General features: G+C 43.9%; 1 protein-coding gene across 1 annotated transcript; it reads right to left on the reverse strand.

The window, feature by feature from the left end:
* Positions 1–8,166: 8,166 nt before the first annotated feature.
* Positions 8,167–60,298, reverse strand: gabra1 (gamma-aminobutyric acid type A receptor subunit alpha1; the record flags this gene model as incomplete). The annotated part of the gene is given in 10 exon segments (XM_080748361.1): positions 8,167–8,490; positions 9,683–9,885; positions 32,747–32,899; positions 36,362–36,505; positions 38,569–38,651; positions 42,111–42,331; positions 47,572–47,639; positions 50,707–50,737; positions 50,739–50,820; positions 60,219–60,298. Coding segments are annotated over 10 exon segments (1,389 nt in total).
* Between the last annotated feature and the right edge of the window lie 3,600 nt (positions 60,299–63,898).

Below are 63,898 nucleotides of genomic sequence, written 5' to 3' on the forward strand. Positions count from 1 at the left end.
AATTTCCCTTTTCTACTTTTTGCAGCACTCCATATAGCAACATGTTGGTATTATGAACCATGGCCTTTAGATTTTATCCCCTTCTGCATTCAGCCGGCTCTTGAAAATGTATTGTATCCTCATTGTAAATGACAGCCTTCAAGTGCTCTACCCAATAAGGCATATTGACCCCTTGGGCAAAGTAACGAATGACTGATTTGAATTTTTATTAAACACCCACGAGAACAAAGGAACACCTAGTGCCGATTGGAAAGTGTTGCATTGTGAATAAACTGATTTCCAAACTTGTTTGAATTGAAAGTACTGTATGGAGGGTGGATGAGGGGGAAAAAAGCAATGTTGCCTTTGGCTGCAAAACCTTTCCTAACAGAAGCAGTTACTTGCAGAGGGCGCACAAGGTAGAGTAATTATCTTGTGCTCCAATCGTTGCTTCCTCGCTGTTTACGTATTCATTTATTCATTTCAGTTGAAGGAGAAAACAAATCACAGGTCCCTATACCTGGCAAAGTAATCCACAGAATCTCTGAAAAGGGTAATTGGAGAGTCAGAAGAGAAGGGGGCTCAGAGAGGTAGAGAGAGAGATAGAGAGAGAGAACGTATAGCATTAGAAATGACTGAATGAGGCTGAACGAGAGAGACAGAAAATTGAGCGAGTGGAAAGCAATCTAATTGAAATCTCGGGAGATATGAGTTTTTCACATGTGAAAATAAAGTACAACCAGGCGGCCGGATGAAACGCAAAGAGAAACGTCCGCATTATGCTCTCAGCCTTGGCTGACCTCTAAAGTCTGTCAGGGAGACCCCAGGTGAACCACCAAGCCCCCCTCTTAGCTGATCTGGGTGCTGATGATAGGCACCCTGGACTCCCATTCTCTCTCTCTCTCTCTCTCTCTCTCTCTCTCTCTCTCTCTCTTTGTCACCCTCCCTGCCTCCAGCCTGCCAGGCAGAAGAAGCCACTGGATTACATAATTCTCCCGGCTCAGCTCGCACGGGTCGTAAAGGAAGACGCGCACGTTCCCGTGCACCTGAGAACTCGTGGCGAGAGAGGGATGGGCAGAAGAGTGGGCAGAAGAGACGGGAGGCGAACAGAGGAAGACAGAGGGAATGAGAGAGAGAGAGAGTTAGGGAGCCGGGGAGGGCTGATCATGAACGGTAGACTGACATCAGTTGAGAGAAGTACCGAGTCTGCTCCACTCCCTTTTGTCTGGGGTGTGCGCTGGGGTCTCAGCCAATTAACTTCCAGAGAAAGGAAATGCATTCATACATTCGTTGGGGTAATAAAATAGATAGGGAGAGAGCGAGTGATAGAGAGACTATCAGAGAAAAAGCAGAGGACCGGGGAAGTCGACGAGATGAGAAGCAGCGAGGATGAAAGAGGCAGCAAAGACTCCCGGAAGGGAGTGAACGGGAAGTGTGTGTGCGTGCGTGTGACGTGTGTGTGTGTGTGTGTGAGAGTGTGTGCACGTAAGGCTGAGATGAGCGACTGATAGAGGAAGACCACATTGGAAAGAAAAGTCGGCTTCTTTTAGTAAGTGTTACACATCTTGCAGGAGATGAACAAGGGGGAAGGGGGGAATGTCAACCGACCGACCGCCGGTCTGACTGACCGACTAACTGACAAAACCTTTTTTTGACCGACCGACTGACTGACCGACCGACGACCAACTGATAGTGGAGGATGAATTTAATTTAGTTTTTCACTGTTCACTGCACCATGATTTAAAAATTCCTTATTTGAAAAAATGCAAGACAAGAATCCAGATTTGTTTTGGCGTCCTGAATGTTATATGTTGAACTGTTTTGGCAAAATGTATAGAGAAACCATGGCAGTTGCGCTGGTGAACGTTGTATCCATAATATGTTTATTTGTGTGTATTCTGTTTGTGGTGTATTGATGTATGTAAATTCTATATGTTTTGAGTGTGTATTATAAGCCTGTGCGGGCTGGGCATCGATTGGTGCAGGACACTATAATAAAAACATCTTTCTATGATAGAGGAAGACCACATTGAAAGGAAGAACACTTTTAAACATTTTCGTGTTTGGCAGAGACGCCTGCTAAACACGACAGCATCATTTAACTCAAATCACATTCCTCTTCGAAGTATAACTCCTGTTTGTCCCCGGCTGCCGAAGGAACAACAATGATTATCGTTCCGCAGAGCAGGTTGTCTTTGTTTGAGGAGGGATTTCAGCCAAAGGAACGTACAGATTTATTCTCCGCATGATCCATCACATCATATTCTAACAACTAGAAGCATCTGCTACTAATTCACTTGTCTTGCGTTGATGAGAGTCAATCGTTTGAGTTTATCAGGCGGAGAGCACGTCTTCTGTGCAATGATGAATGCATCTTGGTAAAGCTATGACTGCTGGGAACATTTAGCTTTTACATGATTATACTTTGAAATGTATAGACATTTATGGCGTTCTAAATTAACCCATTAAATTAAACCACTCTAGAGGAAAAATTGTTGTAATAAGGCAGTCCTATGAGAAAGGTCTAATTGAACCATACCATCGTTATTCCGGGAAGAACATTTGCCGAAAATAGCTAATCTACAGTACAAGCAAGAGATTTGGTGTAAAGGGGGGAAAAAAGAGCAGACCAAGTACACTGCCAACAAGTCAAGTTTAGCAAGTATAGAGTATTTAAGTGGTTTTATACATGCTGTAGGGCCACAATGGGCAGCAGTGGCTCATGGGTAGAGTGGCCGATAGAGCGGCCGGATGGAGAACCGCAAAGTTCCTGGTTCGATCCCATGCTCGCCCAGAGTTGGTGTCGAAGTGTCCTTGAGCAAGACTCTGAACCCTTAATTGCTCCTGATGTGTAGGTTGGTGCCTTGCATCGGTGTATGAATCTCTGGTTGAATGGGTGAATACACATATATGTGTACGCTATACGGTTATTGGAATAAAGCGCTATATAAATGCACCATTTACCATTTACCACAATGGAAACTAGTCCCCAGGACTTTTTCGTGTTATCCTTTTAGCCCAAGAGTGACTATACTTCAGTGTTTACATCTTTGAATAAAGTATTCAATCAAATCAACCTATTAAAGTTGGTCTATTACCCGAGCTATGTGGTCCTTGCATTGTTAGAGAAACCACTTCTCATGCAGTTAGAAGAAAGATACTGAAGAATACATGTCATTGTGATAATACACACTCAAGGACAGACATTTCTCTTTTCTCCTCTTTTTATTGAAAGACTTATGCAGAGAATAGAATTCTACAGGGCCGTACAGTAACCATAAAATAAATAAAAAATGGGAACTGAACATTTACAAAGGGTTCGCCCTTTTCATCCAACTCAACAGAACCCTTTGTCTATAGCCAAAACATGATGCCACCAACACATTTTGTGTGTGTGTGTGTGTGTGTGTGTGTGTGTGTGTGTGTGTGTGTGTGTGTGTGTGTGTGTGTGTGTGTGTGTGTGTGTGTGTGTGTGTGTGTGTGTGTGTGTGTGTGTCCTCACTCAAATCAACCTTTGTGCTTTAGAAAGAAAAATAAAACATTAACTGTTCATGTAATTCAAACTCAAAGGGTTTTGTAAAGAAAGAAAGAAAGAAAGAAAGAAAGAGAAAGAAATTGAGAGCCACTGTTGTATAGAGCAAGTGCCGCTGAGAACTGCAATGGAGGGCTGATGAAAGCACATGGGATGGTTTAAGATCACCCACGGATGCCTTATATACATGTTGTGTTTGCTGTGTGTATGAGTGCGAACGTAAGAGTTGGAAGCTCGGGAATGCAGCGTGTGTCACATAATTCACATTCATATAATGCATGGTGTGTACACAGACCTGACCTGGGTCAAATCCTATCTGCAAGAAATAATAATAATAATATTAATAATAATAAAGATCATTTAAACCTCTTGCAGGTTTAAAAGCACGAGGACAATTCAGATACTGTCAATTGTGGTTTGCCAATCACAGACGCGTACTGACTTTGACATACATTGCCGGTACTTTTGGACACATGGAGTTTGTCCTCAAGTGAAAGAAAGAAAGAAAGAAAGAAAGAAAGAAAGAAAGAAAGAAAGAAAGAAAGAAAGAAAGAAAGAAAGAAAGAAAGAAAGAAAGAAAGAAAGAAAGAAAGAAAGAAAGAAAGAAAGAAAGAAAATAAATGGTGTTGGAGTTGTTTTGATCTGATTCTGTTTTCCCCCTCCACAAGATTAAATAATTGAGGGGGGAAAAAAGAAGATTATAAGTTATTATAGGTCTGCCCCAGATTTTCTTTGCGTTATTGCCATATGTGTCTGGAAAAAAAAAGTGCAACCAGCAGTGAAAGAATTTCTCAGTCAACTGACATTGAACCAGAGAAAGTGAACTAAAGTAATCATATCACATTGTTATCTTTAAGATTACCCTGCATAACAATGAAAAGAAGGAAATCAATACATAAAAGAAAAAGAAATGGCTAATGGATGCACAGCTGAGAAAAGAGCTAAGCTCTTCTTTCTTTTTTTTCTTTTTTACAATATGTTGTGTCTGAAACATAAACGCCCAAGGAGATAAAAAGTTAGATGACATGGTTCAAAGCTGTCCTTGCATAGCACAAAGCTGACTAAGTAAATGTAATGATATCTGTATGTTCTAAATGTGCAAAATGCATAACAATAAGTTGAAAATACAAACAATATTCATCATCATCATCATCATCATCATCATTTTAGGTAATGTCTTCATTAATAAAGAGTCAAATACGTTATGCATTATGTATTTTACATATGTATATATATATTCTTTTCATCATGGTAATAAACATCCATACAATAGTTTAGAATTGAAATATCTATATATTTATATTTATACATCTCTTCAACCCTGAACTTTAGAACTCCTCGACTTTCTGGCTGTAATACTGTGTACAGTTGATTTGCTGAGACTGCTTGCGAGTATCCTGAACGATTTCTTTTTGCCACGAGGGGGACATATTCTGTATTGTTGGAAAGGGTAATGGGACTTCTAACAATAGTAACAACTGCCAGTCTCTCTCTGTCTCTCTCTCTCTGTCTCTCTGGGCTTTCTCCCGCTGGGGATAGCATGACCTCTTCACCCCCAGTGCACAAACACACAGAGTATGTTGGGTCCTGTGAAACTTATTTAAAAAAAGCCTGGCCAAAGGCCCCTGGATGCCTTTACAATGTCCCATCCTGCATGCTCTCCAATGACAATTCTGAGCTTTCCTTTTTTTTCTGACAAGAAGCGATCGCTGATGGCTTCATAGCTGATTAGGTGTGTGTGTGTGTGTGCATGCGTGCATGTGTGTGTGCGTGCGTGCAGTGGGGGTAGTGTAAAGCTGCGATGGAGAATGCCCCATGTTTAGAAAAGCCCTTGCTAATTCATATTGCTACATTAACTTAATTCCAGACCGTTCTAAACCTGCACGTAAATTTTGAGAAGATGCACACGTTTATGCGTACGTTCATAGACGACATAGACAAAACATGTAAGCAAAGTAAAAACAAGTACTTATGTCACATGTTTGTTTCCGTTGTTGAGTTGGTTTTCTTTTATCAGCTGACAAATTGGACATCTTGCTACAAAAATATAAAAAAAATAACAATCTCAAATACCTTCGTATAGATCTACAAACCCTCTGTGTAAAAACACGGCTCCCGCAAAGTTAAGAATATTCGTGCCACTACGACGTCCCTCTGTCTTTGTCTCTCTTATGGCCCGTCCACATCCCTCAGAGTCTCACACTAACAAGCAGCAACAAAAAAGGTTTTCCAAACAGGCATGTGATACTAAAAGGCAGTGTAGCTGGTACTTTCTGAGCATTGTGTCTTAATAAGACCATTTTCTCCCAGCAGCCATATTCACACACAGTACTGTAGTTGTCCAATAGCATCAATGGTGCTAATTATTATGCTTGTGTTGCATTCAAACATTGCATCAAACCGAGTCAGTGTAGCGTGCCGTGTTGTTGTGAATAGCGATGGGACGATATGAAAATTTCATATCACGATTATTGTGACCAAAGAAATCGCGATTTACGATATTATCGCGATAATCAAAATGTCTCCCAACATCCATTATCCTGGGGCGGAACATTTGCCAAAAAATAGCCGTTCTACAAGCTCACAACGCGTCGCAACGCAAGACATTTGATAGAGAGTGAAAAAAGACTGTATCAAGTGCGTATATTATAAGTACCTTTTACCAATTATAGAGGGTTTAAGTGGTACTGGATATGCAGCTCAGCAAATAAAAGGTGAATTGATCCCAGCGCATGACAGGAGGACGATATCACGATAAATTAAATCTCCACGGTACGATTATCGTGAGTGTTTTTTATCACGATAAACGATAATATCGCTTATCGTCCCATCCCTAGTTGTGAAACGGCTCTGCTAGAGTGAGCAAATGCAACAGAGCCTCAACCAAAGCTCACAACACAACACATCGCCACATATTGTGAGCTCAGAGATCTGCTATTCAAGTTGTATTTTTTTTCCCGAATGCCCAAAATAGGGATGCCAGGTTAAAATGTGTATTGTAGCACACGAGAAGAAAGTAACATTACGCAACTATTTGTGTTAATATGGCTGCCATGAAAAAAAGGTATATTTTCAACACTGGGGGGGAGGATGGGAACGGAGGTGAAACGGATGGATGGGGTACACCGTACACGGTGGGGATAGAAAAAGCACACAATCTACAGAACTGTTCTATTCCACAATATTTAGCCTACCTACTCCTGTGACGTTACTGTACTCTTGCGGTGATGCTATTATGTTCTTTGGGAAATGGTATTAAGCCCAAGCCTTTTGGCTATTGTAACTCTGGTGCTATGTATTCCACAAAAGCCAAAGAACAAAAAAAAAGTAAAGAACAATTTTTTTTAATGTTTAAATATAAAATGCATTCCGACATGTAAGATGAGTTTTACATTCTTTCACACTACCCGCCACATCCCAATTTTGACATTTTTGTTGTTATCGTTCCTCATATGTTTTTTCACGTGTGGACAGTTAAATAAGCAATTGAATAATACTGCATTCTACCTCAGACGTTGATCGTGAAAGCAAATGATCAATGGGACGCTATTTTCTGATTTATACTTGGTTGCGACGATCTAAAAGCTCACAACACATCACGTTACGTGGGCGTTGAGAGCTTGTAGAACAGGTATTTTCGACACGGGACAATGTTGACGCGACTAAGTATAATTCAGACTTTGCAAGAAACAGTCACTTGGGTGTGAAGTAGACAAGTCATCACTCTTCTCATGGAAAGTATCATGGCCGTGGGAAAAAAGCAAACATTTTGAATGAACATACCCTTTAGTTACACGTAAGCAAAGCTCGAACAAAATATTGACATCTCTAAAACTTGATCATATTTACAATACTTTCAACGTAAATGGCTAGTATCATTAACGCTGAGCACAAAGATAGATGGATTTGTCTCATATTTTCTTGAATCTTTAAATAAATAATGTCTCTACAGATATGTTTTATTGCTATTGCAGAAACCTCTATAAATAACCTTTTTTTAAATAAAAAAAATCATTAACCTAAAAAAAAACCAGCAACATCTACAGAAAATGGAATAGCAAAAAAAGAAGAACAAAATAAAGAATAAATAAAACAAAATAAGCCAAACTAAGCCACCTGTCAGTGTTGACCTGTCATTGAAATAAATAGATTAAAACAAACCGATGGCCTGCCCATGCAAATACACAATTGTCTTTTACAATGTCAATGGTTTAATGTTCAACATCAACTCAAAACAAAATATAAGAATTAAGAAAGCAAACAGACAAACAAAAGACCCTTGACAATTTTGGGCTATGTGCAGTTTAAGAAAAGCATTCTCTTGGGTATATATTTATTTATAGCATTATTTTCTTCGTAGCATTCTCCCCATTTCCATCAATACACGTTCAAAAGTCACCATGTTTCTCTCACGCTTCTTTTTTTAACTTTCTCTTTCTCTCTCTCTTTTTTTTTATTATTTTTCAAAATATTTGAATTCATGTGAACGTAGAAGCGACGCAGCCACTGGGAGATCAGACCAGTATGGACACCTTTTATTTTTTTATTTTTTATCAGAAAATAAACCCTTTTTTTTCTGAGGAAGAAGGAGAGAAAAAAATAATAATACAAGTAGAAGTTATAGAGGGGGGGGGGGGGGGGGGTCAAATGTGGTATTAATGGGCATTCATGGCGCCCTGCAACTTGGGCTTTTTATTCAAGTAAGTTGCCCAGTAGACCAGGTTGAAGGTTCCAAAGAGCAGGGGGAAGGCTATTCTGGCGATCCTGTCGATCTTGCTGACGCTGTTGAAGGTCTTCTTGGCCTCGGGGGGCTTGGGCTTGGGCTCCTCCTTGGGCTCGGTGGGGGGCGGCGGGGCGCTCTTGGCGATGGTGGCAAGGCCAGGGTCCCGGGCGATGTTGGGCGCGAAGGCTGTTGCTGTGGCTGCCGGGTAGGCCGTCGTGTTGTTCTTCTTCAGGAGAGATTCCTTCTTTTTCTTTTGCTGATGTTTTTTTGGGGTTTTTGTTTAGATTTTTTTTTCCCCGTTGGGGGGGTGGTGGGGTTGGGAAAAGTAACAAGGATAAAAAGTTCAGCATTTTGCCATCATCAAAGCTCGAGCAGAATATGTGAAATGGTCATGGTTGTGAGGCTGAATTTCGTCGTTGTCGGGTGAAAACCTTGTATGTCCAAAATCGTTCGTTTTGTATTTATCATTTTAAAAATGATCTAAACCAGTGAAAATAGCCGATCTACAAGCACACAACGCCTCGCACCGGGAGGCGTTGTGTGCTTGTAGATCTGCTAATTTCACTTGTTTTGTGCTTGTGATGAAGCAGTGATGAAACATTATAATTTGAAACTTGGAGATACAAGGTTTCTGCCCGACAGCGACGATGTATTACTTGCCGTCAGAAAAGAATAAGAAAAGAAAATGCTGATGTTTATTTTTTCCGACATCAAGAGAAAACCATACTGCGGGGTCTTTGAGTTTACAAAGCATAAACTATAAACGTGGTGGCATTCAGCATAGCTTTGTGCTGTAATTGCACATTATTCATATGGATAGCAAAAAGTGAAATATTCACTGATCCACCGAGCATTTGCCTCAAATCAAATCTTTAGCCATCAATTCTTTGATTTAAAAAAACAGCTGGAGACACAGTTGTGTGTCGCTAACTGCGGTGTAGAGACAAGCCGGAGCAGCCAGAGAAACAATAAACTATTAATGTTCACGTCATGTCTCATGAATCTCATTTGCTGTGAGATGAGTAAGCGACAACAAATATTTCCTGGTCTAGTTCCCTCAACAAGGAAGTGCTAACTGTCCCAGTCGGGGAGGGAATTACCCTCTTTGAAATATAATGGCATCATTCTCATACACTTTTATATACTGTATCCTATACTAGAATAATAGAAATGAACCATAAGTGTTTAGTAAATAAATAAATACTGAACGTTTGGTCACTTTAAACGTATTGCAAGTTCATGTATTAGAAAATATCAGTATGTACAGTATATACGTGAGGTACAGTTACATAACCACTTTCAACCTACTGTCCCACTCTTGATCATGTCATCATGAGTGAAAATAGCAGATCTGCAAGCCATTCGTCTTATGACAAAGTACATATAGGGCTTGAGGGCTTTATGTCTGTACATAATTCATAGTTGACGATTAACATAGCTTGACATACCTTCTCTGGCACTACACTCTTTCCGTCCCAGGCGTATCCCCTCTTGGTGAAGTAGTTGACTGTGGCGAACTCGATGAGCGCAGAGAAGACGAAGGCATAGCAGACGGCGATGAACCAGTCCATGGCCGTGGCGTAGGCCACTTTGGGGAGGGAGTTCCTGGCGCTGATACTGAGTGTGGTCATGGTCAGCACAGTGGTCACCCCTGTAGGAGACAAGAGAGAGAGAGAGAGAAAGAATAATAGTGAGGAAATTGAAACTCGTGTCTCGGAATGTGTAACAGTGTTGTTCCATGTTCATCCAGTGATACAACCAGTAAGGGCGAGAAGAGGCCGTCGCACTGAAACAACAGGGACTGACACAATATGTCCATATATTAGTATTATTAGGCTATGTATAGTATTTTGGAGGTTTAAATCAAGTGCCGTTTGGCCAAACACTACTCTCACTCAGGGCAGAGTGTGACAGCATTCCCAGATATGGGCTTAATATTGATGACATCAGGGATTTTGGCCATATATGGACATGAGGCGTGACACACGGATGGACGGACATGATCTGCAGGTTTTCATACTAAATGCGACCGACGGTCGCAATATCCCACAAGGGAAAATCACAGCACTTAAGGTTACAAAGTTACAGGTACAAGTATGAAAAAGAAAAAGTATTGTCGTGTACAGTCAAAAATAATGCAAACAAAGCAAAGAAATAAAAAGCATCAACAATACAGAGTAATTGGACGTAAAACCAAATAAAGTGTCCATAACAGTCAGTGCTAATTGTCTCACTGTTATCTTGTCAAAGTGGGTGCCATTCTCTGCCCTTGAAACACATACAGCAGGGCTGTAGCTTGTAGAGGCTTGTTGTGCCATAATTGTTTATAAAAATAAAAAATTAAACAATGTTATTGCTAGTTTGTACAATGCATTGTCAGGAGGTTTGACGCGATCAGATAGAAATGTTTATATTTAATATTGAAATATTGTTTGTACCGTCGCTGTCTTGTTTGTGTTCATACTGTAGATAGGAAAAACAGTGCCCTACAGGTAAAAGATAAAAAGCCTTGCTGAGCATGCTGAGATTATTTCCAGAATTTCCGCCAAGAGGCAAACCTGTTCAGTGTCACGTCACGTAACACATTGTGTTAACCGCGCGAATCACATGAATTGGTACCAGGTCAATTAGCCATATGCTTAAAGCTGCAATCTGTAAGTTGAACATCCTCGATGGAGAGCGCTAATTGGCCAACTGTAACACCCACCATGGGAAAAACAAACATCCACCGCTCATGCAAGAGGGAATACCCGCTTGTCCAAGGGAGATATTGGGCTTATGGGCTTCAGGCAGGGTTGCCTGTCAACCAGAAGGTGTCCATATATATACCTGTTTTGTTTTTGGGTTATTTATTTACACATGCAGGGTTGTAGCTGAGCACATGTGCTCGTTTTCAGCAATGCCCTGCACATTAGGGCATTCACCAAATATTCAAATATTCGAATATCAAAGTCACTATTCGACGTTGTTCACTTGAGTCGAATATTTGCTTATTTTAATTTTTTTATTGTTTTCTCATATATATATATATATATATATATATATAAAGCTTGGCTAGATAGGAAGTCATAAGAATGAGTTGTCAATGCCCCTGGTGGATGAATTTGTTAATCAGGGGTTCTCAAACCTTTTTAGGCCGTGACCCCCAAAATAAACATACTTGAACTGGGGACCCCCACCCTGACAAGCACTTGGAATTGTAGGTATTACATTTAATGTGACTCGGTTCCGCAGATAAATATGTGAAAATAGCAGATCTACATGCTCACAATGCCTCGCCTCTTGCTTACTTAATATTTGACAGTTTGGCCAGTCCTGTCAAATATTCGACTATTCAAATACTTTGAGGTTGAATAATTCGAGTACTAAAAATCACTATTCGTGAATGCCCTACTGCACATAGACAACAGACTCCTTTAATCTTTAGGCCACTGCTGTCCCAAATATACTATACAGATTTGTAAAGATATGAAGAGAAAGATTAACTAGAAAATGTTCAGATAGTGATTAATTTCAGCAGTCATGTACAGTAGGTTTACACTATAACATTTGAAGGATCAGACCCAGACCCTTATCCAGACCTCAGTCTCTAGTACAACACCTTGACTACTGTATTTCGCTCCTTACTGGCCTCCCAGCATGTGCACTTAAGCTCCTCCAAATGATCCAGAATGCCGCAGCATGCTTGCTCTTCAACCAGTTTTTCACATGTCTCCCCCTTCTCCACTCCCTCCATTGGCTCCCAGTTACATCCCGCACAGAGTACACAACACTGATGTTGGCCTACAAAGTGACCAAATGTATGCCTACCCCATATCTTCAAAGTCTGGCCCAACCCTACAACCCCTTGCGCTTCCCTAAAACATCTTCGACAACACTCCACATGTCCCACACTCCCTTCCAGTGGTGCAATGGTGATTCAATGTTTGGGGGGTCGTGAACGTCGCTCAACACCTACTATACAGGTCTATTGATATGCATATAGGCTTGTTTCTTTGTTAAAACAGTTGTCGAGGTGTGAACTTGGGGGGGGGGTGCGAGACCCCGGCTCAGAAAAGACATGGGTCGTCGGGGGCGCGCGACCCAAGACTACGGCAACACTGCTCCGTTCTGGCATTTGTTGAACCGGCATCCTGTAGTTTTGATATTATATTTTTTAGACTGATACTAGGTTCTTGGTTTACCTATGATCCTGGATTACTGAGGCAATGCATTGCATTTGATGTATGTGTTTTATCTTGGCTTACTTTAGTGCCTTTGGATGAAGTGTCTGCTAAATGCCTACATTGTTAATTCATTCATTAATGTATTACTACCATGTGGCCTTTGAAGCTCTTGATTTCAACATTCAGCCGAAATGGCAAATCTACAAGCTCACAATGCATCGTGTTCATGCAACACATTGTGAGCTTGTAAATAATTACTTTGTTTTGGCAAAGATATTTAGTGTTGAGCTAAAACAGTAGGGGTCCTAGTATAGAAACCTGGGTGACTCAACTAAGTATGGGGTTTAAGTGGTTATGTTGAGTTTTGTACCCTCTTTATGCTGTCTCTTCTTTTTACAAATCCACATGTCAAGATTGAAGGCCCTGTACTTAATGCCATATCAACACAGCTGACTGGCGATTCCCCAAGTATGGCACAAGGTGAAAGTGCACAGGACACCTTTCTGAATTCTCTAAAACTCACTCTAACTCATGCAGCAGCCTCCCCTCCCCAAGTGACCATATTCAAATGATGTCCATTTAGTACATACATCGTACAGTGGTGGCTGTCACGTGTGGTTTCCCATTTGGGATCGAACAGGTGAAACAAATAAGGCATACAGTAGTAGCTCTTACGAGGATTCCCAATATCTGGTACAATCAGTATGCCCCTGGTGGGGCCCACACATTCCTAGGATCCTAGAAATGAATTTAGGGTAAGTGATATTTTTTGTTGTTAAAAGAAGCATTAAATATTATGCTAGTCCTTGATATAGAGTGTTTGTTCATTAATGGGAGTCTTCCTGTCTCTCAAGCTCTTTAGTAAACAGAACTTGCATTTTCAGGTCAAGATACCATTTTCCATCAGGAAAGAGAACTAGCACAGCATACTGATTAAACAAGTGAAATTGGAAGTGGGGACACCAAGAAACGAGCAGGTAAAATTAGAACTGGAACAGTCTACATTTTAAGCTGAACATTTCCCTGTTTATTAAAGAGCTGGAGAGGCGGGGAGACCCTTGTTACAGAACAAACGCTATAACAACCAGTAAAGCCTCGATCAGAGTCTGCGGTGAAGAGCTATCCATTACAAATTTGAGGTGGAAAGTCAGAAAATAAGTGAAGGCCATCATAGTCCGTCACGGTGGAGTCCTATTCCCCGTGACTGACTGGTCTAGATCGACCAGTCAGTGAACGGGGTGAAGAGCCGACCTGTCTGATAGTAAAAACAGAGAGATGTGTCGGGACTTGCGGTGGAAAGCTCTTCACCGATGAAATGACGTAACGTTGTAGTTTCATGACTCAAAAAGACTACACCGCGGTGGATAGCCTTCCACCGCGGAGCCGACTCTGATCGAGGCTTAAGACTCCCTAATCGGGAGATAAGCGAATCAAGCGACTGTCAAGTCGCATGTATACACAACCCCATGGTGGCGCTTGAAGAGGGGCATGTGAGAAAGGGGATGGAGGTTGCTGGAGATAAGAGTGCCGTAGATAAGAGTAGGGCCAAAAGTGTGATGTGATGTGACGTGACGGACAGACTGACAGACAGCCGGTGGAGGTTTTTATAGTAACTGATTACTATCAGAATATAGTGCTTTAACCTTTTAACAAACATTTTTTTTAACCAAAACATATACATTATTATTATTATTTTGTATCAAATCGGATCCCATGGCCTAATGCAATATCAAACTGGCGGTCCTTCCAATGTAAAAGGTTGAGAATCGCTGCAGTGTGCGATGTGCTGTTAGCACAAGACATGCCAGGGCGCTCATTAGCGATGGCGGAGGTGAGAAGCTGTATGGGAAGGGAGAGGAAGCAGGTCAGAGCGTATCTGACGGTGCATTGCTCATCCACACGGACCGCTGCAGATGTTTACACACCAAACAACAACATCCGTCCTGCGGCAAACAACCCACAAACCCCTCTGCCTGGGCGCACACGGCCCAAACGGCTGGAACTAAGGAACAGCTGGCTCCGTCATTAATTATAAATTATGTTGGAGGAGTCAGGACGCTTCCGTGCACGCAATGTGGGGCCCGCGTACCCCCCCCCCCCCCCCCCCACACACACACACACACACACACACACACACATAAACACACACTGATAGACTTTGCAAAGTACTGTAATGACCTACACTCTATTATGTGATCTATACGCCCGGGGGTCAATAGCGACCACAACTCAAGGGGGAGTTGTGGTTGCTCTTTGAGATACACACAGCAGTACTCTGACCTGGACAACTGACACAACTTGGGACCCACGGTTGTGTGATGTGGTCAGTTTTTAAGCCAGCTGTTAAAAGTTCTAATATTCTCAGCCATTTTAGGTCTGACCGCAAATCTGTGTCACTTTAGATTTGAACCACGTACTTTAACCATTATTTAATGCTTTAAGTATTAAAAAATAGCAGATATAACAAACTCAGCTAAGAGCTTGTAGATCTGCTATTTTTTTAATAGTGAACATTTGTGCAAGTCTTTGACTATTTTTGACCCTATTATATAAATGTCTTCAAAATCCTTCTTCCAAATCAGTGGTTCTCAAATGTTTTCATGTCAAGGACCCCCAAAATGACATGCATTTTGCCACTGACCTCCATCTCAAAATATTTAGTTCCAGGGACCACCCAGAAGCAAATATTTGGAAATATATATTCAAAGATTTAAAAAAAAAAATCTTTAAATTAAATTATTCTAGGCCTAAATGGGTTAATCACATGTACGCCTTCCTGCGGGCCGTGTTCTTGAGCATTTCCCAGAACCTTCGTACCGAATCATTTCTGGACGCTGAAAACAAAGGTCTTTTTCAGTTTTTAATTAATCTTTTACGCGGAGCCGGTCTCTGGCCGAGAGCCTGGTTCTTATGACCACAACTTATTAATATAGGACGAAAAGTCCTTTCTTGGTCCAGACAAAGAAGCCTCTTTTTATCCCACGGGCACAAAGAGTAAAGAAAAAGAAAATAGTAAGATGGTAAGATGAAAATGCACATGGACCGCAATATATACGATCCGCGAAAGCAGCTGGCCGTGAGCGATTACGTCAGCCTTCCTCTTCCTCTGTTCTGATGAAGAGCTAGCTTGCGATGAATCATGTGCGTTTCGTCCTCCCTCGCACTCTCTCTTCACACGCATTTTGGCAGAAGCGAGCACACTCCCTCCGCTACATGAGACATAATGGATTGATAACGCTCTCATTAGTCGGAGCCAAATAAATTATTCGTCATTAACCGTGATTGAGAAAGGTACCTGATGTGTTTGTTGCATATCAGAGTGACAGGCAGGCACACAGGGTGTGTGATCGTGTATTTATTTTATGCTGCTCATTATCAAGCAGGGCATGGAAGGTGTGCGATTCACAAATAAGTAGGTCAAGAATGTTACTTACTGGCATTGAAAATGGTCTATTTGGAGCTTTTCAAAACAGCTAATGGGTTCCGTTACCATTTTGTCTGGAACGCGGCGTTAGCATTCAATAATTCCCTCTTTTTCTTTTCCACTAACCCTGTCCTAAAATGTGCACATAATCACAACATGTTGTCTTATATCTCTGCTTGTGGGCCGAAACCTCCCAACTCCAAAATGTTCATTTTCGGGAAAATTAGCTCAAGAGGAGTTAGGAGGTTTTGACTGAAGGGCTTTTTACTACTTTTCATTGGTTAAATATTATTTTAACCATTCACAGACGTAAAGGGTGTTTAACACCTTCTAAGCCACGGGGAGCCCCTTAATGTTAAAACCGTACTATATCGCACATCCCCCCAGGGACTCTCAGCCACGCCGTACATTCCCGGACTTTGTCTTTAAAACCGGAATAAAAGCTTTTGATCCGAAAATCGGCGATCGTCTAACCTTCCCTAGTCACCACTCGTGCACTGATAGCTCATGCAGACCGTGCATGAAGCAGAGGTGACGTCAGCGCCTCTCCTTCTCCAAGGCTACTCCCAGCCATCCGTTTGCTGTCTGCACACTCGAGCTCCTACAGCAGCCATGCTTGGGGCTATGCTAGCGAAACTTTTCAGTTCTGTTCTTCAGTCACACATGGACTATTTGCGGGGACATTTACGTGAAAGGATCGCGCACGCGAAACGCACGGGGACATCGACGATCGGCCAAAACCCCCATTCTATCCCAACGGAAATCGAGAAAATCATGGTGAGTTACTGGCCTGGGGAAAAAAAAAAAAGAAAAAACAGCGGCGCTGTTCAAGATGGAGGGGCTGCGGGGTCATGTTTATAAACATAATATTATGTCTCAGATCACAATACAATAATAGAAATGTCACGGCTAATCTACCAACCACCATTCTATTTCGGACGTCAAGGTGTTAATAGCACATACTTATGAAAAAAAGAGAGGGCCAATCGGGTGGAGTTAGCTGGTTTGGCAGAAAGTGTGGAGTTAAGAGGTTTTGTCCCAAGCACGTTTTACTACTTTCCATTGGTTCAATATTATTTTAACCAACACTCAGATGTAAAGGGTGTTCAATAGCCCTGATGTATGCCAAAAAATCGAAAACCTCAAAAATGGAGTTAAGAGGTTTTGGCCAGACAGTGACGATATCATGTTCCCTCTGGGAAAACTGAATTTGGGAAACTTGCTTTCAGCTTTGATCTTGGAATGTCCCTGTCAGCAGGGAGTGTTGGGTGGGAGGAGTGGGACGGAGGCGCTGCATCCTCCCGCTAGGGGCTCCTCACTGGCAGGTGAGCCAGGAGTGTACGACCGCAGTGACAACATGGGGCGGCGGTGGCTCAGGGGTAGAGTGGCTGTCTTAAGCCCTTTTCAGAGTCTGCGGTGAAGAGCCTATCACCGCAAATTTTAGATGTAAAGCTATCCACCTAAAGTGAGAAAACAAGTCGAGGCCATCATAGTCAGTGAGTGACTATGATGGCCTCCAGTCACGGTGAAGTCCTATCACTGTGACTGACTGGTCTAGATCGACCAAGTAGTGAACGGGGTGATGGGCCGATCTGTCTGAAAGTAAAAACAAAAGAGATGTGTCGGGGTTCGCGGCGGATAGCTCTTCACCGCGAGTAATGACGTAATGTTGTAGTTTTATGACTTAAAAAGACTACACCGCGGTGGATAGCTTATCACCGCGGTGCCTACTATGATAGAGGCTTTAGAACACAGAGGGTTCCCGAAGGGTTCCCAGTTCGATCCCGGGCTCCCCCAGAGTTAGTGTCGAAGAGTCCCTGAGCAAAACTCTGAACCCCTAGTTGGTGCCTTGCATGGTTTCCTCTGCCATCGGTGTATGAATGTTGGTGTGTGAATGGGTAATTGTATTTGCACAATCTATGTAAAGTACCTTAGATAAAGGCACTATAGAAATGCACTTTGTTTTACACACAGAAATGTGTGTGGGAGGAACTAATTTGCATAATGACTAAGGCGAAGCAGGGGTTAAAATGAAAACCATCATCAGTTAATTTAATTTTCAGAATATAGGGACCTATTGGTTCAAGAGGTTTAACTATATGTATGCTGCCTTCTTGGCCAGGGCCCCATTTAAAAAAGAAACGAAAATCTCAATGTGGTTTTACCCTGATTAAATGAAGGCTATAAAAAACAACCCCCCAAAAAAGCACACATGTCATCCACCTCGCTCTTTCCTTTAAGCAGACAGTGTACAGTACAGCCTACTGCACGGTGCACAAGTGCCAAATTCCAGTTGTCATCTTTAGAAACGTCCCCATGTTAAACACAAGCGTCGCACCGCATGAATAAATGACTGCATTAGCGCAGGCAGGCGGGCGGGCAGGCACTGCCTCTTTGTGCATCCAGTATGATAAAACAGGGGCGTCACAAGGGGGGGTGGGGGGGGGGGGGGAGTGGGACTGAGTTACTAGGGCCCAAGGAGGGAGGGGGGGGGCTTATTATTCTATACTTTAGCTATTAAAAAATAGCAGATATACAAGTTCACGGCAAGCTTGTAGATCTGCTATTTTTGAAAAGTCATGAAAATGTGTGCAAATCTTTGAATATATGTATTTTTTAAGCAACTCAAATGTTGCTTCTGGGGGGGTCCCTGGAACTAAATATTTTGAGATGGGGTTCCGTGGCCAAATACATATCATTTTGGGGGTCCTTCACATGAAAATGTTTGAGCACCACTGACATAGAAACATATGTTTTTCAAATTCAAATATTCAAAGACATGCACAAATTTTCACGATTTTTCAAGCTTTTATATCTGCTATTTTTCAATAGTTAAAGCACAAAATGTGAGTGAATCCCTGTACCCAGGGCCCAGAGTTTGGTGCGACACCCCTGTGATAGAAGGTGAAGGAGAATGCACACACCGTGTTACACACAAGATTAGTTTAGAGTGGGGGAGCCAAGGTTCCCAGACTGGGCCCCCCCGCCGCCCACCCCCACGGGCCACTGTTTTGTGACGAGGAGGGGATCTCAGCGGGAACCCGGGGAGCCGGTATAGCCATGGGGAGAGAAACACATCAGCGCCGCGGGTCCTGCGCTGAGGAGAGCGCCGCGGGGGCGCGCGGTGAGCGGTGGGAGTAAAAGATGGTGGGAGAAATGGAGGGAGAGATGATGAACAAGCAGTATTGGAAGGTGCCGTTGCCAGCGTTGGCGGGGAGGAACGTTGTGATAAAGAGAGACGGTGTGGGCGGAGGATATGTAAGCTCGTTTGGAGAGAGAGAGAGAGAGACGGGGGCGCTGTCATGAGGGGAGTGAGGGGGGAGGATGGATGGAGGGACGGGAGGGGAGGGGAGGGGAGGGGGGGACGTCAATCTATCAGGTAATTTATTAGCCGCTAAAGCAGGTGGTTGTGGGAACGGGCCGGGGGAGGATGAAGACGAGACAAGCGAGCCTCGGATAGCGAGTTTCTTCTTCTCAAATGGTTTCTGCTGGCCAGGGCTCATATTTATTCTGCCGCGCAACCATGGCACAAGCTCAGTTGTCATGGAAACAACTCCTCCAACTTATATTTACCAGTGGAAAGGGAGAGAGAGAGAGAGAGAGAGAGAGAGAGAGAAGGGAAAAATATGCTGATGTTAAAATTTGGTATGATACAGTGTGAGAATTTCACTCAAAGTTGGTTACTTCTGTGTAGAAATCCATGCCGTTACGCCACATTGTATTGACTTGATTATGCTATAGTTCAGTCTTGTATCAAGCACCGAAAATAGCCGACCTCCAAGCTCACAACTGCGACGCGTTGTGAGCTTGGAGGTCTGCTATTTTCGACATTTCCGCCAAAAGGCCCTTTTAGAAATTTCAGCCCCTGCCTCTCTAACATTCTCTGCACATCCCTGTCCATTAGGACACATGGGGCTGGCTTTAAATGACTCCATTTGACATGTTGGGCTAATAGACTTGAGGGAGTTCGTTTGAAGGCTGTTAATGAACAAAGTCACTGACGTGGAAAGTTTCTAACTGGATTAATAGTGGTGTAACTCAATTCTTCCGAGCCCCTTCCACTCGATTTGGCCCTGTGTGCACAAGCACTGACACTTGATTTATACCATACATATCTTTTAACAAGGTTTTTGCCTGTGTGTGCAGTCTCGCTTGCGCGTGCACTGGCAGACGCTCAGAACGCGCGCACGGGGTGGGCGAAAGATGAAAAATGTCAAGATATACTAGAGAGGGATGGCACAGGAAGGCAAATTGTGTGGAGCGAACTAAATTAGAGTTTTCCAGTGACGAATGACAAGGTTAAAAGGGCTGATCTCGGGTGTGTGTGTGTGTGTGTGTGTGTGTGTGTGTGTGTGTGTGTGTGTGTGTGTGTGTGTGTGTGTGTGTGTGTGTGTGTGTGTGTGTGTGTGTGTGTGTGTGTGTGTGTGTGTGTGTGTGTGGCACAATGTGCGTGGGCACAGACGTGAGCTTGTACATCTGCTATTTTAAAATAGCGAACATTTAAATATTTACAGGGGCAAAAATACTAAAAATCACTTCATAATTGACTAAGCTATGATCAAATCAAACGGTGGCGTCTTTCTTTGCTTCCTAGATAGCCGCACATCGCCGCACCGCGCCGCGAATGTTTGAGTTATTTTTGGGTGGGCACAAAAAATAAATGGGTGGGCCTATAGGCCTAGTCAAGCCCACCCGTGGCTACGCCGCTGGACCAACGTCTAGTAGAATTTGAGAGGAATAGAGTCCTTGCAAGAGGAAAACAAGGTTTTTCAGGTTGGATTTATGGTTGGGATTAGGCATTTAGCAATCTGAGTTCCCAGAGGTTCTTTTTTTCGCCACTAGGGGGGCGAGAAGAACCTCTGGGCCAAAACTATGATATTCCTGGGCAGGAAGTTGTCCCAGGCTCAGAATCTGAGCTGGGACAATACAGGAAGTAGAGCCCTGTGCAAACCTTCAAAACATTCAGAATAGAAACCAACCAAAAACACTACAACAATATGCAGCCCATGTTTCAAGGTGAATCCTACCAGACTAGGCATTTAGAAGTTCAATGTATGAGTTGGGGTTAGAATTATGCCTATCATTCACTTGGGTGAAGTTGGGTCATACTGCCCTGAATAATATTAATTCATTCACTGAATCTGCAAATGGGTGACTGACCTCTGGTTGGAGACCTGCAGCGAGTCGACAGTTGGGTACAGAGCAGTTTTATTTCTATTGCTGAGCCCAATCATGGAATGATTTTAAGAGTTCTTTATAAGTAAAACCTTGGAACTCACTGACAATTATTCTGTCCTTGTTTTTCTGTCTCGTTCCCCTTTTCTTCTTTTGTCTTGATATGACCTTGGTGGGGCGTTGAGGGAAATAAATAACATGTCGGATACAGTATAATGTACCGTTGTTTCCTATTGAGATTGACATTTCCTGGGGCAAGCTGCCCAGATCACACGTTTTTGTCTTAGTCTTTTGGGATTGGCCTTAGTCTTTTAGTCTCCGTCTTTTAGGCTTAGTCTTTTGGGCTAAACATAACCACATAACTCTGAACAAGTCATTGTCTTCTACTGCCTGTTACTTGGTCAAACTAAACCATACATAAAAGATGTATTTGGATTCAATTTCATTGCAGTTACATACCAGTGTTATTTTTTTTTACAGCCATTAGTCTTAAGCCCTTTTGCACACAGGCGCGTTTAACCGCACGGATAAAACGGACAATATAATTTTTTTAAAAGAAAACAATGATTCTCTATGACCTCATGCACACCGGCTCCGAATTAGCCGTGCGACGAGTGGCTGCCGCCGTGCGTTTTTTTCTCGATCGAACCCAGTTCGATTCGTGCGTCTTGTCGCATGCGGTAAAAAACTCATCACTCCTTTTATGACTCCTTTTTGGATCCGCAGCGGCGATTCCGCACAGCCTTGCACACCAAATCCAATGCGTTTTATTCATGCCGCAAACGCAAAAAACGCAACTGTCCTGTGTGCAAAGGGCTTAAGACTTAGATTTAGTCTTAGTCTTTTGAATAACATAAATAATAGTCTTAGTCTTCTGAAATTGTTTTAGTCTAGTCTAGTCTTATCGACAACATATCAAAATATTGTACTCTTTTAGTCTTAGTCTTAGTCGACAAAATGAACAGTAGTCCTCACAAGTATATTAAACACTAAAATAGTGTTTGTGGGTTACTACTGTACCAATGCTGCTATAGGCAAGCAGAACAAATGGCCTGGATTCTGAGCGAAAGGACACATTTAACCAAACATGGTACGTTCGTCTCGTATCTTTAGATCTATCTGAAACACTGCGTTGTGGCCTCTAGAAATGACATTGCGCTCACCTCAGCGCTACTCCAACAGCAGCACACAAACTTACTGCCACTTTATGATCGACCACAGCTGTCTTAGAAGAAACCTATTGGGCACCATCAGCATCTAAAGCAGCAGGGGTCTTCAACAGGGTGTCCGGGACCCCTAGGGGGTCCTCAGAGTTACTGCAGGGGGGGCCTCCAAATCTTTGTGTGATAGAAACTTTTTTCTCCTTTTTTATATTAACCACTTGAACCCTCGCATCCATATTCTGAGAACAAAAAACAAAAAAAACAGAGGCTGGTTGTGTCTCGGCCAATCACTGCCAACCCTACCGTTCCCTCAGCGATGGGATCCCTTCTGCTGTCTGCACTCATGCACTGCCAGAGAGGGAGGCAGTGCCAAAGCACGCCTCAAATGTTTTCAGATACGTATTTTAGTGGACTGTTTAAGTTTAAAACTGAGTAATTAAGACGGGACTTTCAACTAAAAAAAAATAAAAAAATCTATCGTTAATTATAGCTCTGCATACTTTTAATTTCAACTGGTTTTCAAGTTCATAAGTCAGAGTTGCTCGGATGGGTCTGAAACCGTGCCCAAATTTGGAGCTGACTGACTAATTATAAAAGCTGCTAGTTCTGTCTACAGTAAAGTTCTTTACGGGTCCACGAAAATACTATACCCAACACCAACCGCATACCCAAGACCCGTCCGGGTCCATGTTTCATCAAGGTCTCTCGGGCCCGGGTCGGTTCAAATTATTTTACCTTGCTTGGATCCCGGGTCTGTTTATAATTATGTGTATAATTATTAGGGGTGTGTATCCATCCCTTACAAGGCGATTTGATACGTATCCGATACATGGGCTACGATTCGGGAAAAAGATCAGACTAAGTACAGAGTGAAAGGTCAAGTTTATTAAGTATTGACAGTTCAAGTGGTTAAATATATGAAAACACAAATTGACATGAATCCAAAATACACTGATGATTGTGCTGTCAAACGATGGAACTATACGGAATCTAAGTTTGATGGGGTCCCCGCTTCTAAGTTGAAGACCCCTGATCTAAAGTGTTATTCCACACAAAAGCAACCAAAACGTTCATCAACACCACGGATTGTTTGAGTAAGGTTGCAGCACAGGCTAGGAGGACTGCACGTCTCTCTCTCTCACCCTCAGTATAGATTTATTTTTTATAGTTGAGGTCAACCGCAAATGAGTTATTATGGCGAGATTTATTGACGGCTCCCACTGGCATTGTGCATTTCGTACCGCTCGTTGATGAAAAGGTGTGTGTGTGTGTGTGTGTGTGTGTGTGTGTGTGTGTGTGTGTGTGTGTGTGTGTGTGTGTGTGTGTGTGTGTGTGTGTGTGTGTGTGTGTGTGTGTGTGTGTGTGTGTGTGTGTGTGTGTGTGTGTGTGTGTGTGCGTGCGTGCGTGCGTGTGTGCGCGCGCAAAACCGTCAATCAGTCTCTGACAATCACAGCACAGAGTGAGGCTGTCCTTGCTGTCCATCTATCATGTTTCACCCTGTAGGCTAGTGATTCATTCATATCAATATCGAAAGCCTCATCTATCTCTCTCTCTCTCTCCTTCTGCCAACGGCAAACATTGAAGCACATTACTTCCAATATCACCACCTCACTCTGCACCCGGTACGAGAGGAGACGTGGATTGACATTGTCGACAGCGGGAAGAATAGTTACTGTGACTGTGTCTGTGCCGCTGAGAGTGTCGTGCTTCTGTTGGCGGGCACGCACGCAACACTCACAAGTATACGTATGCACAGTTGCACACCCACACACACCCTTTTTGCTAGCGGCTGTGCTGACCTTGATGTCATCGTGCAATTGTAAACACACGGGCACCCACGTGGAGTTGAATATGTGCACATGCATGCAAAACATGAATACTGTATAGCATAATCGTCCTTGTCGGGTGGAAACCATGAATGTCCAAAACCGTTCCGTTTTGTATTTATCATTTGAAAAATGATTTAAAATTGTGAAAATAGCCGATCTACAAGCACACAACGCCTTGCGGCGCAAGGCGTTGTGTGCTTGTAGATCTGCTATTTTCACTGGTCTTGTGCGACAGTCTGGTCTGGCCAGACAGAGACCATATACACACACGCACACGCGCACGCACACCAACACACAGGATGCTATTCCTTAATTAGCAGACGCACCAAACCACATCCAGGGTAGAGACAACAAATAACCCAGCCGACTGCTTTTAAGAAGAGAGCAGAGTGAAATGTAATGTTTTGATCACCGCCCTGACAGCTCAGGGTAAGAGAGAGAGAGAGAGAGAGCGAGAGAGCACAAAGTAAAAGGCTTATGCAAGTACACAATAAAATCCTAGGCGTTAATTTAACTGAGAGTGTGTACACAATGTTAACAAATGGATCCTTACAGGTCCATTTGATCACGTTGTGTAGACTCTTTTTTACTGTGTAGAGTAGACTCTAGTTTACTCTGTATGAAGGACTACAATATTAGCACCCTATTTTAATTTGGGATGCCGAAAAATTATATAACTTTACCAACCGCTGTGTTTTTTAAATTGCCTATCCATCTACGGGGCATGCCCGCTGGTTAGGATATCATATTGGGGTCTGTGCTCCGCAGAGGTATAATGTAATTCATACCGTGTATTTCTTGTGCCGCATTTGATCATCTTAATGGGATTTCTGTGTCAGATTTGGACCATGTGGATATATGTTGGCGATGCACAAAGTAGGTCGCGTGTGTGCATAGCATGAACAAGCTCACATTTCAGGAGGTGGAAGTTTATCACGGGCGCCAGTTGGGCTCTTGAGGAGAGGGAGGTGGAACACTATACGAAATAAATCCCATTTTTGAGGCTAAATGAAGAAGCGCGCCCAAGCAGAAAAGTGGTATTTGCAGGGGTAATGAAGTTGAAACCTCATACCACACGTGTTGTTGTGTGATCTAAATGTAGTATGACACACAATTCTTCTTTTTTGGGGGGGCTATATTGTCTGGCTGTCTGTCTGGATCTGATTTCTCAAACCGCTGGACCAACCAGCGCCAGATGTCTTGTGCACACTGTCTGTCAGTATAAGCCAATAGTAATTCACATGTTTTATATTATTATAAATTTTTTAATCTTTTTTTTTTTTTGGGGGGGGGGGGGGGCTTTTTCTGCCTTTATTGATAGGGGATAGCGGAGATAGACAGGAAACAGGGAGAGAGAAATGGGGGTGACACGCAGCAAAGGTCGCCGGAACGGGATTCAAACCCACGACGCACTGTCTGACTGCAAATAGCCTATTATGTGGTATATAGGCCTGGACCGCTAGGCCAGCGGGCACCCTGTAAGTCACATGTTTTATATTATTTTGAAATAATATTTTAGTGTCCAACTGCAATGGCTTTTTGTGCTACCTTTATTGTGGCATCTGCTAGTAAAACAGAGGCTGGTTGTGTCTCGGCCAATCACTGCCAACCCTACCGTTCCCTCAGCGATGGGATCCCTTCTGCTGTCTGCACTCATGCACTGCCAGAGAGGGAGGCAGTGCCAAAGCACGCCTCAAATGTTTTCAGATACGTATTTTAGTGGACTGTTTAAAGGTGATACACCATGCATTTAAAAAGTATTTATGTCATATTGTTTATGTCCCAAAAACGTTTTTCAAAAGGTTTGAGGCTAAATTACCACTCCTGAATAGAGAGCCTCTCTCATTTTTGAATGGCATTTCAGCTGCAGTACCACCTCTGGCCTGAACTTTTTGAAAAAAAAAAGTTTTTTTGAAAAAAGATTTTTTTTTTTAAAGTTTTTTTTTTTTTTTTTATGATGACGTCACAATCGGCAGATGACGTCACAATCGGCAGCAAATCTGGACAGCCTGTTTTGAGAACCCGTGGGATACTTTTAACCTTCGCCTTCTCAAAACCAGAGAAAGACACAAACGGTCAGAAAAGGGACTTTGTGAGGATAGAAGGTAATAGTGGGACCCCAAAAAAAGGTTTTAAAATAGGAAAAGTGAAATTTCATGGTGTATCACCTTTAAGATTAAAACTGAGTAATTAAGATGGGACTTTAAACAACAAAAATATATATAATCTATTGTTAATTATAGCTCCACATACTTTTCATTTCAGCTGGTTTTCAAGTTCATAACGGAAGTCAGAGGTGCTCGGATGGGGCTGAAACCTTGCCCAAATTTGGAGCTGACTGACTGTAATTATAAGTCTACAGTAAAGTTCTTTACGGGTCCACGAAAATACTATACCCAACACCAACCGCATACCCAAGACCCGTCCGGGTCCATGTTTTATCAAGATCTCTCGGTTTCCGGGTCGAGTTCAAATTATTTTACCTTGCTTGGATCCCGGGTCTGTTTATAATTATGTGTATAATTATGTGTGTGGATCCGAGAGGACCCATACTGATTAGAAGAGAACAGCATGAAGTGCAGCGCGATGATCATAGGCTGACCCAGGCTCGGATTACTGCAGCGTAAAACAAGGCAGAAAAACGGTAAGATACGCATGCATGCCAGCTGTCAGTTCAACCACTCGGGAGAAGGCATCAAACTATATCTCCATGGAATCAAAGGTGCACGCAAATGCAATTTAATTAGTCATCATCTCTTATTGTAGGCTGCTACCAATCAAATCATGCATAACGTATAAAAATAGACGCCCGCCGATGTCCCTCTGTCCATATTTGGGCAAGACTAACGGCATCGTCCGTATGATTTCAAAGATCCATGTGGGTGCTGCATCGGTTTTGGACCCTGTCTTGTTTTATTGTTTTTCTGAACCACCAGACAAGCGATCCACATTTCCTTTTTGTATCTTTCTCCACACCTTTGTACGCCTGAAAACATCCATTATACAAGTTGTTTGGATCAGCATTCAAAAATCTCTGACAGATACAGTATATCAAAGCTTGCTATTTTTTCCCCCAAGAGATTTTTTTCTTCTGTTCTGTTCTGCAGCACATCCTTCTTTGAGATGTTTTTGTTTATAATGTCAAAGACCGTAAATGCCAAAAAACATTACCGTCAGGTTGTACAGCATGCTTCAGCGATATTAAGTGGCAAAGACAAATAACAGGCAACCTCACAAGTGCAGAGAGCATTACTGCAGTGAGCAGCAGTTGTTTTTGACCTTACTTAAACTTGCAATTTCATGTGCAGCACTCCCCCCCCCCCCCCCCCCCCCCCTGGGTTTGCATAACCGTGGTTGCTATTCAGTCCGTGCGTTAGCATTGGATAGGCCTTCAGATCTGAGAAGATCACAGGGCTAATTGGCACTCGAGAGATCTGCTGCCACCCTTCTTTTTTCCAGAGGTTCAAGAAAATGTTCTCTCAGCAGCATACAGGGGTGTCACAAGGGGTGGGGGGAGTGGGACTGAGTTACTAGGGCCCAAGGTGGAGGGGCCTTCATTATTTTTATACATTAGCTACTGAAAAATAGCTATACAAGCTCCGCTGCGAGATTGTAGATCTGCTATTTTTGAAAGTTGTGAAAATGTTGTGCAAATCTTTGAATATATGTATTTTTAAGCGAACATTTGTAACTCAAATCTTGCTTCTGGGGGATCCCTGCTGGAACTAAATATTTTGAGATGGGGGGGGGGGGGGGGGGGGTCCGTGGCCAAATACATATCATTTTGGGGGTCCTTCACATGAAAAGGTTTTGAGCACCACTAGCCTCGAAAACCCAGGCTTCTTTGGGCGATCGGAAGAAAAAGAAGCCTGGGCGATCGCGCTATGATCACTGTTGGAGGAAGTGTAGAAGTGTAGAATTTCCCTAACCAATCAGAGTGCAGAGAACGTCGCACCGAATGTGTTGACGTCATGACGCAGCAGCGTTCTCTGCGCTGAGCAGAGGAGCAGAGGGGGGTGGGGGGGAGGAGAACACATGCTATTGATCGGAGACTTGCGGAGAGACTCGCCGCGTCCGCCCATCTGCCTACACTAAACTGTCCGCGTTAGGTTAGAGTGGAGCACCACTGACATAAAAACATAGGTTTTTCAAAAAACCTTAGAAGGATTTGAAACATTCAAAGACTTGCGTGAGTGCCGCGCTGTGAGCTTGTATATCTGCTATTTTTCAATAGTTAAAGTTAAAGCACAAAATAACGTGTAATGATGCGTTCCCAGTCTAAATGGGTTAAACCCCCTCCCCCTATGAAGAACATTCATGGGGGGCCCAGCACAGTGAATCCTTGTACCCAGGGCCCAGAATTTGGTGTGACACCCCTGTGCAGCATGTATATTATTACTAAGATTACTGCCATATAGTGCTCTAGGCCCGTGTTTCTCAGCTCTGCTACTGTAGCTATGAGCTTCTAAGTTCTAAATTAGTCCCTGATAACGTGTCTAGAATTAAAACCAGTAGAGGTTGCCAGTACGAACAACCCTTAGCTAGGCGCTTGGAAGAGATCTCTCTTGATGAGGATACACAGAGGATTGAAAAATCACATCCAATGGTTGAAAAGAAAAAGTGTATTATGCAGGCTTTTCTTTAATCATATGCTGTACTGAATGGCTGGATCTAACGACACTGTGGTTTCCATGGACTTCACCCTGCAAAGCCAAATGACGTCATGATAACGTCCTCCGGTGACTCTGGTGACGTTCAGAACTAGGCCAGATCACAGCCCATACGGGAATGATCTTGACGTCATTACCAGGACGTCATATGGACTTTATTTGTTTGACAGGATTATTTTTGAGCGGTGCAAACCGCTCCTATAAGTGGCTGTGCGTGTGTCTGTAGCCTTTTTCCTCAGCGTTTTGCCATAGTAAAATGTGTGTACGTAGCATCATGTTTGTCTAGTGATGTCATATGTTGTATGTCTGTAGCCTTTTTCCTCAGCGTTTTGCCATAACAAAACGTGTGTGTGTAGCATAGCCTGTACATCCTAGACTTAAATCCTAGTCTAAAGATGTTTTGCAAGCACGACCACCACTCACTTAACATTGGGTGTGATTTTTATTGTTTGTAATGTTAGTTGAAATATGAGCATGTAAGGTTATATTCTGGGACATATCTGACTAGTTATGATATTTATCTGGCCTCGATCGGACCCTCTCTGATTAATCCAGGACGTCCGTTTTCGTGAGCATGGATTTATGTTGGTTGAAATCAGGTGATATTCTAGGCCAGATCTGACTAGTCATGGTTTGACTTGATCTGGCCCCGATCGAGACGTCACAGATAGGTCCAGGTCCTGACGGTGCTTGCTGGGCAGTCATCTATGGCATACTGGATTTAGGCAAGCAGCTCTATCTGACTGCCACTGACATTATGACATTTACAGTTAATTCAGAAAATGCTAAACATTATGTGAAAAAAATGTACTGTACTGCATTGAGGTATACTTTCTTTTTGCCTACCGGCAGCGTGCACAAGAAATGTGGCACTGATCGGTCCAGCAGTTTTTGAGATTAGCCCCCCCCCCCACACACACACACACACGCATGCGCGCGCGCACGCACGCGCGCGCACACACACACACACACACACACACACACGCACACGTACACACACACACACGCCAGACTCACGGACAGATCAGTTTCCAGACAGCCCGCCTCCTACAGAGTCGCAACGTAAAAAAAAGAAGAACAAAAAAAAAACTCTGGGTCCAAAAGACCATGTAGAGCTGAGATCCAGAGGCGTCAATTGAGTATGGCAGGGTATGGCAGCTGCCATACCTTGGCTACAGGGAGGAAAAAAGAAAATGTACTTAAAATAAATTCATCATGCCTGTTGCTAAGGTATGGCAACATGACTGGTGTCTTGCGCGCGTGCAAGACACCAGTCATGTTGCCATACCTTAGCTTTTGCTGAACTGACGCCACTGATGAGATCCAGTCCATTTATTACATCACTACACAAATGTACACTGACAGCCTATATTCATGCAATACTGTAGCCAGAGCACCAAACCCACAAGTACAAGAAGACCTTGGGAACTTGCATGCATGACATAACGACTCGACTGCACATATTCCAGAGGAGACTCTCGCTAAATCACACAAAGCTTTGTCTCGGCCCGGTAATGAGAGGATTAAAGCGGCAGTATAGACCCTTCCATGTCATGTACGTCTTTTTAATGAATCATTCACGCCGGCGTTGGCTGCCGTAGCCCCTTCGATCATCTCCTGCCTCCGATCATGCATACTAATCACATCAATGACCTACCTAGCTAGCTGTGTGTGTGCGCGTGCACATGAACATTTTCATGCCTGTGTGCTTTCAATGCGCATCTGCATACTGTATCCATACGCATGTCTATGCGTGCCCGCTCGTGTGCTAACACATGCACGCGCATATAATGCGTGTTTGTGTGTGCAGCATTGCCATGCCTTGGCTTTGCCATGTGCGTGTGATCATGCAGTATACCTGTGGTACATACTGTACTGTGTGTGTTTGTCTGTGCATGCACATGTGTGTGTACTGTACATGCGCGTGCCGTGCGTTCACGTGTGTGTGTGTGTGCGTGCGCGCTCGCACGTTCCCCTTGCATGCAGAACCAAAGTTGATGGCATAAGGGACACACATGCCCTAGATAATGGTTTCAATGGAATCTAGGCCATCCTCACTTCCCCTCTACACGTGAGCAGCACCACAGGTAGCCCACTACCATATGCACACGCCCGCTTTTTGGCTGTGTTACGTAACACCTCGGTGTAACAGACACAAATTAACGCATGCACGCGCGCACACACACACACACACACACACACACACACACACACACACACACACACACACACACACACACACACACACACACACACACACACACACACACACAGAGCGACGGTATGTACACATACAGTATACAGCTTTGCAATTCCATAAATAGTACAGCGCATGCTGAGATACATGCACAAAATGTTACATGATTGTGTGCATGCTTATGCTTACACCCATAAACACTCTCTCTCTCTCTGCCACACACTCTCTCTCACCATTAGCTTGAGGCGAGAATGAAATACTTGAAATCGTCCTAAACACACACACACACACACACACACACACACACACACACACACACACACACACACACACACACACGTACAGTACGAGCACACACTGCAGGGAACCGGGCAGAGAAAACTTGCAGGAGAATGAGGAAAAATCGTGTGCCACAGCTAAGACGGTCACGTATTATGTTCCTGGGAAAGCTCTTTAAGTACTCAGATAGGGGGAGACACTAACGACAGAGTCAGAGACAGAGACAGAGTGGAGGGAGAGGGAGTGCAGTTTGAGGAGACGGACGGACAGACAGACAGACGGACAGAGGGGGAGAGATGGATAGTGGGAGCAGGATGAGGAGAGAGACATACAGAAAGTGAGACAGGGAGAGAGAGAGAGAGAGAGAGAGAGAGAGATGAGGTAACTCAAGGACATGGAGCCAACTGCTATGCTGCTGGGGAGCATGCTGCAGACAAGCGAGAGAGTGTTAGTTTTGGGCTGTGTTATGTAAGACCTCACTGTGAAAGACCGATAAACGCACACACTCGCACACATTATACACAGTAGGCATATATATTCACCCATAGACACACACACACACATACACAATGCATGCGTAGAGTGAGCGCGCATACGCAGGTACATTAAAGACATGCGTGCACACAGATTCAGAGCAAGTTAAATCTCCATTCCTACTAAGCTACGTGCTTCAGATTCCACTGCAGCCAGACCAGCCACAGCTCATTAGAGAATTTATGTTCATCTCACTGCAGAGACAGCTCCAGAATAGAATAGAATAGAATAGAATAGAATAGAATAGGCCTACAGAACATGACATGCTACAGTCTGGGGGATATGTATACGCAACAATGGAGACACAAGTCTTATATATTATTGATTGATTGAATGGTTGATTGATAGCCAAGTTGAGATAAGATGTTCAACACTTTAGTTTCAATCAGATTCTTATGGGGAAACATGTGGGTCCCTGACACAAATCAGGCTGCAGCTGCTCACTGAGTATTTGTTAAAGTTGCTTAGTCCATCACTGTGTTACCTTGCGAGATTTACTACTAGCAATAGCTAGTAGAAGATTGGCAGGGGTCGACTCACGATCTTGAATCTTGAGTTTGTGACGTGCGTGTTCTATTTTTTAGTTTGTTCCGTTTCGTTTTTCTCTCCACCTCATTTCGCATTATTTGTGCTATGCTAAGCACTCGCTGGCGCGAACCTGCGATAAATCGGTTAGTTCGAAGCGCTTTATGCGCGAAGTAAGCCATTTACCATGAGAGGGAGAGTAAGCTATTTACCATGAGAGGGAGTGGGTTGTTAGCTGATTTACCACTGTTTCAGGGTTGTGGCTCGAGGCGAAGCCGAGTGCCACAACCTCGAATGGTAATGGTACCTCGAATGGTAAATTGCTTTTCTACCACTTCTACCATATAAATGAATGAAAACACAGTTGTAACTTGCAAGGTTATTTAGTTATACAACTGCAACACAACAGTGGGCGGGGTCCATGAGCCAACTCAAGGTTGTTGACTGATTTACCACTGTTTTAAGCCAATCAGAATCCAGTATCTGAACATGTGACCACAGAAAGTGGTAAAAATGCGAGTTTGCGTCGACTATAGACCGGAGGACTCACCGAACACAGTCCTGGCGGGAACGGACTCTCTGTTGAGCCAGAAGGAGACCTGGGAGAGGATGACGGTCATGATGCAGGGCAGGTAGGTCTGGATCACAAAGTAGCCGATCTTCCTCTTCAGGTGGAAGTGGGTGGTCATCACCACGTATTCTCCTGTGGGACGGCACACAGCGGAGAGACAGTTAGCACGAGTTAGCAGGCATAGTGACTAAAGCAGGGGTCTTCAACAGGGGGTCCGGGAGCCCTAGGGGGTCCTCAGAGTTACAACAGGGGGGCCGCCAAATATTTGTGTGGTAGGTATCGTTCTTTTAATTGAACAACTTGAACCCTCACATCCCTATATTCTGAGGAAAAATAGCAGATCTACAAGCTCTCAACGCCTCGCAGCGCGAGGCGTTGAGAGCTTGTAGATCGGCTATTTTTGGCAAATAACTTTGGTGTAGAGGTCAAAAAAGAGCAGACCATGTACGGAGTGAAAGGTCAAATTTACTAAATGGTCAACGATTTAAGCGGTTAAATGTCTGAAAAATGCATTAACACAAATCCAACTTAGATGGCAGTGCTGTCAAACAAGTCGATGAAAATCTGCAACACATTTCTATACAATACGTAGAAGGGGTCCCTGCTTTATCTCCCTCCCAGCTAAGGGGTCCTTGGCCTGAAAACGTTGAAGACCCCTGGACTAAACGCTGGTGTCAACTCGTACAGTAAATCCCAGGGAAAGCTATTCGACCCAGCGCACTCCAATGCAAGTTTAACAGCGGTACGCTGACATTCTAGGCATTGTTATCGCCTGCGCCGAATTTAAAGCCCTATTAGTAACAAAAAACAAAGAACTATATGGATATACTGTATGGTGGCTTATCTATCTCAGTGGCGTACCGGCAGTTCACCTCCGGAGTGTACTTTAAATGGCGCTATTGGGCTGCGCTGTCAAACCATAATAACACAGGGAAGATGGGACATCTATCTGTCCCTGGTCTGGAGTGCTTTTGCCTGAAGGTTTATGGTTTTTCAGGCCGCCTTTTTATTGCAACAAAGATTTATCGGTGTTGTTATGAGAGCCATTCATCAACTAACTCGATAACCCAAGCCTAACCCAATTCATCAATGCATTCAGAGCCACTTATAGAGAGGAGGGGGAGGGGGAGGGGGGAGGGGGGGGCTAGAGGGAGGGAGAGACAGTGGGGAAGTAGTAGTTGTAACATCAATAGAAATTAATTAGGTTGTAATAAATAGGCAGCGTTTATGTTTGAGGCCAGCTGCAAACGCCCGGGAATCAATGCACTCTTAGTTGATGGGGACGCAAAATTAATTAAATTTGTTTTGATAAATCAATTGAGGCACTGAATCAGCTTATGGAATTGCACTTGCTATGTACTGGCACTTGGGAGCATGTTGCCAATAAAAAAGCATTGTATTTGTACATGCGTGCGTGTGTGTGCATGTGCATGCGTGTGGACTATGGAGGGCAATTTCAAATATTCCATTGCTTAAACTAACTTGAGCTAATGGCTAATGACTAGGGGTGTAACGATACATTTTAACAGCGATACGATACGCATCACGATACATGGTTGACGATACGATACATGGACGATATTGGTTCATTCATGGCGATACGATACGATTCAATGATTTAAAATCGATAGAGTAACTATTTAGCAAAGCAATTTAATCTGCGTGAAACGTGTATAGTGCATGTTTTATGGAAAATCTATTATTATGGATATAAATAAGTAAACACTGTGATTCTCTAGCAAATAAATGGACATGATATTTCAACACATATGGACAAACCCGCACCTTGACATGAACACAGAGATTACACACACATTTATCGATAGAACCAGAGTAGCTACATATGGAATGGAAAAGTAATTAAACCCCTCTTTTCTCATTTTCCTTATTAAAATTGCTAAATACAAGGCACAAATTCCTAGTTTCCATACAATGAATTATTTACACTGCAAAACGATTCGATACCGATTATCGGCATTTTAAACGATACTGATACGATTAAAAGCCAAAACGGTACGATATATGCTTTTGCATATCCATATAGTAGATCATTGCAAATTAAAATCTATTTTTCGATTCAGTTACTATATCGTTACACCCCTACTAATGACGATGGGCCACCCATTTTTCTGCTGTCACAAATTCTCGCAATGTTTTTTCCTGGTATCAATAGACCAAGAGTGCATGCTGGAGAGGAAAAATGACAACTGAATAGTGGCCAGTAGGGACGATGATGAATCTGGGAGTATGGTCGCTGGTTAGTAAAGCTGTAAGGTGGCCTTTGACAACGCAGAAGAGACGGACGTGACGCAGCTGTCCAAAAGTACAGCCGGAGTAAAGCCACAGCTAGCATGACTAAATGAGCTGTTAGTGGCTTTGTGTTTGTGCAGCAGCGATATGCTGGAGGCTGTCAACTGAGAGAGGACCACGGCTCTATCCCAATGTCCTACTCACTTTTTGGGCTTCAAGTGCACAGGCTGAAATTAGCAAGTGTGTTCAGAAAGCTACAACAAGTGTGGCTTGTGGACATCGATGTGAGCACCCTGATCAAGAGATTGATTTCCCGACTGCCACCATTAACAAATTCTCCACCAGGTATTCATTAATTAATTAATCCGCCACTGCCAGCTTTTTCAGTGTTTTTACTGTATTTGGCGCCGGCAACAGGAACGCACCCTGTGGCCAAGATGTAAACACAAAAGCAATAGTCTTTTCTTTCATCCAGAAAATATATTTTTTTTATCTGCAGTCCTCCGTTCTTTAGTTAAAAAAAACATTTGACAAAAAAAAAACGCATCTGGGAAAAGAATCTGAGATAAACCGATTTTTCTAAATTTCTAAAAACATGGGAGACAGGTGGAGCGTAAACTTTTTTGAATAACGTCATTTCCTGTTGCATTCTGGGGTTTGTAGTCCTGGGAACACTCCCGGGTGCGGGAGAGTGTCATCAAGTGTAAACCACAGAAAAAGTCGTCCGTGGCGGTAAATGCGTTTTTAAAACCAGTAGCTACATCAGTGTTATTGAAAAAGTGTCCTAACGGTTAGGTTATGAACTGAAACCATAGACTGTATAAAAGATATGGACAAAGCGAGGCCATTGGTTTCTATGCAGCGCAAATGACACAATATGGGTCCTTGGCATGGGTGTTGCCATCATAGATTGAAATGCAAACAGAGGAGGCTATTGGCTGCCAACGGTCACGTGCAACCGCAGTGATACATGGAAGAATGTGGTCGGAGCCTCCCGAAATACAGCACAGAAGAACACAGCCGGCTGGTATCAGTTTAGTTGGCCACGCCCCCTGCAACTTTATCATACATTTTAACATAAATGGGACCTTATTTTCACAAAACGCATATCATCGTGATTGAAAGGCAATTTTTAACTAGCGATAGGAACCATAAAGTATTCATGAAAATGTTAATTAAGGATAGAACACGAAAGGGGAAAATTAATGGGATCCAATGGAGAACAATTCTTTTTGCAACCGGCCAGGGGGAAAACAACGCAACTAGCGGCCAATCATAGGAAGTTTTAGTTCCGTATTGGGCTCATTTTAAATCGGCGGAACTCTCCCCCTGACTGAAACCTACCTGTGCTGGACTGGACCACTCCTGAGTCCACGTGCTGCCCCATGAGATCATACTGGTTGAGTCTGGAGCCGTCCTCGGCCACCACCACAGACTGGGCAGCACCTCTGGTCCACACGTAGACAACCTCTGCCCGGGTGTAGGCGTCTGTCCGGCGTAGAGAAAACAAAGAAAGAATCTGGTTATTGTACAATTATTGCACTCAGGAGTAGTGTAGTGTGCAAACAAACTCTCTCGTGTCACCTTGTCTTTTTCTTTTTGTCTTTGTCTGTCATTGTTTGCCTGGCTCCAGTCCATAGACCCGCCCACTCTCTGAGCGGACTGGTTCTCTTGGTTTGGTTTTGTCATATGACGCTAAAGTTTCTCTGGTTTAGGCAGAACCAAGCCAATGAGAGTCGGAGCCTCGGAGGAGGGGGTGGGTCTATAACTTTTGAAAATCCACAGAAACAGTGGAGGGAAGGGGGAGCTCAGCCAAAGCTCTTAATTGCTCCCTTTGAACTTCAAAGGGGGTTGTGCCTTACCTCGTTAGCATCAAAGACAACGACCTGTTTGATGCCTGTCATAGAGGGGAGGGGGTAATGTTTTTGTGTTCACACAAGTCAAACACAACCCCTCCCACCAGATCTCTTGTGATTGGGAATTTCAAATGTAAAATCCCCTCCCCTTTGAAATCTCTTGTCAATGGGACAATGTCAGACTCAAGCTCAGCACAGTCTGAAATTGTATCTCTTATCATGAGTCCCCTCATCTCATTTCATTTAATCATTCTTTTGTGTTCTCCATTCATCTCATCTCAATTTCATCAATTTTTACTCCAATTTGTTCACATCTTGTTTAATCTCATCTCACCTCATGTCATGGTTTACTCCTGGTGTCTTCAACAGGGGGTCCGGGACCCCTAGGGGGTCCTCAGAGTTACCACAGGGGGGGCCGCCAAATCTTTGTGTGATATGATCATGTTCTTTACATTAACCATTTGAACCCTAGCATCCCTATTCTGAATGGAACATTAGCCAAAAAATAGCAGATCTACAAGCTTACAACGCCTCGTGCTGCGAGGCGTTGTAAGCTTGTAGATCGGCTATTTTTTGGCAAAGAGGTTGTTAGACGGAAACGAAGAGCAGACTAAGTATTTGACGGTTCAAGTGGTTAAAAGTCTGAAAATACAATTTTCCCCAACATGATGACAGTGCTGTCAAACAAGTCTAAGCTGTCTAAGAAATCTATGAAAATAACACAATTCTTTACAATATGTAGTGGGGGTCCCTCCCTGCTTCATCTCTCTCTCAGCTAAGGGGTCCCTGGCCTGCAAACGTTGAAGACCCCTGGTTTACTCGATTCTCAACTCACCTTGTGTCCCTTTTGTCTTAGCCCATCTAAGCAAACCTCACTTCATCTCCCTCCCATCCCCCTCTCAGACCATCTCAAGTCAGACATTCCTTCTCCCCCCGGCGACCGACCTGTCAAAACTGCAGCGTGGCTCTGTAGCACTGCAGAGGCAAGGATGGGTCGGACTGCAGACTGCAGCAGCAGGAGAAGGAATCACTGAAAGATTTACACACTTGAGGTCTGTTTAAAATGATGAGGGTTGAAAGCCCTGTTCTTAATATTCACGCCGGCCCGTGTGCTGCTGGTTTTTCACTTATTTATTTATTTAAACCGAGCAGACGCATTGCTCACCCCTCTGTCTATTTGCTTCACTTCCTTCCTTGTGTCTCCGACCCCCCCACCTCCCCCCCCCCCCTCTCTCTCTCTCGCTAATTTCTCGCTAAGCTCCCTCGCTTCTCTACCGCGCCGTTCTGCCTTCTCAAGGATGATTTGGGGTCAGGGTAGCTGGCAGCGGTGAGCAGCTGGTGCAAAGCTCTGGAAATATGACAGAGAGAGAGAGAGAGAGAGAGAGAGAGACAGAGAGCGCTGCCTAGGATAAACACAGGTCTGTGCACGCTTGCGCGCCTGGCGGGGGTCTTACAGGGCCCTGGCGGGAGCCGAACGGAGGGGACTGGAGGGGTACGGGTGGGTAGGGGGGGGTCTAAGAGGACACATCCTCTGGGAGAACAGCTGTTACCAGGGCTGTCAGACCCTATCAGGGACTGGTACTGGGGTCGGGGCTTCTAGTTGGTTCGGCAATAGCAACAGTGTGGTCGAGGGTGGTCGAGTGCGTGCGTGTGTGTGTGTGTGTGTATGTGTGTGTCTGAAAGCAGGACACTCACAGCTGCCAAACTTTAGCGGACACGCATGGGCGTCCATGGGGAAGTCTTCCAGGTGCATGGGACACTCTGCCCTCACTGTCAGCCTGCGGGAGAGGAGGGGAGAGAGAAAGACAGGTTCAATATGGAGACGGATGGAGGGAATCGATGCGGTGTGGCAGAGCCGAGGAGGCTTACAGCATGGAGGAGGAGGAGGCGGCGGTGGAGCTCGGGAGGTAGTGCTGGTGGCAGGGACGTGCTGGGCCCCTGATTCAGCCCGGGAAAAAGAGTTGGAGAGGCCCTCATTGCGCGCAGCGCTGCTGCTACTCAAAGATTTGTGACAAAGTGACAAGCCAGTGGGCCAATTACATGAGTTATATTTCGTCGTTGTCGGGTGGAAACCTTATGTCCAAAACCGTCTGTTTTGTATTTATCATTTTAAAAATGATTTAAACTAGTGAAAACAGCCGATCTACAAGCACACCGCGAGGCGTTGTGTGCTTGTAGATCTGCTGTTTTCACTACTTTTGTGCAAACAGTTTAATTTTTACTTTTGTGCAAACAGTTTAATTTTTACTTTTGTGCAAACAGTTTAATTTTTTTCCTAATGGCCGGCCTGGACCGTCCGGGAATGAACCGGCCGTTCGGGAGTTGTCCCGCTTTCCCCAATGGCCAGCACGTCCCTGGCTGGTGGGATGGGGAGGCTGGTCGGGGGTTGACATAACAAGCCACTAAGACATAAAGCAACACACGGCGCCCTCTCTGCCAGCCTCTGATTTGTGCTCCTCCACCCCTTTCCCCGCTCGCTGGGAAAACCAGCGCGTCGCACCATCCGTGACGCCCTAATCTCTTCGACCGGCCCCTCATCTCTCTCATCTGTGACAGCAAAACAGCCCCCCCCCCCCCCCCTCCTTCCCCTTCCCCCCAACAAACCTCCCTCCTCCGCTGACAGAAATGATAAAAAAAATAAAACAAAAGAGGCTTTATAACCCGGGCCAACAGTGCTCCAGCTTTTGCCGCGGGAGTGAATATATGGGGGCTTCGCGTCATCTTAAGGCTCTGGGTATTTACGGCCGTCCGGCCCCGAGTACAGTACGGGCTCCACAGGGCCGAGGTACCACGCGCAGTCCCTCTCTCAGCACCTCATCATAGCACTGCCTACTGTCACAGAATGTCCCCGCGGTGATAAATCATGACTGGGGGGGAACCGCTGTACTTTTCTGGGAAACTGATAACTTTGGTCGATCGGCGCTGGGAAACATAAATAGTGTACGAGACTTACTGTAAACCACTGACAATCTCTAAAGCAAAATAACAAATGGCTTTTAGATTATTGGTACTGACTTCTTTCTTTTTCTCTTTTTTTTTTTTGCAGTGTTACTAACTCCCTACGGAAGACTTTAGAATTCTTGAACTGAGCATTCATCTCACAGTACACAATGGACTTGATACAAACAAAAATATCGTTGTTGTTGGGCGGAAACCTCGTATCTCCAAGTTTCAAATTTGTACGTTCTTTCGCAAAGTAAAGCCCTGCTTGTATATCTTGTATTGGCTGTTTTCACTCCTTTAAATCGTTTTCAAAATGATGAATACAAAACGAACGGTTTTGGACATACAAGGTTTTCACCCGACAATGACGATGTATAATAAAAAATTGCATCAAAATGTATCAAGAAAGTCAGTAAAAGAACTAAATTCTCTTGACAAAAGTCCACTCAAGACTCTAGCTGGAGCCTTCATTCATGCCACCTCTTGGTTCTCCAATACCTAAAAACCAAGCTTCAGACCTCCTAAAACAAGCTGATTAGACTACTACTCTGCTTTATGACCCACCTATTTCCAACACACTTTGCTAGTTTGGGGTGGCTCAGGTTGGAAGACAGGGTTATGCAAATATCAATGGGATTGGTATTTGAGATGTTTAACGGGACAGTGCCCTCATACCGGTCTAACTATTTCTCCAAAGTGAGTGACACCCACAGCCACAAGGGAGAAACCAAGACCATGGTATTCCCCAAATTTAGAATAAAGATGGGAAAAGTCTCATTCTATACCCCACACTGTGGAATGTCCTGACATCATCCATTACAGGATGTGATCCACTGGTTTCTTTCAAAAGTGGCCTGAAATAAATGTCTATAAGAAGACCACAAGGGATGGTAGATTTTAATTCCCTTTGAAAGGAAGTGTCATTCACTGCCAGCGTTTTCCCCCTTTCTCCCTTATTTGTAAGGACCCCCGGAGCCCCAGGGACCCCCAGGTCCCTGGGGGACCCCCAGATGTAAAAAATGACCAAATGTGCAAAAATGACCAAATGACCACCCCAACGGGCCTGCTCACGGGGAATTCCCGGGGACCACCGACTCCTGGTGCTCCAGAACGGATGCAAAAGTGGTGGCGCCCCCAGTGGAGGACCCCCTGCCACTGCAGCGCACATAAAATGCCGTACCTCGGGCTAGGAGCGTCCGGGAGAGCCGGGGCCGGTACCTATTCGTCCGCCAAGGCAACGCGGAGACCCCACCCCTCATTTCTCACATGGCCCTATTCTAGCGCCACCTTCAGGCCGATTTTTAAAACACATTTTTGGACACTGCTCCTACAGTTTTTGCCCTAAAATCACGAATATCACTACACAGCATGTCTACACTCATGTCATCAACATGGATCAGGAAGATTTGGGCAAAACAAATTTTTGCCCTATTTGTGGAGATAAGCCACCTACGGTCGCTTATCTCCCGATTAGGGAGTCTTACTGGTTTGTATTTGTCGATGACATGTATTAATGTGTTGTTCATATGTTATGTTGATGAATACATACAGTAGGACCACAATAGAAACAAGTCCCCAGGAGCCAGTTGCACCATCAGAACGTAAGTTCTGTCCTAAGTTAGATAGAAAAGTCTGTCTGCCGCAGCTAACTATGCAGTGGTTGAAAAGGTACTCAAATGAATTACACAAGTAAAAGTATCAATCCTGCAATATAGAACTATTCTGTTAATAGCAGACGCATTGTGAGCTTGTAGATCGGCTATTTTCAAAAGGCCGAAATTCATTGTTGAATTCAATTAAATAGCCGATATAATGCTGTCTGCCACGTTAGCAGTTATGTGTAGTTGCTCTACTCCCTTAGAGATAGGTTACTTAGTAAGGACTTACAGTAGTGCTGCCCAAAGGCTGGTGTAAATATTTAGTAGTTACTTAGAGATACATTGGAACAAATTTGTGTGGTGCAACAGCTGAAATTTTAGTAATGCGTAAGTCTTGACTTAGAAGCCATTTACGTTACAACTAGGCTACGTTTTAACTTAGTGTGAGGTGGTGCAACCCCGTCCAGGACTTTTTTCTGTGTTATCCTTTGAGCCTAAACGTTTTACTGTATTACTGTGCTGTTTTCATTCCTGACTAACAAGGTATTCAATCAATCAATAAATAAATAAATAAATACAAACAATGAGCCCTTCTCCCTCCCACTTATACTTTTAACCTATAACAAAATGTGGAGCATATGGACAGAAGATAGAAACAAAGCCCCGATCTCCGTCGTCGGCGTGGCGGTATTATACCTCATGGTGTAGAGCAGCGTGCCTTCCTCTGTGATGCGTAGCAGCTTGTTGGGCATGGTCATGTTGTGGGCCACAGACTTCTTGCCGTTGTGGAAGAAGGTGTCGGGCGTCCAGATCTTGCTGGCCATCAGGTTGTTGAGACGCAGCACCGCCATGGGCCCCTTGAACTTTAGCCGCTCGTCCTTCCAGCTCTGTCTGAAGAACACGTCGATGGTGTACTCCTGTCGGACGAGGGGAGAGAGAACAGACAGACAGAGAGAACATTGAGACCAGGGGTGTCGCACCAAATTCTGGGCCCTGGGTACAAGGATTCACTGCGGGCCTCTTCATAGGGGGAGGGGGTTTAACCCATTTAGACTGGGAACGCATTATTTTGTGCTTTAACTATTGAAAAATAGCAGATATCCACTAGCACCTTCTATCCTCACAAAGTCCCATTTCAGACCGTTGTGTCTTTCTCTGGTTTTGGGAAGGTGGAGGTTAAAAACATCCCACGGGTTCTCAAAACAGGCTGTCCAGATTTGCTGCCGTTTGTGACGTCATAAACGGCCGTTGGCGCAGTTGGCGCAGTTCAGGCCAAAGGTGGTACTGCAGCTGAAAATGCTCTGAGAGCCATTCAAAAATGAGAGGCTCTCTATTCAGGAGTGGTAATTTAGCCTCAAACCTTTTGAAAAACGTTTTTGGGACATAAACAATATGACATAAATACTTTTTAAATGCATGGTGTATCACCTTTAAAATACATATATTTGCACACATTTCCACAACTACTCAAAAATAGCAGATCTACAAGCTCGCAGCACGACACTCGGTGCCGCACTGTGAGCTTGTATATCTGCTATTTTTTCAATAGCTAAAGTATAAAATAATTCCAGCCCCTCCACCTTGGGCCCTGGTAATTCAGTCCTCTGACTGAGATGCAGGGTGTGTGAGTGGCAAAAAGAAGAAAACGCGGGTGTCAAAACTCCCATCGTTGGCAGCAGGATATACTTCATCGCACGACTGAGTCACGTGTTGAAAATAGGTTAACATGATATTGGCCACCTCGCCCTTTAGGGCAGAACATCCATCCTTTGCAAGCTGGGTGTGAGAGGCAAAGAGCAAAGCCAGATGTCAGAACTCCTTGCAGCAGGTTATCTGCCAGAGTTAGCCTCGCGAGAATGCTGAGTAATGCAACCTCCTCTTCTAACTTATATCCTATGCTGTTTTTTTCCCTCTTGTCACTCTGACTTCCATATGGTAGCGATGGCCTACTTTCCATGCTGGTTACTGTCTACTCACATTAGGGGCTTTGACAAAGGTACGGATTTTCCAACGCAATGGAGGCTGTGAGCGTCTGTGCCTTTGTGGGAGGGGGAGGGGGGAGGGGGGGGGGCACTTTACTAGAGCGTGGTGATTTTCTATTTATATGCTTCGTAGTCAAATGGGTAATTGTGGTTTTGTATTCCCCTAGATATTAAAAAAAGGCAAATTGGGACATTTAATTAACCAAATAATATACCACTGGAGAACTAATGGCTGCCAGGTCACTTAGCATTAGAGTTGAAAGCAGAATGCCACAAATGATCATTGTTGCTTTTTTTCTCCTCCCAATTTTAGATATGAATCAGAGCTCAGTGATCTGTACTGGACACACAAGCAAAGCATCAAGCTTAAAGGAGTAGTTCACCCCAAAATTACTTTTTTTTCTATTGATTACTCAAGCCATGGAGAGTTATAATATTTTCAGTTTTTTGTCGCATTCCTAAGACAATAATGTGATTACAATAAATCTTCCCCCATTGATTCCGGATGGGGACCGAATGCATTTGGGTCCCCATCTGGAATCAATGGGGGTAAATTTACTATAATCACATTTTTGTCTTAAGAATTTGTCAAATACAAAATAATATTGTTGAACTCAAGTCTCCATGGCATAACTAATCAATAGAAGTCATTTTGGGGGTGACCTACTCCTTTAATCTATACTCCATTGCACGAAGGCGTCGCTTGCTGAAAATAACTGTTTTTGGCTAGCGATGTTCGCGTCACATCTCGATGCGTTGTCAACTTGAAAGTCAGTGTTAGCTTGTAAACCAGTTCATTGCAACAAAAAGTAGGGGGACATTTCTTTTTGAATCCCGCTAATGATCATGGCGGAGAGCATATCTTTAATGGTTCCACACCACTGCCTGAGCAATGAGAGCCACAGAGAAAATTACAGTGTGGTCTGTTGTTTTATTTGGTTTGATTTTTTTCCCCCTTTCGTTTCCTATCCACATGGGATAATTAGTGTGAACTGAAACAGAGCTTCAAGGTAGTAGGCCTTATAGAAGAGCTGAAATGAGAGACAGAATCACCTAGTTAGAGAGAGCTCTCTTCCTCTTGGCTTAACGCAGCGGCAAAATTCTTCTAGGCCCCCTATGCCAGCTGATGCAATTAACTGAGATTATGTCAGCACAGTCCAAATGCTTCGAGTGAGAGCAACGAGAGAGTCTCTCCTTCTTCTTTAAAGGTGGAGTGGCAAGAGAAGCAATCACACTTTAGATAAGTGGGTTTCTTTACGTGCGCGGTGCGAAGATTAGAGAATTGATTCAGGACACATCTGCGAATGTGCCACAGTCAGGCAATATTTAAACAGGGCAATCAATTTCACCATCGCCAATAGCCTTTCTTATTTTTCATAACGCTATTATTTATTTTCCCGATGATAATGCGATAACATGAATCCTTCATGGTAATGGCACTGATAAAAGACATTTAAAGGAGAATTCCACACCAGCCCCTTTTACTACATTAATATGATGTTATGATAATCCCAGAGCGATCGGTACTTATTTTTATTTATTTTTCCATCTCGAGTCCTCTGCAGCTCCGACCGTGAGCGGTGGGATTTTACACTAAATGGCTTATTTGTATCGCTCGACGATTCCTTTTTCTTGTTTAAATCTGTCCTTCATAATGGCGTCTCCCCAGAGTGTTGGCAACAATGGGCTTCTGCAAAAATGTGAACGGACACTAGATCCCATCTCCTCCGGTCTGAGCCAACACGCTAGAAATGGACTTGTATTTATTTTTTCGTCTCTACCACTGGTTAATGGATGGAATAACGTACAGAATACAGAATACCGTAAGAATAGCACTCGTCTGGAATTCTCCTTTAAACAGGAGTCAGTTTATTGTCACCACACTTGTATTGCTCTCACGGGGGTAGTCGCCGTCCCGTATCTTTTCTGAGCAGGGGTCACACAGACATACACTGATGACAAACAACCCCCAGGTTCACACCTCGACAACACTTTAGTGTCACAACAGGGTGTTTTCACAAAGAAACAAGCCTTTATGCTTATCAATATACCTGTAGGTGTTAAGCGACGTGTGAGTGACATCATGAAAATCGCATACCCCCAAACATTGAATCAGCAATGCAACGCTGATTGTCACGGAGCGGTCCTGGGAGTTTATGTACACCTCACTCATACAACAAGCGTTGCGTCCATCAGGGATCCTCCACGTGTGCTATTGATTACAGGCTGGCCTTTACATGACCTAGGTAGGTCATGTAAACATTCCATCCAATTAACCGTGTATCCTGAACTGAACCTTGTCCCTTCAGTGTGCTTTTTGATGCCAGTGTTAATATCGTTGACTAAAACTATGGTGAAAAAGGTTTGTCGAATAAAAACGAAATAAAAACTAAGCTATGATGACTAAAAGACTAAACATGTTGACAACATTTTGGACTGTTACGCTCTGAAAAGATCGCAGTATTTTCAGCATGCAACCAAGTGTGAAATCTGGTATTACAACACCATCAAGGCCTGTCAGCTAAAATCGTATGATATTTAGTAAACTAAATCTAGACTAAAACCAAAACATTTCAGATTACTCATTACTAAAACTAAATTAAATTGTATTCAGAACACTATGAGTAAAACTAAATCAAAATTTGACACAAATTTAACACTATGCATGTATGAGATAAAAACATATATTTGCATACCAACAAAATGCTCTTCACACTTAAATGAGATTGCATTTGACTCATATTTCAGTGATGACTGCCTTATTGTGTCACATCACGGAAGCAGGGGTCATCGTCATGCTGGCTTGTGGTGGACATTTTTGTCAACAAAACAATAAATATTACCAGACGCGCCCTTTAAAAATTGGTTTCGGCGATTCAGGGGTCAGGTGGTGCTCTCGTTGAAGTGGTTGAAATTCCGACGAGCAAATCAGCGTTGCTTCAACTCGATGACGCCGGGGCTTGTGAGCAGAGTGGGTGGGGTTTTCCCAGAACTCGCGTGCGATTCCAAGTAACCCAGCGCAGCCGCCGGACCGTACCGCACATTCCCAAACATAAACATCGCGTCGCCCACCGCGGTAACATGCGATCGACCGATCGTATCGATCTCGCTATGAAACATCAGTAGCAGACAAGTTTTGTTGTGTTTGATTACTGGTTTGTAGCGCTCCTATTCTGCATGCTAAAACATTTGAGAACCACTAGTACCAGTTGACTCCTAATGTGTCATAGTGTCATAGTAAATAACTGTCATACATATTCTGGAGACTGAGATTATGTAATTGGGTCTCATGATCAAAATAAGAACATTATAATGTTGTGTAAAAACTAAAAACCCTAACCCTAACCCGGACATATTGATGACGCCTGAGCAAGACTCTCAAACCCCTACCCTCTCACTTACAGTATGGTGAACTGTTCATCATGTAGTCGCGACTCGCGAGTGACTGCAATGAAATCATCATCATAAATGAGATGAATCTGTATCTCAACAGCTGACCTCATTATTTTGGAATCACGTTGACCTTTCAAGACATTTAATGCGTTATAGGCCAGCGATGATGGAACATAAATGTGAAAAACAACCCCAGTTTAGATAGTTCCGACATATTGCTTCTTCAAAGGTCCTCCAAAAATAACCTGTTTAACAGCGCTATAGCTCAGCATGACAGACACACGGCTGAAATAATAGCCTTACAGTATATCACAATTTACAATTACAATGTACAATTTAGCCATTTACTGTAGCAAGACACTCTTAACCAGAACGAAAGATCCCAAAGCCACTATTAACACAAACACTAGCCCACACTGCATGGGGTTCACGGTCGGCAATAAATATCGACATCTGCATAAAAGTCACGTGTGACCGCATTTACGACCGGCGAGTGGCATTTATCTATGGCAGGGATTACCGGCCTATGGGAGAGCCCACACACAGAAGAAATAAAGATAAAAAGGCCGACCAACAGCCATCCATCGCTCTTGACATTTTTATTTACACGAAGAAAATTCATGGCATGAGTAATCAAATTAATAAACATTTTGGCCGTTTAGCAAACACCACAGCAGCCCAGAGAGGGTTTGGAGAAGGGAGGGAGGGAGGGAGGGAGGGGAGCAGGAGGAGGAGGGGAAGGGGGGATGCCATTTAAAAACGAAAGGCGAAGGCAGGCTTACCATGTCGTGGTCGGAGACGGGCCCGATGCTCGTCACGAAAATGTCAGTCTTGACTTCGGTTACACGCTCTGTTGAAGCAGGAAATTGGGAGAGTGAGTGTCCATCAGTGCGTCTCATTAGCACTTTAACTACCTGTTAATCCACGACCACCTTAGCTAAAAGCCCCCCGGTCCATTCCACTATTCTAACCTTATTGTAATGAAAAGGACGCACGTGCAGTGGGGACACGCTCCACAGCCGCCCACACACACGCACATGCACACACACGTACAAACACACGCACAGCTGCACACTAAACGAAACAATCTATTGCCCCTGTCAGAAGTCAATATCTCTTTCTTCAGTGATTGTCAGTCCGGGCTTCCCGACACGCCACCCAATCTCTATAATAAAATAACACACGTATTTATGGCAGCTGCAGACGTGCAACCAACCTACCTACCTAACCAACCTACGGTTTCAGTAGATTCAACCACTGTAACGGTATCTTTTTACAGGTGTCTCTAAGAAATGTATCAGACAGTTCACTGCAGGTGATTCCGAACATTGCTGCTCTCTTTCTTGGTATTACTAAAACTAATACCAAGAAGGTGGACCATATCACTCCAGTTCTCAGACTGTTGGACTGCACGGCTCCTTGTCTCTCAAAGACATGAAAAAATACCGCTGTTGGTGTATTAAAGCATTGAATGGTTTGGGGCCAAACAAACCACATTCTGTTCTTCTTCTGTTTTTATAACTATCCAGACCTCTCCTTTCTTCTGGGCCAGCTGTACTTTATGTCCCCAGAGTCCAACCCAAACAGGGAATAGACAGTTTCAGTTTTCATGCACCATTATATCTGGAACAAACAACAGTTATTTTAAATCAAATCTGAAGATTCTACTGTGTGTTTTAGCCTTTTACTGACACTTAAAAAGTATAATAATATAACACAATAATATATTTTTTCTGTTATTATTGTTAGTTTCTTATCTCTTAGCTCTTTTAATAACAATTTTAACTGTCTTTTTTGTTGATTGACTCTCATGCTCTGACATCACGCTCTGACATCACTGTGATGTCATGGGAACCAAATCCCTTTTATTGCCATATATGGAGATCCCTTGTGATGCCAGGGGAACCAAATCCCTTTTATGCCCATATATGGAGATATGGAGATCCCTGTCATTCCAGGGGAACCTTATACTTTAGATTGCCGTGATGTTGAAATGTGCTACGGCCAAACCTTTCTTTGCCTTACTTAATTCTGATTCCCCCGGCCTAATCTATGCATGCGGTGCTCATCTGGTGTGTGGGGGAGTGGTTGTCTTTGGGAACTTTTTAGGGTGAAACGTAGCACTTTGATTCATGAATGATTCCCATCCATAATTCAGCCCCGTAATTCCTTTCTGTCTCTCGGCTTGCCCACCTGCAGGAGCTGTGCTGAAGCCTCCCCCTGGCTGCTAACTAGTCTCTACACTTAAATTAACTCTCATCTATGCACTTAAATTAACGCTCATTTGCATCTGTTTGTTTGATGCCTGTGGTGTCCTTCACACACCAATACTCACACTACTTTCTCTCTCTCTCTTCCCCCCCTCCATTTTTCTTTCTCTCTTGCGTGTGTCCTCTGTCTCTGTCTCTCTCTACTCCCCATACTCAACACACACTCTCTCTCTCTCTCTCTCTCTCTCTCTCTCTCTCTCTCTCTCTCTCTCTCTCTCTCTCTCTCTTCCTCCGTCTTTGTGTCTCTTCCTCATAATGGACCGCCATGTAATTGAGTGCGAGCGGGACACGCCACACAATGCAGCACAATGACATTTACTGTGTTATATTACTGGGCTGGTTCCATGGAGAATATCCACCCTATTCACCCTCCCTTAAATGAGCCATCATGAGGATGGAACCCATCCACTTTTCCAATGTGGTCGGTCGCATATAAATACACATATCTCTCTATTATTTAGTTGTGTGAGTGTGACTATTATGCAAAGTGATGTACTGTACGGAGGGAGTCTGTATACAGGCAACTACGGTGCTTTGAGCGAGTTTCTGGGGGTTAGTTACACCAGTGGTTCTCAAAGGGGCCTTTTCCACCAGCAAAGAACCGGTTCGGGTTCTTCCTCCCGCCTATGGGATGAACCAGAGGTGAGCTTTTCACCGAGAACCGGAGTTGGTTCCGAACCGTAAAAGTTGTTTCAGAACTGGAGCCACAAAATCCTTGGTTTTTGTGGTTCCAGAGCCAAATCCTTGACTCTGGTTCAATCTGGTGGAAACGCAAGCCGGTTTGCAAGAACGAACCCGTTCTGGAACCGTTTTTTTGCCGGTGGAAAAGGCCCCAATGTGGATTCCAGGGACTGGTTCTTTGCCTTTTCCACCGGGAAAGAACCGGTTCGGGTTCTTTCTCCCGCCTATGGGATGAACCAGAGGTGAGCTTTTCCACCGAGAACTGAGTTGGTTCCGAACCGTAAAAGTTGGTTTGCGGCCGGTTCCAAGAAAGTTGCCATCCCATAGGCGTTAGAAAGAACCCGAACCGTTTTTTTATCGGTGGAAAAGGCCCCTGTGGGAGACTGTAAAAGTTTGAGAAACACTGGTTTAGACTCTACAAGGTCACAACGTGTTGCATTGCGATGCGTTGTGTCCTGGGATTTATTATTATTATTGTAATTCTTTTCAATCAGTAATCGATGAGGCAATAGGAAACCAGAAAATATTCTAGGTGGTGATGTTTATGCTTTATGTACCGGATATCATGGGGAGAAGTACAATAACACTCATGTCAGTGGTACGGTAGTTCTGCACAGAGCCAAGATGGGAGATCATAGTTCTACTGTGGCGGCTTCAAGGACAGGCTGAACCATAACAAGATAGACTGTACCAAAACAACAGCTATCAGGTCTAGCTGAGACATTTAGACTCCAACAAGCTGCCAAATGTCATAATGTATTGTAGAAGTCAAATGTAAAGGTTATACATATGCAGCCAAATCATTTCTTCCTCAGTTGTGAGTGTCTACTGTTCATTTATCCATTTGTGACTCCAAATGTGTACCAATGCAACCGAATGGACAGTTGCAGGTCCATTTGGTTACATTTGAACACTTAACATTACACTCTTTTTAATTAATTCGTTTATTGAGTTGACGTGACGTACCTCCGAGTCCTGGCCGGAGGCGGTTGTCGTTATCCATCCAGAAGACTGTCTAAGATTTTGGTGAACACGGTTGTGTTGTCTTTCTGCTCGTCTGTCATGCCGTTCTGCCCGGAGCTGCATGGCAAAGCAAGGAGACACAAAACCCACCGGCAAATTCAGAGTACTAAAGACATGTACATGAACACATACAGTAGAAACAAACAACATCTGCGGCTAAGGTCGACCTTGCAGGCTTGCACACAAAGACCACGCACACCATGCACCATAAACACAGACACGTCTTCTAAATCCTAAACGTTTTCTGAAAACGCTTTCATGTCAAGGAGTCAAGGACCCCCACCCAAATTATATGTATTTGGCCGCGGACCACCATCTCAAAATATTTTGTTCCAGGGAACCCCAGAAACAAAGATTTGAGTAAAAAAAATGTTCGCTTTAAAAGTATATATTCAAGGATTAGTAAAAACTTTCAAACGTGGCATATCTACAAGTTCATCCTGCTATATTTGAACACTCAAAGAAATCTAAGATGACACAGATGCTTTCCATGTTTTAATGGGTTTCCTACAGTTGAATGTGGTGGACAGTGGGCGTAAAGCGTTGTACGGCATCGGTGGCGTGAATGTTTCTTTTTCCTGTGAAGTGTTAAAGTGGCTGCTGATGGCGACAGATGTGTTGCCGCCGCTCCACACAGCGCGCTGCGTGTGAATAGCAGGATCTGGATCTCCCATTGCGATGAGAAAATTGAGAGTGCTGGATGTGCGGGAGGGGACGGATGCGGGGAGCGTCCTGCTGGGCCGGCTCCTTTTGATCATCCACCAATCAGCTGCCACACACATATTGCGCCCACATAACGCGCACGGCGAGCGACGGCAGACGGAGAAGCAGAAATTGCGATGCATTATTTAGGCCATAATGTGATCTTTTAAACAGCGGAGGGGCCTCATTGAACGTGCTCTTTGAACAACATGAAACAAAATGCTTCGAGCGATGCCAAAAACGCTCACAATCAGTGATTGTGTGGGCATGGTTTGTCCCATTCCACTCATACATATTTCAACAAACTCATCATCAGCACTACTGATTTTAATCATGGTTTGAATTTGATATCTGGCCCACCAACAGGGTATATTATCGTGGCATATTATTGTGGCGAGTTTGTGTGTTTCTAAGTGGGAGCGTTTGTGGCCACGCGTGTGTTGTGTTTGCGCAATACATTCTCTCATGTGTGTTTGTTGCATGTGTGCTGGAGCGTATATGTTTGCGCCCATGTGTGCGTTTGTACTTTGAACGATCTCTCTCATAAATAATTGCAAGCCCCAAGCAATCATATAACCTCCAGTTCTTTTTCATTCTGACGATGGTTTATAGCAGGGTTCCCCAATTAGTTTTCCCCAAGGGCCGAATTATGTCTAGGGTACCAAGCCGAGGGCCACAACATTGCAGGGGGCGACGTGGTGTTCCCACTACTCCAGCGACAGTTTTCGTCGTTGTCAGGTGAAAATCTTGTATGTCCAAAACCTTGTGTGCTTGTAGATCGGCTGTTTTCACTACTTTTGTGCGACGGCCTTGTATGATTTGCGAAATAACATACAAATTTGGAGATACGAGATTTCCACCCGACAACGACAATATACTAGTGTTGTTGCTGCTCTTAAACCACCATTATTACTGGGGTTGGTGTGGGCCAGACAGTAGCCCCCCGCGGGCCGCAAATGGCCCGCGGGCCGCCTATTGGGGAACCCTGGTTTATAGGTTTGCTGGTTTGATTGCGTGCTAAAATAAATAAAACACTGACTGGTGAATGTTTGGAAAGCGGCAGTGCATGCTCGTAAAAGGGTGCCAAGGTGAGAGCGGAGGTCATTAAGCACCAACTAAAATAGCCAAACTACAAGCTCACAAAACGTTGCAATGTGACGTGTTGTGTGCCTAAATCTGGAAAATATTAGAAGATCGCCTGTATTGACATGACAAGAATATAGGTAAGTCAGTGGAGTGAAGGGAAACGTAGATGGTTGGAGGGAGAAAACAAAGACACACGTGAGAGAAGAGCTGAGAAGAAAAGAGAGAAGAATTGAAAAATGAAAGCAAGAGATAGAGCGTAAGGCTGGGGTGGGGCGAGGCTGGGGGGGGGGGGGGGGGGGGGGGGGCAATGGCGGGAAGAAGAAAGGAATCAGAGAGAGAGCAAGGATGAAGGTATGGTAAAGATATTGATGAGTGAGAGAGAAATAACGAGAGAGAAAACTGGGGAATGTTTCCACGGCTGGGTGAAAGAGGAAGAAATGGAGGGGCGAGGGAAGGAAAGACACAGAACAGAAGAAATGGGGGGAGCGGGGGGAAAGCTGGGGCCATGGCAGAAAGAACCCGCCACTGATTTGGCTTGCTTCAAATTAGCTCCCAATTGTCTCTACGTTCACATCACACATGGATTAGCGCTCCCTGTACCGCGGCGTTACCGTAAATTCGCGACTTCCCGTCTGCCAAAAGAAACTAAAAAAATAAAATAAAATAAAAAGGCAAACCGAAAAAGAGCTTTTAAAACTCCATTTTGCTTCACGCGAGTCTGGCATAGTATAATTAGGAGGGTAATTGCCAATGCCGTTCTCCGAAAACGAATTAATTGTGGGCTCGCCTGGAAGGCGAGCACACGTATGTTATCTTCATTATTTATTTCTATACTATACTAGTCAGTATCCTCAAAACTTTGGCGCGCTTCATCTCTTAAACGCTTACACCTTTCAACACCATTCAAATTTTTATGTGTTCAGCTTACTGAGGACACGTGTGCTTGTATTTTTGGTTTTGAAATGTTTTGTAGTATAAATATAAAAAAATAAAATGTTTAACTTTAAGCACCCAATGCATTTCCAATGGGTTTAGTGAGTGGAGAGAAGGATAATAGACCCATGTTTATGTTAAGGCGCTGTGGCTGCAGTGTTCACACTTCAGATATGCTATCTATATCATTGCGTTCACACAGGTCTGCTCTCTGATTTGATCCAAATATCTAAGCTTTGTGATGTATATATTCTGAGTTAAAACTACAAATATCTATAAATGTCCCTCTCCACTCTACTGATTGAGACAGCTGTGATTAAAGGCCTGTCTGTCATTGGCTGTTCTGTGGTGCTGCAAAGTAACTAAGTACATTTACTCAAGTATATACAAGTACTTGTACCTACAGTACAATTTTGAGGTACTTTTACTCTACTTTCCATTTTTGTTACATATACTCTACTATAAATACAGCATTTGACAGCCTCAGTTACTTGTTACTTTGCAGATTTTATTATTAATAAAAAACATAGATGGACCACTTAATACTGCTATGAAGTTGATCTACAATGTGCACACGCACGCACGCACGCACGCACGCACGCACACACACACGCACGCACGCACGCACGCACGCACGCACGCACGCACGCACGCACGCACGCACGCACACACACACACACACACACACACACACACACACACACACACACACACACACACACACACACACACACACACACACACACACACACACACAAACAACTGTTACTGTGTTACTGTGAAGACGTTTGCTTGTATTTGTCTTTGAGACATGTTTTGTAGTGTTTTAGAAATTGTTCTTAAAAAGAATAAGGTTTTAGGATCCCGGGCAATGGGATTTACAGTATATATCCTAGAACCCGCAGGGACAATCAGCCGTATTAGTGGTTGTTGTTGGTTTTCAGGGAGATATCACAACCGATGCATTTTCAAATCAGATCCACAAACACAATAAAAGTCATGCTCCACTCCTCAGTCTGGAGTGGCCACATAGAAGAACGCCTTGGTTATAGACATAGTGGAGGACAGATGTGATCTGGGATTGTTAACCTACAGTATATGCACTCAATATACACCTCTAGAACACATAGAATATGTACAGTAAGGTTCAGTAGAGTACAGTAAAAGTACAGTTAGGTTCAGTAGAGTACAGTAAAGTACAGTAAGGTACAGTAAAGTACAATAAAGTACAGTAAAGTACAATAAAGTACAGTAAGGTACAGTGGAGTACAGTAAAGTACAGTAGAGTAACGTAAATTACAGTAGAGTACAGTAAAGTACAGTATAGTAAGGTACAGTAGAGTACAGTACAGTAAGGTACAGTACGGTACAGTAGAGTACAGTATAGTATAGTACAGTAAGGTACACTACAGTAAGGTACAGTAGAGTACAGTAAAGTACAGTACAGTAAGGTACAGTACAGTAGGGTACAGTAGAGTACAGTAAAGTACAGTAGAGTACAGTAAAGTACAATAAAGTACAGTAAAGTAGAATAAAGTACAGTAAGGTACAGTGGAGTACAGTAAAGTACAGTAGAGTACAGTAAAGTACAGTAGAGTACAGTAAAGTACAGTATAGTAAGGTACAGTAGAGTACAGTACAGTAAGGTACAGTACGGTACAGTAGAGTACAGTATAGTATAGTACAGTAAGGTAGAGTACAGTACAGTAAGGTACAGTAAAGTACAGTAAGGTACAGTACAGTAGAGTACAGTACAGTACAGTACAGTAAGGTACAGTACAATACTGTAGGGTACTGTACCTTACAGTACCTTAAAGTATCCTATTTGTTGGGTTGGAATCGAGCCCACACTGTTTCGAAGGAACAGTATTTCTAGTTATTATAATTAGTCTGCCTTGTTCCGGCTGAAGAGCCAAAACATATCCTTAACCGACGGAAAGGCTTTTGAGAAATACAGGGAAGTGTGTGGGGCTTTTGGAGAGGGGTGGGGGGGATGGGTTGGAGGTGGTTAACGGCAGTGGTAGAAGGTACAGTGAGGGAGAGAGAGATAGATAGGAGGAATGGCATAATAACATGATGTGAGAAAAGACAAGAATGCACACAATGCTGATGGGGCCACCTCTTCATAAAACACTGTACACCACCCCCATCTACAGGTCATCGGAACAGCAACACAGTGCTGCTCACTGTGCCTGCTCTGCCGTTCCATCTCTCTCTCTCTTTCTCTCTCTCTCTCTCTCTCTCTCTCTCTCTCCATACTAATCTATGCACAGGCACGTGCACAAATAGACATCAAAGGGGGCTTGAGCCCCTGCCCTTTTATCCGTCCGTAAAAAAAAGTGCCCTCTCCAGACCATGAATGCAGTTTTCACTATGGTGAAAGAAATGCAAATGCCCTCCTTCCATGCCATGCCTGAATGCAGCGTTCAAGAGAATTGCCTTGTCCAAACTCTCCTGAACTTGAATGCATCATCCTATGTTGAAAGAATTTCCCTCACTGTGTAGAAGTCCATGCCGTATACGCCACATCTCCAGTATTGCCTTTTTTATGCTTAGTTTAGTGTGGTATCAAGTACCGAAAATAGCCGACCTCCAAGCTCACAACGCGTGGCGCTGCGACGTGTTGTGAGCTTGGAGGTCTGCTATTTTCAATATTTTCACCAAAAGGCCCTTTTAGACATTTCAGCCCCTGCCTCTCTAACGTTCTCTGCACGTCCCTGCTAGTCTGTGCATAACTAATCATGAGGCCGCGTCTTCCTTTGGCAACATATTATGGCAAATCACTAATTCTTCCTGATTGCTGTGCAACCTTCTGAAATCCTCCAAGGTGCGTGCGTGCACACGTGTGTGCATTTCTGTGTTTGACTCCAAGAGCAGGAGGGATTATACAGTAAATCTTTTGTTGACAATTGCTCTGCAGGTTTTGGTGACAGTTATTCAGTAAAGTAATCAGCGAGGGTTTTTTCCTTTCCTCCCCCCCCCCCCCCCCCCCCCCGGTCGGGTGTGAAATATCCCCTAAGAGGGTTGTTCCACGAACAGTACATCATCAAACCCAGTAAATTAGAGTCCTCCGTTCGCCAGTCCCATTCTAACCCTCCCCCGCAAAAAATATGACCAAATAAAACATTAAGTAAAACAACATAGCTGAGATTACCATGGCAACAGTGGTGAGATATATAACAGCTAATTCAGATGGAGGCCATATCGCCTTGGGGGCAATGGACGTTATGGCAACATGCCATCTGGGATCTGCGCACATGCACATCGCGCCGTGTCATGTAAACCCAGAACAGGTATGTATGTGTGTGTGGGGAAGGAAGCATGTTTCCTCCGCATGGCACGTGCTTTCAGCGCTTGTCACCGAGAAGGGGAGAGCATAGCAAGGCCTGGACCATCTCAATAGATCACCGTTTGAGTCAACTCCCATGACAACTCCTGACAGCGGTTGCTGAATTATTCAGCCTCTCAGAAAAGTCGGATCCAATCTCTTCCATGTTTCACGAGAGCCAGTCACTATATGGTATGCGTAAGAAGGAGAAGTCCCATGTTATCTGCATGCCATGCATGCATGCCTGCGGGCAGGGGTGTCACACTAAATTCTGGGCCCTGGGGTGGGTACAAGATTTCACTGCAGGCCCCCCGTGAATGTTCTTCATAGGGGGAGGGGGTTTAACCCATTTACACTGGGAACGCAATATTATGCGTTATTTTGTGCTTAACTGTTGAAAAATAGCAGATATACAAGCTCTATACGAGCTTGTGGATCTGCTATTTTTGAAAAATCATGACAAAAAAAAGTCTTTGAATATTTCAAATCCTTCTAAGGTTTTTTGAAAAACCTATGTTTCTATGTCAGTGGTGCTCAAACTTTTTCATGCGAAGGACCCCCAAAATGATATGTATTTGGCCACGGACCCCCATCTCAAAATATTTAGTCCCAGGGACCCCCTAGAAGCAAAATCTGAGTTACAAATGTTCGCTTAAAAAATACATATTCAAAGATTTGCACACATTTTCACGACCTTTCAAAAATAGCAGATCTACAAGCTTTTAGATCTGCTATTTCTCAATAGTTAAAGTATAAAAGAATTAAGGCCCGTCCACCTTGGGCCCTGGTAACTCAGCCCCACTTCCCCCCCCCCCTTGTGACGCCCCTGCCCGCGTGCCTCTCAGCAGACGCTGCGTTCGAGTTTCGCCGTGTTGCAGGTTTGTTTTTTCAGCGCGTGGCGAATGAATGTTTGATTATTTGCATGTGCACTGATTTTGGGCGCAGCGGCAAGAATTATCCACGTTAATCCCAGCACAGAGGGGATGCGGGATTATGATGTTGTGAGGTGTGCTGCACGTGAACGCCGGTAGCTTGAATCATGCAGGGATTAATGCTCTGTTTGCGGTCACATGACAGTGGGTCATATTGCTGTCATCTTTCATCCTGTCTCTCTCTCTCTCTCTCTCTCTCTCTCTCTCTCTCTCTCTCTCTGTCTCTCTCCATTGCCTCTTTCTCTTCATACAGTACCTTGCATGCTTGGATCACATCCAGTGGGCCCTGTGCTGACATTGGGAAGTGTGACTCTACACTGGCCTGCTATCCCCTTGGCGATTGTCAAACATGCCACAAGAAAAGCACATGTGTTATCTGTGCCATAAACCAGTGGTTCTCAACCTCTTCAGGCTGTGACCCCCAAAGTAATCACATTTGATTTGAGAACCCCCCCCCCCCCCCCCCATTTGTGAAAATAGCAGATCTAAAACACCTCGCAAACAAACAACATTTTGTCCAATGTTTGACCAGTTTTTATAATATAGTTTGTTGATTACTTTTGATGCCGCAGCAATGGTCTTTAAGGAAAAGAATATATATATTTCTTTCCTTACATCACTTTACATCACTGTCACTTTACTGTCATCTGGGGACCCCCCTGGGAGTCTCGACCCACAGGTTGAGAACCACTGCCATAAACAACAGGGTCTGGGATCACAATGACTGTGCAGCCACAACCCGGGCAACTTTAAACAACGTGATTCAGTGCTGTCCCGCCAGGCTGGCGGTCGACGGTAACATTATGGATAATTGCTATTTTGGGCTTGAAAAACTTCCCCCATCTTCTTCTCTCTGTGTTGTACTTGTTACCTTCACAGGGAGGGATGCAGGGATGCCCCAATTATAACCACAGTGGAGAATAAGAGTAAAACGAGAACAAAGCAAACAAAACTGTAATAAAAACAGTGTACGTCATCTGGCTTAAAGAAGTGATAATTGCAAAACAAAAAGCCCCTCCTCTGTGGAAAATGACTGACGCCCTCCCAGGTAGATCTGCTAATTCAGTGGTTCTCAAAGTGAGGTCTGGGGGACCCCCAGGGATTCTTGCAGGGGGTCCCAAAGGGGGTCCCCCAGCAAAATGAGTTAATATAGCATCAAAATAAACGTAACCACTATTAACCCTATTTTATACTTTGCGATTAAGTTTGTAGATCTGCTATTTTCAAAGGGAACATTTTAAAATCCTGACAAGATTTGCACAATGTCTGAATGATTTAGAAACATTGTAACAACCCATACAGTACAGTATATCTTCTCCCTATCCCCTATGAGGTCATTACTACAAAGCCTTTTCAAATGGGGCGTCCACAGCCAAAAACACATTCATTTAGGGCTCCAACATGAAAAGGTTTGAGCACCACTGAGCTAATTGACTGGCTGGGTTTCTAGGCTGTTTATATCTGGTTTATCCAGTATCCATTTGGCTGACTATTCAACTCAACCGACCGAACAACAGAGCGACTGGACTTACCAACTCCTAGACTTAACTGACTGACCGCGACGGACTGACTGACCGGCAGGTGCATGCGTTAACCAGTTGGCCGCCTGCCCTGCGTGGCTGGCGATGAGGAATGGTCTCCCTGGTGAAAGGATGACTGCGCTTTTCAAAGTCTATTCTAATTCTGCTCCTTGTCGTGGACTCTGGAGAGATTAATATGGTGGCTCCTCTGGAAGTAGACCACGGCATGCATAAGTGTGTTCCAGCACTGAGCATCGCAGCGTTCTCTCATGGCCAAATATAGGCCACATTCAGACCTATAGCTTCACAGAGAGCCCCGCTGTGCCATTTGTCACCTGTCCACGTTTACCGGCCGCATACTGTACATAATTATGATGGCCTGAACTTGCATGAACGCTAATATGCATATAGGCTGCATTGGGGATGGGACGATATGCGATATTATCGTTTGTCGTGATAAAAAATACTCACGATAATCGTATCGTGGACATTTAATTTATCGTGATATCGTCCTCCGTCATGCACTGGGATCAATTCACCCTTCATTGGCCAAGCTGCATATCCGGTACAGAGCTTGTAGATCTGCTATTCTTTGGCAGATGTTCCGCCCCAGGATAATGGATGTTGATTATCGCGATAATATCGTTAATTTATTTTGTCACAATAATCGTGATATGAAATGTTCATATCGTCCCATCCCCATAGGCTGTATTTGCAGTATTTGTAACATGGTTGGTCCGATCAGCATTGACAAATATTGAGTATATGAACGACTTAGCTATTCTTATGGAACATACACACTTTAGTACACCGTGAAATTCCCAGCGTTGCTTTAGTTTGAGGATGTATAAATGGAACTAAAGCGTCAATTTGGTTCCATCTCTACACTGTCCGAGTTACAATAACACAGCTTAGTTTTAATGGCTTAATTTCAGAGGTGAAGTTTGCTCTTACCTTTTGCCACCAAGTACGATGTTGGCTGCCAGCAAGCAGGCCCCCAAACACAGCAGGACCACTCCGGTCCGTCCACACATGGTTGCAATATGAGGACCTTTCACTGCTGGAGGAGACAAACAAACAAACAGAAATAACCTGAATTTGATGTGGACGTTGGAAAGAAAATAAACTTTTACACCACCATGACCAGACATCCATTCAAGTTAAGAGTGATATACAATAACAACACGTGATAACATGGAGGAGCAAGCTATACGAAGGTCTACACACTAAAGAATCCATGGTTTTTAATACTAAATTGTCAGTTTCTATACTCTCAGGGTTTGATCAACATCCAGGATCTTGCCATGTTGATCTGGGCTGCTGGATATATGGGATCTGGTTCCCTCACATACATTAAACGGCATTCTCGACAACCTTTTCCACTGATCTAGTGAATTGGGCTCATGAATCAAAGCAAATGGCCCTGCCACCAGCACTGTAGGCTATCAGCATGTCACCTGAAACAAACATGAAGCAGTTAAAACCTTCACATCCTCCTGTCTCATTTTGAATGATGTGTTGAGCCTACACCCCAACACCGAGGAGGGAGACCAGGTTGGAATTGGGAAGCAATGAGCAGAATACAAGAGGCTATGCGTGTATCCTCCGGATATATTATTATCCGACAGACTGCTGCAAAGGGGGCTACAGTATAGTGTAAAGTATATAGGGTTTAGATTACAAAGGCATGCATGTGCAACACACGACATCTTTATGGCTGCAAAATATGTGTGATGAAATAACAAGGCATCATTCACAGCATCGACAGCACAAGACCGAGAATAAGCTTGTAGCACCTGTATACAGTACAGTATATAGCCTATGGTTTCACTCAGCCTGCAATGGGAAACACGACAGTACCGCAATATCAAGACAAATCCCCTTAAATAAGAGTCCTCCGGAATCACTGTGCTATTTATGCATCATGACCATAACGCATAGGCGATATAATGCGCTATGGTGTAGCAGAGAACATAACGTTAACCCGAATTCGGGGTCCATTTTTTTGGGACAATGTAATCGATGCTACAGTACAGTACACCATATGACGGAAATAATTATGCTCGTGGACAGCAATCTAAAAAGCACAATTTCACTGCACAATTCTATCAAGCAAAAACATACCCGGTGTTGTAGCAAAATGTACACCTACTACTTGCTCGTGTTCTTCCAAGGTGCACCGTTAACGCGGCTGGGAGTCGAAGGGCATGCGATGCTCTATTAAATATTCCGTTTTAGTTGACAGGGATTTGATGGAGCGGAGAGACGACGACGGAGAAGATATGAGAGCAACAAAAAAAGAAAATCCCGCAAAACCAAAGCAGCACACTTTCTTTCTAAACCATTCCGCGATGGCACCCGTTCGTCCCCATATCCGACGACAAGCAGGGTAGCCTATATAGCCTATACGGTTGTCTTGAGAGAGATATTTTAGCATGCAACTGGCATCCCTGCAACAAGGCTGCTGCTGCTGCTAAAGCATGCACGCACGGCGCATCAATCCGTGCGCGGCAAGGCAACGAGTAATTAAAAGGAAATGTGGCGACGCCGCTGTTGTGTCCTTTCTTATATATTATTCCCGAGCGCTGTCCGCGGTGCTGAAACGAAATCCAGCTGCCTCGAATGACTCGCATTGAGCAGCTCTCGCTTTTCGTCACGAATTGGCCTCTCAGCAGGGTGTTTTTTATTCGCCACCGTAAAAGTCCGCGCTGTGCCAATGAAACTACTGACCTGTTCTCTAGCAGTGTTGTGTTGCACGACATCTAAAGTAGCCCCCCACCCCCCTTCTAAATTCAACTGCTGCCCCCCTTCTTTCTCTCTCTCTCTCTCCTTCGATATCTCTCTCCCTCTTCGTCTCTTACCCCAATAAATCTGAGCAAAAAAAGAGACATATCACTTACGCAGCAGGCAGATGAGTCGGCTATATTCGGCGTCGACTCCCCTATGTCCCCCCCAAACTTTTCTGAATGGTATTTTAAGAGAAAAAGATCCCCTGCTATGATGATCTCAGATCTGACGATTTTTCGGGCTTGAGGCTTGGTGGTAGAAGCGGGTGCTGAGTATGCGCACCGCACGTCTCACGCACAGCACTGTTCATTGGAGGCGGTATACATGTATAGTGGCGAGTTGAACTCCGCGTCTGTCGCCAACGAGATTGCTTCCCATATAGAAACTGACGAATCGAGTCTAAAAAAAACGAACGATCGCTGACCAAAAACAACGGTCCTCCTGGTCCAAGTTAAAGTGAGTGCAAGCCCGGCCGGCGAATTATTATTTCAGGATTGGAAGGTGGCACCAATGATCTCTCATCTGAAAGACCCACAATCCGCCCATTTTATATGCAGCACAATTTAACTTCCACTGCTGCTACTGCTGTCGCTCTAATCTCTTTTTCAGTGGCTGCGAAATCAAATCCTCTTACATTTTCAACCCGGATCCCCTTGTTTTCCCCTCTCTGTCACTCTCTCTTTCTCCATCGACTACTGTAGTACGACGGTTTACATCCAGAAGAGAGATAGACAGAGAGATGAAAATAAAATGCAATAAACATTTAATAGCATATTTGTTATAGAATGACCTTCTGTGACGACTAGTACTGGTTTTCAACCCTTTTTCACATCAAGGTCCATTATTTATTCAGTATTTGAGCCACGGATTTGATGTGATTTAGCCTCTCAATCGTTGGATACGATTTTGTCCACAATTCCATGCTGTATTGATGTTGGTACCATAGGAGAGATAACAGGCAAACGTTGATCAAAATAACAATTCTTCTACATTCTCCGATTGTCCATGCTTCTTGTAAATTAAGAAATGCAAATGTTTAACCATAATTTAACTCTTGGGAGCGTAAAATGGAACCAAATGGACTTGAAAGGGTTTCACTTTAAACTCTCAAGAGTTACAGACATATATAAGGGTCCATTTGGTTACGAACTCTCCATCATTTAGCTGTGGGGACCACCTGGAACCCCCGGCCTCGAGGACCACTAGTGGTCCCCGGACCACTGGTTGAGAACCACTGACTGGACTATAGGCTATAGGGCTACGACCCAAACAAACCAAACATAATCACGAAGCGAATACCTACTTATAGTAGCCTATACTGTATACTTACTGATGAAAAAACACAATGAACGGATTCAGTTCTCGCCGCGGATAAGACTCCTCGGGATGGATGTTAAGACATTCATGTTGTCTCCCCAGATTGCCTTGATGAGATCAGCCCCCACCTCCACCACCACCTCCACCCCAGCCCCCACCTCCTCCTCCTCCTTCCTTTATAAAAAAAAAAAGAAGGGAAAAAAGAAATAGAGTCCCCTTGAATCACTCACCGTCTCCTAAAAGCCCCGCACGTCTCCCATGGAGAGACAACAGCAGCGTAGCGAATGTTTTACAGCCCAATATATTTCTGCTGCTGCTGCTATGGGGAGCCGCGACACTCCACACTGAGCACTGGAGCCGCGAGCAGCGCTGCGCTTTGTGCATCTGTAAAAAAAAAAAAAAAAAAAAAAAAGGAAAAAAAAGAGAGAGAGAGCGAGGAAAGAAGAAGCCTGAGATGATACCAAGCGTATATTTTTGTAGTCATCTCTGCAGCCCATTTCTCCAGTGAAACTACAAATCAGGGGACATTT

This window comes from Nannobrachium achirus (genome assembly GCF_963921795.1).
Source record: "Nannobrachium achirus genome assembly, chromosome: 19".
Classification (NCBI taxonomy): domain Eukaryota; kingdom Metazoa; phylum Chordata; class Actinopteri; order Myctophiformes; family Myctophidae; genus Nannobrachium; species Nannobrachium achirus.